Raw genomic sequence first — 72,089 nt, 5'->3', positions numbered from 1 at the left:
TCCCCTATTATCTGCCCCCTGCAGCTACACTCAGGTTGTTTCCTATCATTAAGGGTCTGTATTTCCTGCATCTGTTTTCATCTTATTTGTTTTTCCTTCCCTTCACAGTTGTTCATCTGCTTTGCTTCTTTAATTCCACCTATGAATGAAACCACACGGTCATTCTCTTTCCCGAGTGACTTACTTCACTTAACATGATCCCTTTAGTTTTATCCACATTATTGCAAATGGAAAGATTTCCTTCTCTTTGATAGCTGAGTACCATTCCTCTCTCTATGACCATCATCTATCTCCCATCCTCTTTATCCATCATCTGGCAGAGGGTACCGAGGCTCCTCCCACAGTGTGGCTACTGTGGACCCAGCTGCTGTGGACATTGAGGTACAGGTGTCCCAAGTCTCACTGCATCTGTATCTTCGGAGTGAGCTCCAGGCCATTCACCTGCTGGTCGCAGGGCGGCTCTATTTGTAACTTCCTGAGGGGCCTCCTCACTGTTTCCAGGGTGGCTGCACCAACCCGCGGTCCCGCCCACAGTGGAAGACGGTTGAGTGAGTTTTGCAGGACGTGGTAAAATCTGGTCCACATTTCATTTCACGTCCTGTGGGCTCCAATTCCTTGTCCTTAAGTATTTCTGGGAAGCCGGGTGTTGGGCTCCTTTTCAGGGAGATGTTTCCAAAGCTAACAGGCCCCAGCTGGAGCCTGAAAGGAGGCAGGTGCAGCCCATAGAGCACCTGCTGCCTCCTGCACAGTCTCCTGTAGCACCAGAGCATCCCGCAGGGGGCGCCTGAGCCTAGGCCCTTCCCATGGGGCTTGCAAGTGCAGTAGGCCTCCTCTGCCTGCACTAACAGGAGCCAGCCTATGCTGGGGAGGCCTGCAGAAGACATGGGGACGCATCTATGCTGATGAGCTGCAGCCTCCTCAGGACCCGCGGGGAGTCTTCAGGGGGAAATTGGGCCACATTCATGCTGACAGGAACCGCGGTCTCCTCAGGACGCGCGTTGAGGCCTTAGGAAGATGTGGGCCCGCGTCCATCCTGACAGGAGCCCCTGGGCCGCCTCAGGACCCGCGGGAGGCTTCAGGAAGATGTGGGCCCACATTCACGGAGACAGGAGCCCTGAGCACCTCAGGACTGGCGGGGAGGTTTCAGGAAATTGTGGGCCCACATTCACGCTGACAGGCGCCCCTGAGCAGCCTCAGGAACTGTGGGGAGGCTTCAGGAAGATGTGGCGACGCGTTCACTCTGGCAGGAGCTCCCGGGCCCCTCAGAAAATAAGTTGAGGCTTCTGGAATCGGGGGGCCGCATTCTTGGTTACAGGAGCCCTGGCCTCCTCGAACCCTCGGCCACGCTTCAGGAGGACTTGGGGCCACATGGACACAACAGGACGCTGACTTCCTCAGGACCCCTGGTGTAGACTTGGGGAAATATGTGGATGCATCCATGTGGACAGAAGACCCCAGCTTTGTCAGGGCCTGTGGTGAGGCCTAAGAAAACTGTGGGTGCCGCATCCACAGTGACAGGAGTCTCCAGCCTCCTCAGGACACACTGTGAAGTTTTGGGAAGATTTGAGGCCACGTCCATGCTGACAGGAGCCCCCAGCCTCCTCAGGTCTTATGGTGAGGCTTGAGGAAAATGTGGGACCACGTCAATGCTGACAGGAACCCTGTCTTCCTCAGGACCTGCACTTTGGCTTCGGGACATAAGGGGCTGCGTGTATGCTGACAGGAGCCCACAGCCTCCTCAGGACCTGCGGTGAGTTTTCTGGGGGACGTAGGGCCATGTCCAGGCTGACAGGAGCCCCCGGCCTCCTGAGGACCTGCTGTGAGGCTTCCAGAGGATGTGAGGCATAGTCCATAGTGACAGGAGACCCAGCGTCCTCAGGACCCGCTGACTATGACTCAGGAACACGTGGGGCCACGTCCACACTCACAGGAGCCCGGCTTCCTCAGGACCCCTTGGAGGAATCTGGAGGAGCCATTGGGGGCCACGTCCATATCAGAAGGGACTCCTCAGAACCACAGTGTAAGTGAAAGAGTAGAATGAATGGTAGGGTTAGGGGAGGGGAGGAACTTGGTGGTTAGCCTTAGGTTAGATGTTAGGGGTTAGTGATTATGCTTATGGTTACGAATTAGAGGTTAGGTGAGGCATAAGGGTATTGGTCAGTGTTAAGAGTTAGGATGGTGGTTAGGGTAAGGGACAGGATTTAGTGTTAGGGTTAGGGTTTAGGCTCTAGGGATGAGGGCAGGAGTTTAGGAGTTGGAGATAGGATTATGGTTAGAGTTAGGATTGGGCTTAGGTTTGCAGTTAGGGTTAGGGGTTAGGGTGTGCGTTATTGTTATGGGTTAGAGTTAGGGGTTAGAGTTAAGGGTTAGATTTAAAGTTAGGGCTAGGTTTAGGGTTAGGGTGAGGGTTAGGATTAGGATGGGGTTAGGGCTAGGGTTAGTGTTAGTGTTTGGTTAGGGTTTAGGGTTAGGGTCAGGTCAGGGTCAGGGTACGGTTTTGGAAAAGGGCAAGATATAGGGTTAGGGAGTGGTTAGGGGTTGGCTTTAGGGTATGGGTTAGGGTACAGTTTGCGGTATGAGATAGGATTAGTATTAGAGGGTTAGGGTTAGGGTACAGGTTAAGGTTAGGAATAGGATTTGAATACCTTATTTTAAGGATAGGGTTAGAGGTTAGGGTTCGTGTTAGATTTAATGTAGGGGTCAGGGTTAAGGAAACCTAAGTTTAGGTGCACCTGCATTTAGGAGTTAGGGTGAGGGTTGGCAGGAAGGTTCAGTGAATGTGTTTTGGTCTTGGGGTTTGTGTTTGTTTTTCGATTAGTGATGGGTCTTGTTTAAGGGTTAGGTTAACATTACGATTAAGTGTAGGGTTAGGGTTATGTCTGTGTATGGTTAGAGTTTGGGTCTTGGCATGTGCCTGCACTGGGACTCCTAGCATCTTGGGCCGTTTAGTTTTATGCACTTTATTTAGGTTTTGGGTTCAAAGATAGCCTGACTCCACCAAGTCAGTGGCCTCCCCAGAGAATCAAAATCCAGGCTTCTGCTGGTGTCAGAATAGACATGGCAGGCTTCTCCCGAGCTGAGCTAGGAGGGGATTTGTGGCTCTAAAGACTCTTTATTTGGATTTTCAGTTGCCTTTCTGATTTTATCTCTAGTGCGTACATGTTTCATCAATACTACCAATTATTATTTTAAAGTTTTACTTGAATTCCTGTTTGTATACACATTATGATATAGTTTCAGGTTTACCACATAGTGATTCAACCCTTGGATACAACGCCTGGTACTGGTCATAGGTGCCCTCCACTATCCCCATCCCCATCCCCTGATTCCCCATCTCCCTCACCTTCCTCTGGCATTTATTAGTTTATTCTCTGTGGTTAAGAGTGTGTTTTTTTGTTTGATTCTCTCATCCCCCCTCTGCCCCTTTGCCAGTTTGTTTGGTTTCTTAGAATTCACATGTGAATTCAATTGTATGGTATTTAGTATCTGTCTTTCTCTGACTGACTGAGTTCATTTAGCATAAGTCCTTTCCACTTCTCCCACGTCATTGTAAATGGTTTCATTTCATCTCTTCTGTTGACCCAGTGATGTCGCAGTGGGTATATTTACCACATCGTCTCAGCCCATTCACCGTTGATGGACATGTGGCCTGTATCCACAGTTTGGCTCTTGTTGATAATGCTCCTACAAACACTGGGCTGCATGTTCCTCATCGAAACTACTAAAGGAGTTTTGTATCCTCGGGGTAAATACCTAGCTCTGCAATTTTGGAATCATAGGGTAGCTCTATTTTTAACTTCTTTTTTATTTTTTTTTATGATAGTCACAGAGAGAGAGGCAGAGACACAGGCAGAGGGAGAAGCAGGCTTCATGGACTGAGAGTCCAGTGTTGGATTCGATCCCGGGTCTCCAGGATCACAACATGGGCCAAAGGCAGGTGTCAAACCACTACACCACCCAGGGATCCCCTATTTTTAACTTCTCGAGGACCCTCCACAGTGTTTTCCACAGTGGTTGCACCTGTTCGCATGCCCACCAGGAGTGTAAGTGGCTCCCTCTTCTCCATAGCCTCAACAACACCTGTTGTTTCTTCTGTTGTCAATTTTAGCCATTCTGATGGCTGTCAGGTGACATCTTATTGTGGTTTTAATTTGCATTTCCCTGATGATGGGTGACGCAGAGTGTCTTTCCGTGTGTCTGGTGGCCGTTGGATGTCTTGACAGAGACAAAATCCATTCATGTCTTCTGCCCATCTGCAGTTGGATAATTTGTGTTTAGGATGCTGAGATTTATATTTGCTCTACGTATTTTGCATACTAACTCTTTATTGGTTGTGTTGTTTACAAATATCTCCTTTCATTTTGTATGTTGCCTTTTAGCGTTGGTTGTTTCTATCACTTTGCAGAAGCTTTTGAATTTGATGAAGCCCCAATAGTATTTTTGATCTTGTTTTCCTCAACTCAGAGGCATATCAAGAAAGAATATCCAATGGCCAATGTCAAAGACTTTGCTGCCTATCTTTTCTTCTTTGTATGGTTTCAGGTCTCACATTTAGGTCTTTCATCCATTTTGAATTTATTTTTTATATATATGGTGTAAGAAAGTGGTCCAGTTTCATTCTTCTGCATGTGGCTGCCTGGTTTTCCCAACACCATTTGTTCTTATCCTGGGGTCAGGGTTAGGGTTTGTTGTAGAGACTGTCTTTGTGCCATTGTATATTCCTTCCTGCCTTGTTGTGGATTAATGGATCATAGAGTTACAGGTTTGTATCTTGTTTTGGAATTCCATTCTGTTCTACTGATCTAAGCGTCTCATGTTGGGAGATTCTTGAGGGTTGATTCAATTTCTTTGCTGGTTATCTGTCTGTTCAAGTTTCTTATTTCTTCCTTTTTCATTTTTGCTATGTTATATATTTCCAGGAATTGATCTATTTCTTCCAGGTTCTAGTTTGCTGGGATATAATTTTTCATAATGTTCTCTTATAAACATTTGTATTTCTATAGTGTTGGTTATTTCTCTTTTCTCATTTGTGATTTTATTTGGGTCCTTTCTCATCTTTTTATCTTTTTTCTTTTCTAAAGATTTTATTTATGGATTCATGCGAGACACAGAGAGGCAGAGGTACAGCTAGGGGAAAACTGAGGCTCCATGCAGGGAGCCTGATGTGGGACGTGCTCCGCCAGGACCCCGGGATCATGACCTGAGCCAAAGCAGATGCTCAACCACTGAGGCACCCAGGTGCCTTGCTGATTAAATTCCTTTGCTACTTATGAGTCTGTTCACATTTTCTTTTTCTTCCTATTTCAGTTTTGCTCGTGCGCATTTCTAGGGATTTGTCCATTACTTGCAGGTCTTCCAGTTTGTTAACGTATAATCTTTCATAGTATTCCCTTATAATTGTCTTATTTTTCTGGTGTTGATTGTGATCTCTCTTCTCTCATTTGTGATTTTATTTATTTAGTTCTTTTCTCTTTTCTCGTTGATAATGCTGGCTAGGGCTTGATCCATTTTATTAATTATTTTGAAGAATCACCTCTTAGTTTCGTTATTCACTTCTCTTTTGTTGTTTCTGTATCGTTTCTTTCTGCTCTCATCTTTATTTTTTCCCTCCTGCAGGCTTTAGGCTTTGTTTCCTATTCCTTTTCCAGTTCCTTTAGGTGTAGGGTTGTGTTGTGTATTGGAGACTTCTTGTTTCTTTTTTTTAAATTTATTTATGATAGTCACAGAGAGAGAGAGAGAGGCAGAGACATAGTCAGAGGGAGAAGCAGGCTCCATGCACTGGGAGCCTGACGTGGGATTCGATCCCGGGTCTCCAGGATTGCGCCCTGGGCCAAAGGCAGGCGCCAAACCGCTGCGCCACCGAGGGTTCCCAGACTTGTTTCTTGAGGTAGGCCTGTATTGCTATCTACTTCCCTCTAAGGACTGCCTTTGTTACATCCTAGAGTTTTGAAGAAACATGTTTTCATTTTCATTTGTTTTAAATTTCCTCTTTAATTTCCTGGTTGCTCCATTCATTCTCTAGTAGGATGATCATAATCTCCAAGTATTTTTCGTCTGTCCAAATTTTTCCTTACTGTCGACTTCTTGTTTCATAGCCTCGTGGTCTGAAAATGTACATGGTGTGATACCAACCTTCTTGTACCTGTTGTACCTGTTGAGGGCTGATTTGTGGCCCATGATATGATCTATTCTGGAGAATGTCCCATGTGCACTTGAAAGGAATGTGTGTTCTGCTTTAGGAGTAAATGTTCAGACTATATCTGTGGAGTCCCTGTGGTCCAGTGTGTCAAGGCTATTATTCCCCTGTTGATTTTCTGCATAGATGATAGGTCCATGACATAAGTGGGTGTTAAAATCCCCTGTCATTGTATTACTATCAGTGAGTTCCTGTATGTTTGTTGTTAATTGGTTTCTATATTTTGGTTCACCCATGTTGGCAGCATATTTAGTTGTTTGATCTTTTTTTAAAAATATATTTATTTTTATTTTTATTTTTTTATTTATTTATGATAGGCACACAGTGAGAGAGAGAGAGAATGAGAGGCAGAGACACAGAGGGAGAGGGAGAAGCCGGCTCCATTCACCAGAAGCCCAACGTGGGACTGGATCCTGGGTATCCAGGACCGTGCCCTGGGCCAAAGGCAGGCGCCAAACCTCTGCGCCACCCAGGGATCCCAAATTTATTTTTTATTGGTGTTCAATTGACCTACATACAGAATAACACCCAGTGCTCATCCCGTCAAGTGTCCCCCTCAGTGCCCGTCACACATTCACCCCCACCCCCACCCTCCTCCCCTTCCAGCACCCCTAGTTCATTTCCCAGAGTTCGTAGTCTTTATGATCTGTCTCCCTTTCTGATATTTCCCACACGTTTCTTCTCCATTCCCTTATATTTCCTTTCACTATTATTTATATTCCCCAAAGGAATGAGAACATACACTGTTTGTTCTCGGATTGACTTACTTCACTCAGCATAATACCCTCCAGTTCCATCCACTTTGAAGCAAATGTTGGGTATTTGTCGTTTCTAATGGCTGAGTAATATTCCATTGTATACATAAACCACATCTTCTTTATATATTCATCTTTCGATGGACTCCATGGCTCCATCTGCAGTTTGGGGGTTGTGGACATTCTGGTATAAACATCGGGGTGCAGGTGTCCCAGCGTTGAATTGCATCTGAATATTTGGGGTAAATCCCCAACACTGCAATTGCTGGGTCATAGGGCAGGTCTATTTTTAACTCTTTGAGGAACCTCCACACAGTTTTCCAGAGTGGCTGCACCAGTTCACATTCCCACCAAGAGTGTAAGAGAATTCCCTTTTCTCCGCATCCTCTCCAACATTTGCGGTTTCCTGCCTTGTTCATTTTCTCCATTCTCACTGATGTGACGTGGTATCTCATTGTTGTTTTCATTTGTATTTCCCTAATGGCAAGTGATGCAGAGCATTTTTTCATGTGGATGTTGGCCATGTCAATGTCTTCCTCTGTGAGATTTCTCTACATGTCTTTTGCCCATTTCATGATTGGATTGTTTGTCTCTTTGGTGTTGATTTTAAGAAGTTCTTTATAGATCTTGGAAACTAGCCCTTTATCTGATACTTTTGCATATATCTTTTCCCATGCTGAAGGTTGTTTTTAGTTTTGTTGACTGTATTCTTTGGTGTGCAAAAGCTTCTTATCTAGATGAAGTCCCAATAGTTCATTTTTGCTTTTGTTTCTTTTGTCTTCATGGATGTACCTTGCAAAAACTTGCTGTGGCCATGTTGAAAACGGGTTTTGCCTGTGTTCTCCTCTACGATTTTGATGGACTCTTGTCTCACATTTAGATCTTTCATCCATTTTGAGTTTATCTTTGTTTATGGTGAAAGAGAGTGGTCTAGTTTCATTCTTCTGAAGGTGGATGTCCAATTTTCCCAGCACCATCTATTGAAGAGACTGTCTTTCTTCCAATGGATAGTCTTTCCTCCTTTATCGAATATTAGTTGACCATAAAGTTCAAGGTCGACTTCTGGGTTCTCTATTTCTGTTCCATTGATCTATGTGTGTTTTTGTGCCAGTACCACACTGTCTTGATGACCACAGCTTTGTAGTACAACCTGAAATCTGGCATTGTGATGCCTCTACATATGGTTTTGTTTTTTAAAATCCCCCTGGCTATTCGGGGTCTTTTCTGATTCCACACAAATCTTAAAATAATTTGTTCTAACTCTCTGAAGAAAGTCCATGGTATTTTGATAGGGATTGCATTAAACGTGTACATTGCCTGGGTAACATTGACATTTTCACAACATTAATTCTGCCAATCCATGAGCATGGAATATTTTTCCATCTCTTTGTGTCTTCCTCAATTTCTTTCAGAAGTTTTCTATAGTTTTTAGGGTATACCTCATTTACCTCCTTGGTTAGGTTTATTCCTAGGTATCTTATGCTTTGGGTGCAATTGTAAATGAGATTGACTTCTTAATTTCTCTTTCTTCAGTCTCATTGTTAGTGTATAGAAATGCCATTCATTTCTGGGCAGTGATTTTGTATCCTGCAACGCTACCAAATTGCTGTATGAGTTCTAGCAATCTTGAGGAGGGAGGGGTTTGGGTTTTCTAGGTAGAGTGTCATGTCATCGGTGAAGAGGGAGAGTTTGAATTCTTTGCCAATTTGAATGCCTTTAATGTCTTTTTGTTGTCTGATTGCTGAGGCTAGGACTTCCAATACTACATTGAATAGCAGTGGTGAGAGTCGACATCCCTGTCTTGTTGCTGATCTTAGGGGAAAGGCTCCCAGTGCTGCCCCACTGAGAATGATATTTGCTGTGGGCTTTTCGTAGATGGCTTTTAAGATGTCGAGGAATGTTCCCTCTATCCGTACGCTCTGATGTGTTTTGATCAGGAATGGATGCTCTATTTTGTCAAATGCTTTCTCTGCATCTAATGAGAGGATCATATGGTTCTTGGTTTTTCTCTTGCTGATATGATGAATCACATTGATTGTAGACGAGTGTTGAACCAGCCTTGTGTCCCGGGGATAAATCCTACTTTTTCATGGTGAAAAATTTTCTTAATGTATTGTTGGATCTTATTGGCCAGTATCTTGTTGAGAATTTTTGCATCCATGTTGATCACGGCTATTGGTCTGTAATTCTCCTTTTTGGTGGGGTCTTTGTCTGATTTTGTAATTAAGGTGATGCTGGCTTCATAGAACTAACTTGGAAGTACTCCATCTTTCTTTCTTTCTTTCCAAACAGCTTTAGTAGGAGAGGTATGGTTTCTTCTTTAAATGTTTGGTAGAATTCCCCTGGGAAGCCATCTGGCCCTGGACTTTTCTGACTTGGGAAGTTTTTGATGACTGCTTCAATTTCCTCCCTGGGTATTGGCCTGTTTAGGTTTTCTATGTCTTCCTGTTCCAGTTTTGGTAGTTTCTGGCTTTCCAGGAATGCGTCCATTTCTTCTAGATTGCCTAATTTATTTCCGTATAGCTGTTCATAATATGTTTTTAGAATCGATTGTATTTCCTTGGTGTTGGTAGTGATCTCTCCTTTCTCGTTCATGATTTTATTAATTTGAGTCTTCTCTCTATTCTTTTTAATAAGACTGGCTAATGGTTTATGTATGTTATTAATTCTTTCAAAGAACTAACTTCTGGTTTTGTTGATCTGTTCCACATTTCTTATGGTCTCGATTTCCTTGAGGTCTGCTCATATTTTAATTAACTCTCTTATACTGTTGGGTGTAGGATCTAGCTGCTTTTTTTTTTCTCTAGCTCCTTTATGAGTAAGGTTAGTTTTTGTATTTGAGTTCTTTCCAGTTTTTGAATGGATGCTTCTATTGTGATGTATTTCCCCCTTAAGACTGCTTTTGCTTCATGCCAAAGATTTTGGACGTTTGTGTCTTCATTCTCATTAGTTTCCATGAATCTTTTGAATTCTTCCTCAATTTCCTGGTTGGCCCTTTCATCTTTTAGCAGGATGGTCCTTAACCTCCACGTGTTTGAAATCCTTCCAAACTTCTTGTTGTGATTTAGTTCTAATTTTAAGGCATTATGGTCTGAGAATATGCAGGGGGCGATCTGAATCTTTTGGTATCGGTTCAGACGTGATTTGTGACCCAGTATATGGTCTATTCTGGAGAAATTCCCATGTGCACTTGAGAAGAATGAGTATTCAGTTCAGTTTGGATGTAAAGTTCTGTAGATATCTTTGAAATTTATTTGCTCCAGTGTATCATTTAAAGCTCTCGTTTCTTTGGTGATGTTGTGCTTAGAACACCTATCAAGGGTAGATAGACCTAGATTGAAGTCACCAAGTATAAGATAATAATTATCTAAATATTTCTTCACTTTCATTATTAATTGGTTTAAATATTTGGCAGCTCCCACATTCGGGGCATATATATTGAGGATTGTTAAGTCGTCTTGTTGGATAGATCCTTTAAGTATGATTTAGTGTCCGTCTTCATCTCTCACTACAGTCTTCGGGGTAAATTTTAGTTTACCTGATATAAGGATGGCTACCCCTGCTTTCCTATGAGGACCTTTTAAATGGTAAATGGTTCTCCAACCCATTATTTTCAGATTGTAGGTGTCCTTCTGTCTAAAATGAGTCTCTTGTAGACAGCAAATAGATGGGTCCTGCTTTTTTATCCAGTCTGAAACCCTGCGCCTTTTGATGCGGTCATTAAGCCCGTTCACATTCAGAGTTACTAATCGACAGATATGAGTTTAGTGTCATCATGATATCTATTCAGCCCTTGTTTTTGTGGATTGTTCCACTGAACTTCTTCTTAAAGGGGAATTTTAAGAGTCCCCCTTAAAATTCCTGCAGAGCTGGTTTGGAGGTCACATATTCTTTCAGTTCCTGCCTGTCTTGGAAGCTCTTTATCTCTCCTTCCATTTTGAATGAGAGCCTTGCTGGATAAAGTATTCTTGGTTGCATGGTCGTCTCATTGAGGACCCTGAATATATCCTGCCAACCCTTTCTGGCCTGCCAGGTCGCTGTAGAGACGTCTGCTGTTACCCTAATGCTCCTCCCCATGAAGGTCAGGGATTTCTTGTTTCTTGCTGCTTTAAGGATCTTCTCTTTATCTTTGGAATTTGCAAGCTTCACTATTAAATGTCGAGGTGTTGGATGGTTTTCATTGATTTTAGGGGGGGGGGAATCTCTCTATTTCCTGGATCTGAATGTCTGTTTCCCTTCACAGATTAGGAAAGTTTTCAGCTAGGATTTGTTCAAATACTTATTCTGGTCCTCTATCCATTTTGGTGCCCTCGGGAACCCTAATTACATGTAGGTTTTTCTTCTTCAGGCTGTCGTTTATTTCCCTTAATCTGTCTTCCTTGTCTTTTAATTGTCTGTCTCTTTTTACCTCTGTTTCTCTCTTTGCCATAAACTTGTCTTCTATATCACTCACTCGTTCTTCCACCTCGTTAACCCTCATCGTTAGGACTTCTAGTTTGGATTGCATCTCATTCAATTGATTTTTAATTTCGGCCTGATTGGATCTAAATTCTGCAGCCATGAAGTCTTTTGAGTCCTTTATGCTTTTTTCTAGAACCACCAGTAGCTGTATAATCATACTTCTGAATTGGCTTTCTGACATTGAATTGTAAATCAGATTTTGAAACTCTGTGGGAGAGAGGACTGTTTCTGATTCTTTCTTTTGAGGTGAGGTTTTCCTTCTAGTCATTTTGCTCAGTGCAGAGTGGCTAAAAACAAATTGTATTGGGAAAAGGAGAAAAAGAGAGGAGAGAAAGAAGGAAAGAAAAGAGAAAAAGAAAAAAGAATAAAGGAAGAAAGAAGAAAAAAGGGAATAATAAGAGAAAGAAATAGAAAGAAAGGTGAGAAAAAGGGTGGGGGAAGCAATCAGAAATAAAAAAAAACATGGGGGAGTATATTCTGATTCTGTTTACTTAACGTACCTTGACTTCCCCTGGAACTTGTCCGTCTAGCTGGTCTTCCAGGGGAGGGACCTGGTGTGCTGATTTTCAGGTGTTAGCACTTGAAGGAGCTGCTGTGTCCCCTGCCTAGTGCAGGGCTCAGTGAGGGTAGTTTACCCTGTGAGGCCCTAGGAGGAACAACCCCAGTGGCAGTGGCCAGCTCTGGAAACGTCTATTCAGCACCCACAGTAACTCCAGAGCAGTCCATCTGCAGGGCCTGGAGGCTCTGGGGTGGGGCCGCTGATCTGCTCAGCTCTGGGCAGGAGCATCTTTGTTGTCCTGGGCCATCCGGGCCTCTGCCTGTCCCAGGGGAGGCCAAATCCTGGGCTGTGTCCTGGCGCCCTGTGCTCTCGGGCCTGTGCTGTTGGATTCGCTCTCCTGGCCGCCCAGCCATCTCTCCCCAGAGCTGCCGCCTAGCCCCTCTGAGCTGCTCCTGGTCATGCAGCCCCCTCAGGGAGCCGCTGCCTGAGCACCTCCAAGTTGCCTCCGGAGCCGCGCAGCCCCCTCTGCATGGAGCCCCTTCTTCTGCCAGAGGCACCGCCACCAAGCTGCTCCCGGGGCATGCCACCCCCTCCACACAGAGGCCTGCCCGAGCCCCTCTTAGCTGCTCCCAAGTCAGTGCATGTGCCCTGCAGCCCTTAGGGAGCTTGGTGCACTCTCCTGTGAGTGCAGGTGTCTGTTAGTGTCCCAGGGAGCCCGTGGGTATCGCCGCCCTCCTGGGGTCCTGCTCTGAATCCCTGCAAACGCCATTCCACCCAGGAAGATTGGTGCAGATCCTGCTTCTCTGGGACAGAGCTCTCCTGACTGGGGGGCACTTGGCCTGGCCTTAACCTGGCTCCTCGTGAGGCCTCTCCCCCTTCGATGCCTTTTGTTTCTTTATTTCTTTTTCCCATCTTCCTACCTTGATAGAAGCGTGAACTTTTCTCACTGTAGCATTTGATCTGTTCTCTGTTTAAATCCCAGGCCGAATTCCTAGATTTTCAGGATGTTGTGAATGTTATCTAGGTAATTTGGTGGGGACAGGTGACTTGCGGACCCTACTCTTCCGCCATCTTGCCCCTCCTCCTGTATGTTGCCTTTTAGCTTTGGTTGTTTCCTTCACTTTGCAGAAACTTTTCAATATGATGAAGTCCCAATAGGATGTTTGCTTTTGTTTCCCTCACCTCAGAGGCATATCTAGAAAGAAGATCCAATGGCCAATGTCAAAGACGTTGCTACCTATCTTTTCTTCTTTTTATGCTTTCAGGTCTCCCATTTAGGTCTTTCATTCATTTTGAATTTATTTTTTATATGTATGGTGTAAGAAAGTGGTCCAGTTTCATTCTTCTGCATTTGGCTGCCTGGTTTTCCCAACACCATTTGTTCTTATCCTGGGATCAGAGTTAGGGTTTGTTGAAGAGACTGTCTTTGTGCCATTGGATATTCTTTCCTGCCTTGTTGTCCATTATGGGTCATAGATACATGTTTGTATCTTGTTTTGGCTTTCCATTCTGTTCTATTGATCTAAGCGTCTCCTGTTGGGAGAACCCTGATTGCTGATTCAATTTCTTTGCTGGTTAACTGTCTGTTCAAATTTCTTATTTCTTCATTTTTCATTTTTGCTCTGTTATATATTTCCAGGAATTGATCTATTTCTTCCAGGTTCTAGGTTGCTGGCATTTAATTTTTCATCATATTCTCTTATAATTGTTTGTACTTCCCTAGTGTTGGTGGTTATTTCTCTTTTCTCAGATGTGATTTTATTTGGGTCCTTTCTCATCTTTTTACCTTTTTTCTTTTTTAAAGATTTTTTTTATGTATTCATGAGAGACACAGAGATGCATAGGTATATAGGCACAGGGAAAATGAGGCTTCATGTGGGGAGCCTGATGTGGGACTTGATTCCCAAGGACCCCGGGAATATGACCTGAGCCAAAGCATATGTTCAACCACTGAGGCACCCAGGTGCCTTTCTGATTCAATTCCTTTGCTAGTTATGGATCTGTTCACATTTTCTATTTTTTCCTATATCAGTTTTGCTTGTTTGCACATTTCTAGGGATTTGTACATTTATTCCAGGTCTCCCTATTTGTTAGCATATAATCTTTCATAGTATTCCCTTATGATTGTCTTATTTTTCTGCTGTTGTGATCACTCGTCTCTCATTTGTGATTTTATTTATTTAGGTCTTTTCTCTTTTCTCGTCATAAGGCTGGCTAGGGCTTGATCCATTTTATTAATTTTTTTTATTTATTATAGTCACAGAGAGAGAGAGAGAGAGGCAGAGACACAGGCAGAGGGAGAAGCAGGCTCCATGCACCGGGAGCCCAACGTGGGATTCGATCCCGGATCTCCAGGATCGTGCCCTGGGACAAAGGCAGGCGCCAAACCGCTGCGCCTCCCAGGGATCCCTTTTTTATTAATTATTTTGAAGAACCAGCTCTTAGTTTCGTTATTCCATTCTACTGTTTTTTTTTTTATTTCTGTATTTTTTATTTCTGCTCTCATCTTTATATTTTCCCTTCTTCTGTAGGCTTTAGGCTTTGTTTCCAATTCCTTTTCCTGCTCATTTAGGTGTAAGGTTAGGTTGTGTATTAGACACTTCTTGTTTCCTGAGATAGGCCTGTATTGCTATGTACTTCCCTCTTTGGACTGCCTTTGCTACATCCCAGAGGTTTGAAGAAACATGTTTTCATTTTCATTTGTTTTAAATTTCCTCTTTAATTTCCTGGTTGCTCCATTCATTCTCTAGTAGGATGTTCATAATCTCCATGTATTTTTGGTCTGTCCAAATTTTTTTCTTACTGTCGACTTCGTGTTTCATAGCGTCGTGTTAAAAAATGTACAGGGTGTGATATCAACCTTCTTGTACCTGTTGTACCTGTTTAGGGCTGATTTGTGGCCCATGATATAATCTGTTCTGGAGAATGTCCCATGTGTACTTGAAAGGAATGTGTATTTTGCTTTAGGAAGAAATGTTCAGACTATATCTGTTGAATCCCTGTGGTCCAGTGTGTCAAGGCTATTGTTCCCCTGTTGATTATCTGCATAGATGATTGGACAATTGCCATAAGTGAGTAGGTGTTAAAATCCCTGTCATTGTAATATTATCAGTGAGTTCCTGCACATTTATTGGTATTTGATTTCCATATTTAGGTACTCCCATGTTGGCAGCATAAATATTTAGTTGTTTCATCCTGATAGTCTTTTTAACTATGAAATAATGCCCTTCTTCATCACTTCTTACAGTATTTGTTCTTTCTTTTTTGAGATTGAATATTTTATTTATTTATTCATGAGAGATACACAGAGAAGCAGAGGCAGAAACATAGGCAGAGGGAAAGAGGTTCCCCAAATGGATGCCGATGTGGGACTCAATCCTGGGATCCCAGGAACACACCTTGAGCCAAAGGCAGATGCTCAACCACTGAGCCTCCAGGGGAACCCCAGGGTTTGGTTTCAAATCTAGTTTGTCTAATATAAGTATTGGTCCTCTAGCTTTCTTTTCATAACCATTAGCGTGATAGATGATTTTCCATCCCCTGACTTTCAATCTGCTGTTGTCTATAGGTCTAAGTTGAGCATCTAGTAGGCAGCATACCGACGGACCTTGTTTTTTTAATAACAATTATATTTTTGAGAGCATGAGAGAGATGGGGGGGCAGAAAATTAGGCCAAGAGAGAAGAGAGAAGCAGGCTCCCCACCAGCAGCCCAATATGGGACTCGATCCCAGACTCTGAGATCACACCCTGAGTCAAAGGCAGAGGCTCAACCCTTGAGCTAGCCAGGCATCGCGGATCCTGTTTTTTAAGGCACTCTGATACCCTATATCTTTTGATTGGAGCATTTAGTATCAGCATTCAGAGTGATTATTCAAAGAAATGAACTTTGTGCCTTTGTGTTACCGGTAGAGTTGGTGTTTCTGGTGACGTTCTCTGGGCCTTTCTAGTCTTTGTTGCTTTTGGTCTCTTTTTCTCCCCCACTAGAAGAGTCCCTCTTAACATTCCTTACTGGACTGGTTTAGGGGTCATGAACTCCTTTATACTTTGCCTGTCTGGGAAAATCTTTCTCTCTATCCTGAATGACACCCTTGCTGAAGAAAGAATTCATACAAATTGGACTCCAATAAAAAGAAATTTAAAAACATAAAATAAATTTTTGTTATTATCATTGAAGAAAATGGCATTTAGTAGGAAAAGCAGAAGCTGAAAGAGAGGAGGATAGATTTCACCATCCGTAACCTTCACAGGGACCTGGTGTCCTTTCCTAGGAGGGACACCCCCTCCGTAGGATGCTTCCTGCCCCTCTGTGCTCCTTTTTGGAACACAGCAGGCACATCTCTGTGCCTCCAGCACCTCTGCAGTCATGGTTTATAGCGTCTTCCAGGTATCCTTTTGGGAAACACGGCGTCGTGTATGTCACCATCCAGCTGCTGTTTGACAACATTGGGGGGATTCTGACTTTTGTTGGTTGTGGGGTGTGTGTGTGTATCACATGAAGCTATCACGTGCAGCTATCGGATCCTCTGGCTGGGTAACCCAAATGCCGAAATGGTTGGTAAAACATCATTTGTGGTGCTGATGCTGGGTGGCTAGCTGGGCTCTCCTGGCTGACCCGGGGCTCGCTCCTGTAGTGAATTTCAGCCAAAGGCTGAAAGGCTCAGCTGAGTTGGAAGGTCTGCTTGGCCACATTCCCATATCCGGCAGTGGGTCTTGCCGAGCGCTGGCTGCTTCTCTTCTCCCCGATGCCTCTCCAAAAGGGAGTCAGTCCTCGGGGACGCCCTGGGGGGAGCTCCTGAGGAGCCGGGTGCCCATGGCGGGGGCCCTGAGGCTGCCTGTGTGTGGAGGTCGGGGTGGGGACGGGGCTGGGGTTCCTCAGTCCCCTGTGCTGCCTGGCTTTCAGGCCGAGCCCCATGCTCACCCAGCCCCTACTCACTAGGGCGAGGAGGGTGTCCTCCACACGCTGCTGTGATAGATCCAGCACCTCAAGGTGTGCACGCTGAATCTGCCTGTTGAGTGTTGCCCAGGTGCGTGAGCTGCAAGTTGGGACAAAGGAAATTTAACAAAATCCCCTACCCCTGGACAAGTAGAGCAGGACTGATTCCATTTTGTGCTACACCCGCCACCTTCCCTATGACCCCCACATGAGCAGCTTATGGCTTAAGGCGCTGCCCCACCCAAGTCAAGCTGCTTGGCACACCCTAATCAGAAATTGGCTCATAACAATGTAACCCTGCTTTGTGTCCCCGAAAACTGCGCACCAATTCTGACCAAAGTAATAGGCCAGCTCAAGTGGATACTATAGGGTAAGTTGTAATTCAATCAGCCAGCTGCGTGTGGACCGAAATGACTGCAAATTTCTGCATATCCCACGGTCCACTGACCCTATAAAGCTGCTATGCCTCTTGGTCTCGGGGTCCAAGTCCCTGCTCCGCTGTGTCAGGTGCACTTGGACCCAAGCTCCAGCTTGTAGAGAAACCCTCGGGGTTTCCACCGGTCTCGTCTCCTTGGTGGTTTCTCAGATTTGCAGTCTTGGGCACACACAAGGGCCTGCTGTCCTGACATCCCTTCAAGGGCCACGCTGAGCGCCCCACAGGCCCTCTGTGCCACAAGCACACTGGCATGGGGATGCGGGAAGGGTAGTACGTGCTCCGGAACCGGGCCAGCCCCGGCCTCCTGGACAAAGGGAGCACAGACCTCCCAGGTCGCTTTGCACAGACCCTGGTGACCTGAAGTTCCCTGGCTGTCACTCTGTCCTATCCCATTCTGGCCCATGGGGCACAGGCTGAGTCCCAGTATAGTCTGTGGGGTCCTGACCCTGGCGACTGGCCGCCCCTGGAAGGCACGTGGGGACGTCAGCTGTGTGTGCATTGTGGTGCCCCTGCAGGGGCTGTTTGGGGCCTGGGTGATACCCCCTCGTCCTCTCTGTGGGTCTCTCGACACCCCGTGCACAGAGTTCTGGGAGACACAGAAAAGGGCTGGCTGTGCACAACACTTTATTGACTATCTACAGTAAATGGGCTCAGAGCCGTGGGTGCGCGCTTTCACCTGGGGATGGAGACCTTTCTGTCCTTTACGGGAGGACAAGAATCACATGGGTTGAGGGTCAAGTGCTGGAGTCCCCCACCTGGGAGCATGTGTGGACTCCGTGTGGGGGCGTGTGTCCTGAGTTTTCAGCCTGAGAGACGGTTCTGAGGACAGCAGAGCTGAACTGGACCTGCAGCTCATGGGCTCCTGTGCTGGGTTCCCACAGGGCAGCTGGACCCCGGCCTCAGGCCCCCTGGGGCCCCAGTATCTGGAGGAGCTTGCCTCCTGGTGTGGGTGCCAGTGGGGCCCACTGGTGTACCTCTGCTCTCCCCACCCTGGGGTGTACCAGGATCCTCAGGGCTGCCCTAGGTCAGCGACCTGGATCTGTGGGTCACGCCCAGGGCCCAGGAGGCCACATCCAGCTGTGAGAGGGCTCGCTCAGCGTGGGGCCAGAATCCAGGGCTGCCCAGGGCCATGGGGAGCTGGAACCCATGTTCCAACATGGGTTGTCCCAGTCTTTGTGTTGGGCCTGGGCGGGGCCGAAATCAACCCAGCCCCCACAGATCCTGGTGCCAGGGCAGCCCAGGTCCCACTGGGTTAGGGGCTGTTGTCCTGTGCAGGGTGTGTCACACTCCAGGAGGGAGAGTGGGCAGAGGCAGGGCACAGTGGGTCCTTTGCACCACCCAGCTGCACCCACTCTGTTGGGGACTCCGTGCCTTCCCTCCTCCATGCAACCCATGTGTGCTCTATTGGACACCCGGTCTTCTTCTATATGGACACCTTATCCAGAGAATCCCAGGGAGGCTGAGCATGTCCCACAGGGGGCACCTGTACCGGGTTTGCTGGTGGCCGATGGTGTGGGGTAGATGGTGTGAGACCAGGGGCATGATGGTGGTGGAGTGTGTGGGATGGTGTAGGGGGGATGGTGTTGGGGTGTAGTGTGGGTTACGATTGTGTGGGGCTGTGTGGCTGTGAGGGGGATGGTGTTATGTGGAATGCCATTGGGGATGATGATGTAGGGGGATGATGTGGGGGTGGGGAATGAGAAGGATGGCATGGGGGGCCTGCGGACACAGGGCATCCCCTTCCTCTAAGATGCACAAGGAGACGTCTACAGTTAAAGGCGACCCCAGTCTGGGGTTTGCTGTGACACCTGCCTCTGTGGCGCTGTGTGGTAAGTGCAGAGCCCTGGCTGGACCGGGGTCATTATCTGGGGGTCATCATACTGTGTATGTTTTCAAATTGCAAATTGTCTCAAATGAAATGCATAGAATTTATTTTTTATTTATTTATTTTTTTGCATAGAATTTAGAAATATATAAAGCACCGAGAGTGGGTGTCACTCTGACCCGTCCGACCCTCATGGGATTGATGTTTCCTGCTCCAGCCGCGGCCATGCCGCCTGGCCCCCAGGTCTGGTTCCTGCCCCCCACGTCCCCCACCCCATCCCCTGCTTCTCAGGGTGCCATCTCTCTCCCCTTTGGGGTTCAGCTCCCATGGAAACCACTGGAGGCCCCATCCAATTGGCATCCTCATCCCAGAGGCCCCGGGGTTGGGGGCATGTGGGTTATCCCCATCACCCTACCATGGAGCGGTGTGTTGTTGCCTGCTGTTGCTCCCCCCGGCTTCAGAAGCCCCGTTTTCCCTAACCACAAGCCCCCAGGCCTCCCCTGGGGCCCCTAAGCCCCCTTGCCCAGCAGTCTCACCCGACCCCCTAGCAGGCCCAAAACGTAGTGTGGCTGCCGAACGTCCTGTTGATGTCCAGGTCTATCTGTGTGATGTCCCTGGATGAGACCAGGGCCTCCTCCTTCATTTCCTGTGGGAAAACTGGGGAGCAGGAGCCCGCATCAGGGACACAGACCCTGACCTGTCACGAGCTGCCATGCTGGGCAGGGAGCCCTGGGACACCATGGGAGTGGGTCTGCCGAAACCTCCTGCCTTGCCCTGGGAGGCCGGGGATGGCGGGAGTACCCATCGAGCCCATGGGACCTGTGTGAGGGCCTGTTCCAAGCTGTTGTTGGTGGGGAGGAGACTGAGGGTCAGCCTGTGGGGGAGGGGACAGGTGGTCAGCCCAGGTGGGGAGGGGACATGGAGGTATTGTGCCCAAGATTGCAAATCCGAGAAACCACTGAGGAGCCAACACCGATGCAAACACACGATGGTTGATTTCCAAAATCGAGCTTGCGTCCAAGTACACCTGACACAGCGGAGCATGGACTTGGACCCCGAAGTGGGTTTTAGCTTAGTTTTAAGGGCTGGTCTCAGGGACATCCAGAAGGCTGGAACAATTCCTCAAGTTCTGTTTACATTTTGATATGGGGCCTTCAAGGGCATTGAGCTCTGTTCTCATTTTATATGGGGCTTTCTGGGACCTTAAGCTGTAAGCTGTTTTTTTTCCTTTTCCTGTAACTGAAGTAATGTAAATTTTAGCTCTTATTCACAGGGGCCTGGGATGGCAGTACTTGTGCTAACAGTGAACTTAAAGTGGAACCGCCTCAATTTTGTCAGCCTCCACACAGACAAGTTACTGAAGTTTAAAACTCCAAATTTTAGGGGCTGCCCTGGTGGAGACCTGTGCTCTTCCTGCCCGGGAGGGTGTCCTCCCACTCCTGGCCTTTGCTGGCCTGTCCCAGGAATGTGGCCCCGTGACTGCACAGGGGTTTGCAGCTTATGGCCACACAGGGCAGAGAGCTGGCCCGAGTCCCACTGCTCCCAGCCGTATTCCCACTCCTGTGCCTGGGAACAGTTGGTGCCACCATCCTTGGGACCTGTGGATCCTGAGCCCACCCTGTCGCTCCAGGGACTGTCCCTGACTTCTCCACCTGAACACCTTAAGGCTGGTGTGTCCCCCACTCTAGGAGACATCTGAAAGTTCACATTTTGTGCTCTGCTGCATAATATTGTGCGTAGAACCATCAGCTGGATCCCTGCCCTTGTATGTCTCCCCAAGATAAACTTATTGATATTTTTAAGATTTCATTTTTTTGCAATCTCTGCAGCCAACATTGGGCTTGAACATGCTACCCCAAGAACAAGAGTCCCATGTTCTTACGAACCACACTGAGCCAGTTAGGCTCCCTTTGATTGATTGATACATGTTAATTGAAGCAGGCGTGTTGCATGTGTCAGGGCAGAAACTGAGCCCATGCTTTGAGGTGTGGTGGAGTCATTTGGACCTTGATCAATGTTAAAGAAACCATAGGTTCCCTGGGAGCCCAGGGAGCAGGGACCACATACGTGAAAATTTGATAATTTCCTTTTCTGTAGTAGTTATCTTACTATTTATTTAAAGTGCTATTCAATGGTAAATGTCAATCTAGGATTGGGATACAGTGAGAACGTTCTAGGATTCGGAGGTTACTAAAGCTCCCCGTCAAGGACTCAGTGTTCCAGTTCGATGCAGAGATAGACAAGGAAGCAAAGAGTTATGAAACATGGCACTGGGGTGCCTGGCTGGCCTGGTTGGGGTATCTTGAACTCAGGGTTATGAGTTTGAACACCGTGTTGGGTATAGACAGGACATAAAATTAAAATATTTAACAAATAAAAAAAAATAAATAAAATATTTAACAAATAATAAATGGATGAACAAATAAAGCATGATATCAAAGGTAAGTGCTTGCTTATGTCTCACCTGCGACCTATTCTTGATCACCCCATTTGGACTACTTGGCCCAGATGACGTCCTCCACAAGGGACAGTCCCGCCTGAGTGGAAGTGGGCGTCTTTCATTGTAAGACCTGTGGTTCCCCTCGTTCTGTAGGGAGAGAAGAGCCATGAAGGCACGAGTTCGGGGAATCAGCATACACCTAGAAAATGATCGTTTCTGAACCCTGTAGCCAGAGCTCAGCATCCTTTTAAGATCGGATATCATAAAGAAGCCTCTTTGGTCATTGTTTTGGAGGCAGGGTGGAGGGTAAACTAGAATTAGGAAGAAGAAAGGAGGAGGAAATCCAGAAGCTGAAGGAGAGGAGGAAAGATTTCACAATCCGTAGCATTCACAGGGACCTGGTGTCCTTTCCTAAGAGGGCCCCCCCCATTGAAGTATGCTTCCTAGCCCTCTGCTCTCCTTGTTGGAACCCAGCAGGCACATCTCCTTGCCTCCAGCACCTCTGCAGTCGTGATTTATAGCGTCTTCCATGTATCCTACTGGGGACCATAGCGTCATGTATGTAACCATTCGATGGCTGTTTGACAACACTGGAGGATTCCGACTTTTGTTGGTTTCAGGGTGTGTTTGTGTCTATCACATGCAGCTATCACATGAAGCTATCCGATCCTCTGGCTGGGTCACCCAAACACTGAAATGGTTGGCAGAACATCATTTCTGGAGCTGGCGCTGGGCAGCTAGCTGGACTCTCCTGGCCGACCCGGGGCTGGCTCGTGCAGTGACTTTCCGCTGGAAGGTCAGCTGAGCTGGAAGGTCTGGCTCGGCCACATTCCTATGTCAGGCAGTGGGTCCCGCTGAGCGCCAGCTGCTTCTCTTCTCCCTGATGCCTCTCCAGCAGGGAGCGGGACCTCGGGGCCGCCCTGGGGGGGATCTCCAGAGGCGTCAGTTGCCCATTACGGGGAGCCATGGTGCAGCCTGTGTGTGGGAGTAGGGGTGGTGATGGGGCTGGGGTTCCTCGGTCCCCTGTGCTGCCTGGCCTTCATGCCGAGCCCCATGCTCACCCAGCCCCTACTCACTAGGGCGAGGAGGGTGCCCTCTACACGCTGGTGTGAGAGATCCAGCACCACAAGGTGTGCACACTAAGTCCACCTGGTGAGGGTGGCCCAGGTGCATGAGCTGCAAGTGTGGGACCCAGGAAATTTAACAAAAATCCCCTACCCCTGCACAAACAGAGCAGGACTGATTCCATTTTGTGCTACACCCGCCACCTCCCCTATGACCCCCACATAACCTGCTTATGTCTTAAGGTGCTGCCCCAACCCAGTCATGCTGCTGGGCACACCCTAATCAGAAATCGGCTCATAACAATGTAACCCTACTTTGTGCCTGCCAAAACTGCACGCTGATTCTAACCAAAGAAATAGGCCAGGTCAAGTGGATCCTATAGGGTAAGGTGTAATTCAATCGGCCACCTGCGTGTGGACCGACACGACTGTGCAACTTTCTGTGTATCCCATGGGCCACTGGCCCCTTTAAAGCTGCTACGCCTCTTAGTCTCAGGGTTCAAATCCCTGCTCCGCTGTGTTGGGGGCACTTGGACTCAAGCTCCAGCTTGTAAAGAAATCCTCGGGATTTTGCATCAGTGACGGCTCAACGGTGGTTTCTTGGATTTGCAATCTTGGGCACAACACAAGGGCCTGTTGTCCTGACATCCCATCCAGGGTCATGCTGACAGCCCCATAGGCCTGCTGTTCCCCAGGTACACAGGCACAGAGATACGGGGAGGGGAGAATGTACCCCAGAAACCAGCCAGCCCCGGCCCCCTTGACAGAGGGAGCACAGACCTCCCAGGTCACTTTACAGAGACCCTGCTGACCTGAGGCTCCGTGGCCGTCACTCTGTCCTAGGCCCTCCTGGCCTGTTGGGCACAGGCTGAGTCACAGTATAGTTTGTGGGGTCCTGACCCTGGCGTCTGGCCACCCCTGGATGGCACGTGGGGACGTCAGCTGTGTGTGCCTTGCGGTGACCCTGCAGGGGCTGTTTGGGGACTGGGTGGTGTCCCCTCCTCCTCTCTGTGGATCTATCCATGCCCCGTGCACAGAGTTCCGGGAGACACAGAAACGGTCCGTCTGTCCATTTCCGCATCACAATACTTTATTGACATTCTACAGCAAATGGGCTGAGTGGAGGGTGTGCGCCTTCCCCTGTGGAGGGAATGTCTGTCCTTTAGGGGAGGGCAAGAATCACATGGGTGGGGTGCGAGTGCTGGAGTCCCCCACCTGGGAGCATGTGTGGACTTCGGGTGGGGGCGTGTGTCCTGAGGTTTCAGCCTGAGAGATGGTTCTGAGGATAGCAGAGCTGACCTTGACCTGCAGCTCATGGGTTCCTAGCTGGGTCCCTGCAGGGCAGCTGGACCCCAGCCACGGGGCCCCTGAGGCCCCAGCACCTGCAGGAACCTGCCTCCTAGTGTGGGTGTGGGTGGGTCCCACCGGCCCACCTCTGCCCTCCCCAACCTTGGGTGTCCTGGGATCCCCAGGGCTGCCTTAGGTCAGCGACCTGGATCTGTGGGGCACGCCCAGGATCCAGGAGGTCACATCCAGCTGTGAGAGGGCTCGCTCAGCGTGGGGCCAGAATCCAGGGTTGGACACGGCCATGGGGCCTGGATCCCATTATTCTTTTTGTTGGGACTGGGGTGGGGGCTCAAATCACCCCCGCCCTCACAGAACCCGGGGTCAGGCCAGCCCAAATCCCCCTGGGTTAGGGGCTGGTGTCCTGTGCAGGGTGTGCCGCCCTCCAGGATGGCCAGTGGGCAGAGGCAGGGCACAGTGCTTCCTCTGCACCACTCACCTGCACAAACCCTGTCTGGGGCTCCCTGTCTTCCCTCCTCCCTGCAACCCCTGGGTACTCTATGGGACACCCGGGCTTCTGATGGGATCAGGGTATCCAGAGAACCCCGGGGAGGCTGAGCTTGTTCCACAGGGGGCACCTGTACCGGGTCCTTGCTGGGGGCCAATGTTGTGGGGGTGGAAGGTGTGGGGGCCGGGGTATGATGGTGGTGGAGTGTGGTGGATGGTGTAAGGCGGATGGTGTTGGGGTATAGTGTGGGTGGGGATTGTGTGGGGCTGTGTGGGTTTGAGGGGAATGGTGTAGGTGGGATGCCATTGGGGATGATGATGTAGGGGGATGGAGTGGGAGTGGGGAATGAGGGGGATGTCGTGGGGGGCCTGCGGACACAGGGCATCCCCTCCACGAAGATGCACAAGGAGACGTCTACACTTAAAGGAGACTCCAGTCTGGGGTTTGCTGTGACCCCTGCCCCTGGGGCCGGGTGTGGACACTGCAGGGCCCTGGCTGGACCGGGGGCATTATCTGGGGGTCATCATACTATGTGTATTTTCAAATTGCAAATTGTCTCAAATCAAATGCATAGAATTTAGAAATATATAAAGCACCGAGAGTGGGTGTCACTCTGACCCGTCCAACCCTCATGGGATCGATGTGTGTCCTGCTCCAGCCACGGCCATGACGCCTGGCCCCCAGGTCTTGTTCATGCCCCTCACATCCCCCACCCATCCCCTGCTTCTCAGGGGGCAGTCCCTCTCCCCTTTGGTGTTCAGCTCCCATGGCAAGCCCTGGAGGCCCCATCCTAGTTGCCTCCTCATCCCCGAGGCCCCGGGGGTGTGGGCATAGAGGTCATCCCCAACACCCTACCCTGGAGCGGTGTGTTGTTGGTTGCTGTTTTGCCCCCTGCCTCAGAATCCACGTTTTTCCTACCCAGAATCCCCTGGTCCTCCCCTGGGTCCTGATCCCCCCTGGCCCCTCAACCTCACCCTAACGCGTAGTAGTCCCAAAATATGATGTGACTGCTGAACATCCTGTTGACGTCCAGGTCCACCTGCGTGATATCCCTGGAGGAGAACAGGGCCTCCTCCTTCATTTCCTGTGGGAAAACCGGGGAGGAGGAGCACATTCACCCCCCCCGCCCTCCTCCCCTTACATCACCCCTAGTTTGTTTCCCAGAGTTAGGAGTCTTTATGTTCTGTCTCCCTTTCTGATATTTCCCACACATTTCTTCTCCCTTCCCTTATATTCCCTTTCACTATTATCTATATTCCCCAAGTGAATGAGAACATACAATATTTGTCTTTCTCTGATTGACTTACTTCACTTAGCATAATACCTTCCAGTTCCATCCATGTTGAAGGAAAAGGTGGTTATTTGTCATTTCTAATGGCTGAGCAAGCCCACCTTTCCTCTGTCTTCATCTTGGGAGTCTCCCATGATATGAATATTATTGTTTTAATAAGTGGCTGAGTTCCGAAATCTGCCTTTGTGGTCCATAAACTTCCTTGTTTTTAATGCTTCCACTTAGTACTGCATCTCAGTTATACCATTTTTAACGTTGGCCTGACTAGATTTTACTTCTTTTATTTCTACAGTAAAGGATTCTCTAGTTTTCTTCTGTGCTCGTTTTCCAGCTCAGATGCTATCTTTTAATCATTGTTTTAGACTGTAGTTAGACATCATATATTTGTATTGATGGACTTCCTGGCTGTGAGTACTACCTCATATTATTTTATGGAGGTGAATTTCTCCATCTCATTATTTTTTTCCAGAAAGGAAAGAAGGAAGAAAAAGAAAAACCAAGAAAAACAATAACAACTGCCCTACCCAAAAAAACTACCAGGTTATTTTTGCCTAGTTGTTAAAAGATTCTAAATCCCAAAATAAGAAACACAATTAAAGTACCATGAATCTAAAAATGAGAAATATATAAGGTACATACATAAAAATTAAATAAGGCAATTAATAAAAAAGAATCAAAGAAAATAAATGACAATAAAGCACAAAGGACAAAGGAAGCTAGACCCTACTTTCCAAGCAGAGCTGAAGCTGTGCAGCCTCTGTGGTCTGACACCTTGGTGGCAGCGAGTGGTCTGTGCAGGGTCTGGGGATTGGCCATGGCGCTGATTGTCAGGTGCACATCTGCCTGGGAGATGCATCAGTGGGGTCAGAGGCGGGGTGGGCATCAGCGCGTCTGGCCCCAACGGGTGGCGCTGTGCTGCTCCCTCAGACCCGGCCCAGATGGGCGGGATATGGGTGGGGTCTCTGGGTCCTCTGGCTCTGGGGCTGAGCATCCTACCCCCAATCTGCAGGGGCCTCCACAGAAGAGCCCCCAAGCCCCCGGGTCTCTGCCGCTTCTCTCAGAATCCTGTGATAACTACCTGCGTCCGAGCTTCTTTTGGTTTTCTTTTTTTATCTCAGACTGTTGTGCCCAAGATTGCAAATCCGAGAAACCTCCGAGAAGCTGACACTGACGCAAACAAACGAGGGTTTATTTACCACCTCGAGCTTGTGTCCAAGTATACCCGACAGAGCGGAGCAGGGACTTGTACCCTGAGGTGAGTTTTAGCTTAGTTTTAAGGGCTGGTCTCAGGGACCTCCAGAAGGGCTGGAGTAATTCCTCAAGTTCTGTTTACATTTTGATTTGGGCATTCAAGCGCAATGACCTCTGTTCTCATTCTAATAGGGGCTTCCTGCCCTTGGCCTGGGCTCAGTTTTGATTCAATTGTGGGGCTTTCTAGGACATTAAGCTGTAAAAATAAAAGGTTCCACACCTGGAAAAGGGAAGTCACACTGTCCCTATATGCTGAAGATGCAGAAGTAGAAACAGGAAACACGAGAGTCTACACCAAAACCTGTTAGAACTAAGGAGTGAGTTCAGGAAATCACGGGACACAAACTGACCCTACAGAGCAGAGTAGCCTTGCTGTATCCCGACAATGAGCACTCAGGAAGGAAAGGAAGGACGTGAAGGTCTTCTCAGGAGCATCAAGGAGAAATAATGAGACTGAACCAAAGGAGCACAAGACATGTACACTGAGCCATACCAGGCTCTGGGAGACCTTCCTGGGCTCGTTGGGTGGGAGCCTCATCTTGTGAAAATGTCCACAGTTCCTGAAGCCACCCTCAGTTTCAATGTCATTTCTATAAAAATCATGGTGGCAGAACTTAGAAATAGGAAAAAAAAAACATCACATCCATCCTCCTCAACAAATAACCCCGGACAGCAAATCAGTATTTGAGAAGTAGGACAGAGTGAGTTGCAGCACTTTCCTATTTCCCCTGTTATGCCCCCACCCCTCCAGCGACCCTCAGTTCGTTTCATATCATTAAGAGTATGTATTTCCTGCATCTGTTTTGATCTTATTTGTCTTTCCTTCCCTTCACAGTAGTTCATCTGTTTTCCTTCTTTAATTCCACCTATGAATGACACCACACAGTCATTCTCTTTCCCGAGTGACTTACTTCACTTAACATGATCCCTTTAGTTCTATCCACATCATTGCAAATGGCAAGATTTCCTTCTCTTTGATAGCTGAGTTCCATTCCTCTCTCTATGACCATCATCTATCTCCCATCCTCTTTATCCATCATCTGCCACAGGGCACCGAGGCTCCTCCCACAGTGTGGCTACTGTGGACCCGGCTGCTGTGGACATTGGGGTGCAGTTGTCCCACTTCTTATTGCATCTGTATCTTCGGAGTGATCTCCAGGCCGTTCACCTGCTGGTCGCAGGGTGGCTCTATTTTAACTTCCTGAGGGGCCTCCACACTGTTTCCAGGGCGGCTGCACCAACATGCGGTCCCGCCCACAGTGGAAGAGAGCTGAGTGAGATTTGCAGGACGTGGTAAAAGTCTGGTCCACATTTCATTTCGCGTTCTGTGGGCTCCAATTCCTTGTCCTTAAGTATTTTTGGGGAAGCCAGGTGTTGGGCTCCTTTTCATTGAGATGTTTCCGAAGCTAACAGGCCCCAGGTGGAGCCTGAAAGCAGGCAGGTGGGGCCCATGGAGCACACGCTGCCTCCTGCACAGCCTCCTGCAGCGCCTGAGTGTCCTGCATGGGGCGCCCGAGCCCAGGCCCCTCTCATGGGGTGCCCATGTGCAGTAGGCCTCCTCTGCCTGCACTAACAGGAGACAGCCTATGCTGGGGAGGCCTGAGGGGGATGTGGGGACGCATCTACGAGATGAGCTGAAGCCTCCACAGGACCCTCGGGAAGTCTTTAGGGGGAAATTGGGTCGCGTTCATGCTGACAGGAGCCCCAGTCTCCTCAGGACCCGCGGTGAGGCTTTAGGAAGATGTGGGCCTGCATCCACCCTGACAGGAGCCCTGGGCCGCCTCAGGACCCGCGGGGAGTCTTCAGGAAGATGTGAGTCTACATCCACACTGACAGGAGCCCTGAGCCACCTCAGGACCCACGGGGAGGTTTCAGTAAATTGTGAGCCTGCATCCACACTGACAGGAACCCCTGAGCAGCCTCAGGATCTGCGGGGAGGCTTCAGGAAATGTGGTGCCACGTCCACTCTGGCAGGAGCTCCCAGGCCCCTCAGGACATAAGTTGAGGCTTCTGGAAGCTGGGGGCAACATTCATGGTTACAGGAGCCCAGGCCTCCTCAGAACCCTCGGTGATGCTTCGGGAGGACTTGGGGCCACATGGACAGAACAAGACCCTGACTTCCTCAGGACCCCCGGTGTAGACTTGGGGAAATATGTGGATGCGTCCATGTGGACAGATGACCCCAGCCTTGTCAGGGCCTGTGGTGAGGCCTGAGAAAAATGTGGGTGCCGCATCCACACTGACAGGAGTCTCCAGCCTCCTCAGAACCCACTGTGAAGGTTTGGGAAGATTATGGGCCACATCCATGCTGACAGGAGGCCCCAGCCTCCTCAGGTCTTATGGTGAGGCTTGAGGAAAAGAAGGGGCCACGTCAACCCTGACAGGAACCCCGTCCTCCTCAGGACCAGCACTATGGCTTCAGGATATATGGGGCTGCGTCTATGCTGACAGGAGCCCACAGCCCCCTCAGGACCTGCGGTGAGTTTTCTGGGGGACGTGGGGCCATGTCCATGCTGACAGGAGCCCCCGGCTTCCTGAGGACCTGCTGTGAGGTTTCCAGAGGATATGAGAAACAGTCCACAGTGAAAGGAGACCCGGCGTCCTCTCGACCCGCTGACTATGACTCAGGAACACGTTGGGCCATGTCCACACTCACAGGAGCCCGGCTCGCTTGGACCCCCTGGAGGACTCTGGAGGATCCGTTGGGGGCCACGTCTACATCAGAAGGGAGTCCTCAGAACCACATGGTAAGTGAAAGGGTAGAATGAATGGTAAGGTTAGGGGAGGGGAGGCAGTTGGTGGTTAGCCTTAGGTTATATGTTAGGTGTTAGTGATTATGCTTATGGTTACAGATTAGAGGTTAGGTGAGGCATAAGTGTAATGGTCAGTAGTCAAGAGTTAGGATGGTGGTTAGGGTAAGGGACAGGATTTACTGTTAGGGTTAGGGTATAGGCTCTAGGGATTAGGGCAAGAGGTTAGGAGTTGGGGTTAGGGTTATGGTTAGAGTTAGGGTTGGGCTTAGGTTTGCAGTTAGGGTTAGGGGTTAGGGTGTGAGTTAGGGTTAGGGTTTAGGGTGAGGGGTTAGGCTTATAGTTAGGGCTAGGTTGAGAATTAGGGCGAGGGTTAGGGTTAGGATAGGGGTTAGGACTAGGTTTCGGGTTATTGTTTGGTTAGGGGTTAGGGTTAGGGACAGGTCAGGGTCAGGGTCAGGATACGGTTTTGGAAGAGGGTAAGAGATACATTTAGGGAGTGGGTTAGGGGTTAGTTTTAGGGTAAGGGTTAGGGTACAGTTTGGGGTATGAGATAGGATTAGTATTAGAGGGTTAGGTTTAGGGTACAGGTTAAGGTCAGGAATAGGATTTGAGTACATTAAGTTAAGTTTAGGTTTAGAGGTTAGGGTTAGGGTTAGATTTAAGGTAGCGCTCAGGGTTAAGGGTTTAGAATAGGTTTAGGAGTTAGGGTGAGGTTTGGCAGGAAGGTTCAGTGAATGTGTTTCGGTCTTGGGGTTTGTGTTTGGTTTTCGATTAGTGATAGGTCTTGTTTAAGGTTTAGGTTAACATTAGGCTTAAGTGTAGTGTTAGGGTTATATCTGTGTATGGTTAGAGTTTGTGTCTTGGCATGTGCCTGCACTGGGACTCCTAGTATCTTGGGCAGTTTAGTTTTATGCACTCTATTTAGGTTTTGGGTTCAAAGATAGCTTGACTCCACCAAGTCAGTGGCCTCCCCAGTGAATGAAAATCCAGGCTTCTGCTGGGGTCAGAAAAGACATGGCAGGCTTCTCCCGAGCTGAGCTAAGGAGGGGATTTGTGACTCTAAATACTCTTTATTTGGATTTTCAGTTGCCTTTCTGATTTTATCTCTTGTGCGCACGTTTCATCAATACTATCAATTATTATTTTAAAGTTTTACTTGAATTCCTCTTTGTAAACACAGTATGATATAGTTTCAGGTTTACCACATACTGATTCAACCCTTGGATACAACGCCTGGTACTGGTCACAGGTGCTCTCCACTATCCCAATCGCCTGATTCCCCATCCCTCCCACTTTCCTCTGGTTTTATTAGTTTATTCTCTCAGGTTAAGAGTGTGTTTTTTTATTTGCTTCCCTCATCCCCCCCTCCGCCCCTTTGCCAGTTTGTTTGGTTTCTTAAAATTCACATGTGAATGCAATTGTATGGTATTTGGTATCTGTCTTCCTCTCACTGAGTTCATTTAGCCTAAGTCCTTCCACTTCTCCCACGTCATTGTAAATGGCTTCATTTCATCCCTTCTGATGACCGAGTGATGCCGCAGTGTGTATATTAACCACATCGTCCTGGCCCATTCATCTGTCGATGGACATCTGGGCTATATCCACAGTTTGGCTCTTGTTGATAATATTGCTACAAACACTGGGCTGCGTGTCCTTATTTGTTTTTTTTTATTTTTTTTAAGTTTTTATTTATTTATGATAGTCACACAGAAAGAGAGGCAGAGACACAGGCAGAGGGAGAAGCAGGCTCCATGCACCAGGAGCCCGATGTGGGATTCGATCCCGGGTCTCCAGGATCGCGCCCTGGGCCAAAGGCAGGCGCCAAACCGCTGCGCCCCCCAGGGATCCCAACACTGGGCTGCGTGTCCCTCTTTGAATCTACTAAACAACTTCTGTATCCTTGGGGTAAATATTTAGCTGTGCAATTTTGGAATCGTAGTGTAGCTCTATTTTTAACCTCTTTGTTTTAAAATTTTCTTAATGATAGTCACAGAGAGAGAGGCAGAGACACAGGCAGAGGGAGAAGCAGGCTCCATGCACTGTGAGTCCGACGTGGGATTCGATCCCGGGTATCCAGGATCGCGACATGGGCCGAAGGCAGGTGCCAAACCACTGAGCCACCCAGGGATCCCCTATTTTCAACTTCTCGAGGACCCTCCACAGTGTTTTCCACAGTGGCTGCACCTGTTCGCCTGCCCACCAGGAGTGTAAGGGGCCTCCCTCTTCTCCATAGCCTCAATGACACCTGTTGTTTCTTCTGTTCTTAATTTTAGCCATTATGATGGCTGTCAGGTGACATCTCATTGTGGTTTTGGTTTGCATTTCCCTGCTGATGGGTGACGCTTAGTGTCTTTCCGTGTGTCTCATGGCCATCTGGATGTCTTCTCAGAGACAAAGTCCATTCATGTCTTCTGCCCATCTGCAGTTGGATAATTTGTGTTTAGGATGCTGAGATTTATATTTCCTTTATGTATTTTGGATGCTAAATCTTTATTGGATATTTTGTTTACAAATATCTCCTCTCATTTTGTATGTTGCCTTTTAGGTTTGGTTGTTTCCTTCACTTTGCAGAAGCTTTTAATTTTGATGAAGTCCCAATAGTTTTTTTGCTTTTGTTTCCCTCACCTCAGAGGCATATCTAGAAAGAAGATCCAGTGGCAAATGTCAAAGACGTTGCTACCTATCTTTTCTTCTTTGAATGGTTTCAGGTCTCACATTTAGGTCTTTCATCCATTTTGAATTTATTTTATATATATATGGTGTAAGAAAGTGGTCCAGTTTCATTCTTCTGCATTTGGCTGCCTGGTTTTCCCAACAACATTTGTTCTTATCCTGGGGTCAGGGTTACGGTTTGTTGAAGAGACTGTCTTTGTGCTTTGGATATTCCTTCCTGCCTCGTTGTCGATTAATGGATCATAGAGTTACATGTTTGTATCTTGTTTTGGCTTTCCATTCTGTTCTATTGATCTAAGCATCTCCTGTTGGGAGATCCTTGATTACTGATTCAATTTCTTTGCTGGTTATCTGTCCAAGTTTCTTATTTCTTCCTTTTTCATTTTTGCGATATTATATATTTCTAGGAATTGATCTATTTCTTCCAGGTTCTAGGTTGCTGGCATATAATTTTTCATAATGTTCTCTTATAATCGTTTGTATTTCTCTAGTGTTAGTTGTTATATTTCTTTTCTCATTTGTGATTTTATTTTGGTCCTTTCTCATATTTTTATCTTTTTGCATTTTTTAAAGATTTATTTATTGATTCATGAGAGACACAGAGAGGCAGAGGTATAGACACAGGGAAGTTGAGGCTCCATGCGGGGAGCCTGATGTGGGACTTGATTCCCCAGGACCCCGGGATCATGACCTGAGCCAAAGCACATGCTCAACCATTGAGGCACCCAGGGGCCTTGCTGATTCAATTCCTTTGCTAGTTATGGGTCTGTTCACATTTTCTATTTCTTTCTATTTCAGTTTTGCTCACTTGCACATTTCTGGGTATTTGTCCATTTCTTCCAGGTCTCCCAGTATGTTAGCGTATAATCTTTCATAGTATTCCCTTATAATTGTCTAATTTTTCCGGTGTTGATTGTCATCTCTCTTCTCTCATTTGTGATTTTATTTATTTAGGTCTTTTCTCTTTTCTCGTTGATAAGGCTGGCTAGGGCTTGATCCATTTTCTTAATTATTTGAAGAACCATCTCTTTGTTTCGTAATTCCATTCTACTGCTTTGTTGTTTCTGTATTGTTTATTTCTCCTCTCATCTTTATTTTCCCCCTCTTCTATAGGCTTTAGGCTTTGTTTGCTATTCCATTTCCAACTCCTTAAGGTGTAGGGTTAGGCTGTGTATTGGAGACTTCTTCTTTCTTGAGGTAGGCCTGTATTGCTATGTACTTCCCTCTAAGGACTGCCTTTGCTACATCCCAGAGGTTTGGAGAAACATGCTTTCATTTTCATTTGTTTTAAATTTCCTCTTTAATTTTCTGGTTGCTACATTCATTCTCTAGTAGGATGATCATAAACTCCAAGTACTTCTGGTCTGTCCAGTTTTTTTCTTACTGTCGACTTCCAGTTTCATAGCGCCTTGGTCCGAAAATGTACATGGTGTGATATCAACATTCTTGTACCTGTTGTACCTGTTGAGGGCTGATTTGTGGGCCATGATATGATCTGTTCTGGAGAATATCCCATGTACACCTGAAAGGAATGTGTATTCTGCTTTAGGTTAAAAGGTTCAGACTATATCTCTTGAGTCCCTGTGGTCCAGTGTGTCAAGGCTATTTTTCCCTTGTTGATTTTCTGCATAGGCGATCGGTCCATTGCCATAAGTTTGTTTTAAAATCCCCTGTCATTGTATTATTATCAGTGACTTTCTGTACGTTTGTTGTTAATTGGTTTCTATATTTAGGTACTCCCATGTTGGCAGCATAAATATTTAGTTGTTTGAACTTTTTTTTTAAATAAATTTATTTTTTATGGTGTTCAATTTACCAAGAAAAAGAATAACACCCAGTACTCATCCCGGCAAGGGCCCCCCTCAGTGCCGTTCACCCATTCACCCGCACCCCCCACCCTCCTCCCCTTAAAGCATCCCTAGTTCCTTTCTCAGAGTTAGGAGTATTTATGTTCTGTCTCCCTTTCTGATATTTCCCACACGTTTCTTCTCCATTCCCTTATATTCCCTTTCACTATTATTTATATTCTCCGAATGAATGAGAACATACACTGTTTCCTTCTCCGATTGACTTACTTTACTCAGCATAATGCCCTCCAGTTTCATCCATGTTGAAGCAAATGGTGGGTATTTGTCGTTTCTAATGCCTAAATAATATTCCATTTTATACATAAACCTCATCTTCTTTACACATTCATCTTTCAAGTACCTTCCACAGTTTAGCTATTGTGGACATTCTGCTATAAACATCGGGGTGCCGGAGTCCCGTCGTTTCCTTGCATCTGAGTCTTTGGGGTAAATACCCAAAGCTGCAATTGCTGGGTCGTCAGGCAAGTCAATTTTTATCTCTTTGAGGAACCTCCACTCAGTTTTCCAGAGTGACTGCACCAGATCACATTCCCACCAACACTGTAAGACTCTTCCCTTTTCTTCGCATCCTCTCCAACATTTGTGGTTTCCTGCCTTGTTAATTTTCCCCATGCTCACTGGTGTGAGGTGGTATCTCATTGTGGTTTTGATTTGTATTTCCCTGATGGCAAGTGATGCAGAGCGTTTTTTCATGTGCATGTTGGCCATGTCAATGTCTTGATCTGTGAGTTTTCTATTCATGTCTTTTGCCCATGTCATGATTGCATTGTTTGTTTCCTTGGTTTTGAATTTAAAACGTTCTTTATAGATCTTGTAAAGTAGCCCTTTATCTGATACCTCTTTTGCATATATCTTCTCCATTCTTTAGGTTGTCTTTTAGTTTTGTTGACTGTAATCTTTGCTGTGAAAAAGCTTCTTATCTTGATGTAGTCACAATAGTTCATTTTTGCTTTTGTTTCTTTTGCCTTCGTGGATTTATCTTGCAAGAAGTTACTGTGGCTGAGTTTAAAAAGGGTGTTGCCTGTGTTCTCCTCTAGGATTTTGATGGACTCTTGTCTCACATTGAGATCTTTCATCGATTTTTGAGTTTATCTTTGTGTATGGTGAAAGAGAGTGGTCTAGTTTCATTCTTCTGACTGTGGATGTCCATTTTCCCTGCACCATATATTGTAGAGACTGTCTTTCTTCCAATGGATAGTCTTTCCTACTTTATCGAATATCAGTTGACCATGAAGTTTAGGGTCCACTTCTGGGTTCTCTGTTCTGTTCCACTAATCTATGAGTCTGTTTTTGTGCCAGTACCACACTGTCTTGATGACCACAGTTTGTAGTACAACCTGAAATCTGGCATTGTGGTGCCCACAGATATGGTTTTCTTTTTAAAAATTCCTCTGGCTATTCAGGGTCTTTCCTGATTCCACACAAATATTAAAATAGTTTGTTCTAACTCTCTGAAGAAAGTCCATGGTATTTTGATAGGGATTGCATTAAACGTGTACATTGCCCTGGGTAACATGGACTTTTTCACAATATTAATTCTTCCAATCCATGAGCATGGAATATTTTTCCATCTCTTTGTGTCTTCCTCAATTAGTTTCAGAAGCGTTCTATAGTGTTTATGGTTGAGATCCTTTACCTCCTTGGTTAGGTTTATTCCTAACCTACTCTACCTAGAAAACCCAAAACCCTCCCCCAGAAGATTGCTACAACTCATACAGCAATTTGGTAGCGTGGCAGGGTACAGAATCAATGCCCAGAAATCAATGGCATTTCTATACACTAAAAATGAGGCTGAAGAAAGAGAAATTGAGGAGGCAATCTCATTTACAATTGCACCCAAAAGCATAAGATACCTAGGAATAATACAGACTTCGGGGTAAATTTTAGTTTATCTGATATAAGGATGGCTACCCCTGCTTTCTTTTGAGGACCATTTGAATGGTAAATGGTTCTCCAACCTTTTATTTTCAGGCTGTAGGTGTCCTTCTGTCTAAAATGAGTCTCTTGTAGACAGCAGATAGATGGGTCCTGCTTTTTTATACAGTCTGAAACCCCTCGCCTTTTGATGGGGTCATTAAGCCCATTCACATTCAGAGTTGCTAATCGACAAATATGAGTTTAGTGTTATCATGATATCTATTCAGTCCTTGTTTTGTGGATTGTTCCACTGAACTTCTTCTTGAAGGGGAATTTTAAGAGTCCCCCTTAAAATTCCTGCAGTGCTGGTTTGGAGGTCACATATTCTTTCATTTCCTTCCTGTCTTGGAAGCTCTTTATCTCTCCTTCCATTTTGAATGAGAGCCTTGCTGGGCAAAGTATTCTTGGTTGCATGTTCTTCTCATTGAGGACCCTGAATATATCCTGCCAGCCCTTTTTGGACTGCCAGTTCTCTGTGGAGTGGTCTGCTGCTACCCTAATGCTCCTCCCCATAAAGGTCAGGGATTTCTTGTTTCTTGCTGCTTTAAGGATCTTCTCTTTATCTTTGGAATTTGCAAACTTTACTATTAAATATCGAGGTTTTGGATGGTTTTTATTGATTTTGGGGGGGATCTCTCTATTTCCTGGATCTGAATGCCTGTTTCCCTTCCCAGATTAGGAAAGTTTTCAGCTAGGAATTGTTCAAATACATATTCTGGCCCTCTGTCCCTTTCGGTGCCCTCAGGAACCCCAATTAAACGTATGTTTTTCTTCCTAAGGCTGTCGTTTATTTCCCTTAATCTGTCTTTCTGGTCTTTTAATTGTCTGTCTCTTTTTTCCTCAGTTTCCCTCTTTGCCATCAACTTGTCTTCTATGTCACTGACTCGTTCTTCCACCTCGTTAACCCTCGTCATTAGGACTTCTAGTTTGGATTGCATCTCATTCAATTGATTTTTAATATCTGCCTTATTGGATCTAAATTCTGCAGTCATGGTCTCTTGAGTCCTTTAGGCTTTTTTCTAGAGCCACCAGTAGCTGTATAAGTGCTTCTGAATTGGCTTTCTCATATTGAATTGTAATCCAAGATTTTGTAACTCTTAGGAGAGAGGACTGTTTCTTTCTTTTGAGGTGAGGTTTTCCTTCTATTCATTTGGCTCAGTGCAGAGTGGCCAAAAAAAATTGTATTGGGAAAAGGAGAAAAAGAGAGAGAAAGAAGGAAAGAAAAGAGAAAAAGATAAAAGGAAGAAAAAAATGAAAAAAGAGAAGAAAAAGAGAAAGAAAAAGAAAGAAAGGAATAAAGGGTGGGGGATGCAAACAAATGAAAAAGAAAGAAGAAAAGAAAAGAATCAAGAAAAGAGAAAAGAAAAGAAAAAACAAAAGAAAAGAAAAGAAAAGAAAAGAAAAGAAAAAAAGAAAAGAAAAGAAAAAGCCACGGGGGAGTATCTTCTGATTCTGTATACTTTAAGTCCGTTGACTTCCCCTGGAACTTGTCCGTCTAGCTCGTCTTCTGGGGGAGAGGCCTGTTGTGCTGATTTTCAGGTGTTAGCTCTTGGGGGAGCTGCTCTGCCCTCTGCCTGGTGCAGGGCTCAGTGGGGGTTGTTGAACCCGTGAGGCCCCAGGAGGAACCATCCCAGTGACGCCGGCAGCTCTGGAGCCCTGGATTCAGCTCCCACAGTAACTATGGAGCTCTCCCTCTGCAGGGCCTGGAGGTGCCAAGGTGGGGACACTGATCTGCTCAGCTCTGGGCAGAATCGTCCTAGCTGTCTTGGGCCTTCCCGGGCTCTGCCTGTCCCAGGGGGAGGATGGATCCTGGGCTTTGTCCTGTAGCCCTGTGCTCCAGTGCCTGTGCTGTTGGATTCCCCCTCCCGGCCACACAGCCGCCTCCGCGGCATCACCGCCCGGGCCCCTCTGAGCTGGTCCCGGAGCCCTGCAGCCCTCTCCGCAGGGATTCTCTTCCTCTGCCGGAGCCCCCTCCGAGCTGCTCCTGGCCTCGCAGCCCCCTCCATGCAGAGCCACCGCCCAAGCCCCTCCAAGCTCCCGGGTCCAGCCGTGGGCCCTGCAATCTTTTAGGGAGCTCGGCCGTGGGGTATGGTGCAGTCTCCTGGGTGCGCAGGTGTCTTGTAGTGTTCTAGGGAGCCCGAGGGCATCCCCACCATCCAGGCGTCCTGCTCCAACTCCCTGCGAGTGCCTTTCCACCCAGGAAGATTGGTGAAGCTCCTGCTTCTCCGGGACAGAACTTTCCTGTCCTGGGGGCACTCGCCCCGGCCTTAGCTTGGCACCTCGTGGGGCCCCTCCTCCTTGGATGCCTTTTGTTTCCTTATTTCTTTTTCCCCCTCTACCTACCTTGATAGAAGTGCGAACTCTTCTCACTGTAGCATTCCAGCTGGTCTCTCTTTAAATCTCTGGCCGAATTCATAGATTTTCAGGATGATGAAGATTATCTAGGTAATTTGGTGGGGACAGGTGATTTGGGGACCCTACTCTTCCGCCATCTTGCCCCTCCCTCCACTTTCCTATTTCAACCAATGTCACAGAGACACAGGATAAAGCAGTGTGGTTCTCGGGCTCTGGCTGGCTCCATTGGTTAAGCATCCGACTCCTGACTTCACCCTTGGTCTTGATCTCGGGGTCATGAATTCCAGCCCTGTGCTGAACTGTGGACGAGGCATGGAGCCTACTTAAACAAACCAAACCCACAGGGGTGTGGTTCTGGCATAAGCTGAAGGAGAAGAATAGAGAGCCTGGAAAAAAATGCACTCCAATACCGTCAACTGATTTTTTAAACTTAAATTAATTTAAACCCAATTAATTAACAGTATAGTGTATTATACTTTCAGAGGTAGAATTCAGGGATTCACCAGTTGGAGATAACAACAGGGCTCATGACATCACGTGCCCTCCTTCATGCCCGTCTACCAGTTACCCTGTCCCACCACTCCACTCCCCTCCCCTCCAGCGACCCTCAGTTTCTTTCCTGTGATTGAGTCTTTTTTTCCTCCATCTCTGTTTTCATCTTATTTGTTTTTCCTTCCCTTCACAGATGCCCATCTGCTTTGCTTCTTTAATTTCACCTATGAATGCAAGCATACGGTAATTTTCTTTCCTGACTGACTTATTTCACTTAACATGATCCCTCTAGTTCTATCCACGTCATTGCAAATGGCAATATTTTCTTCTCTTTGATAGCTGAGTACCATTCCTATCATCTAACTATCTATCATCTATGACCATCATCTATCTTCCATCCTCTTTATCCATCATCTGCCTGAGGGCACCGAGGCTCTTCCCACAGTGTGGCTACTGTGGACCCGGCTGCTGTGGACATTGGGGTGCAGGTGTCCCCGAGTCCCATGCATCTGTATCTTCGGGGTGAGCTAAGGCCGTGCACCTGCTGGTCCCAGGGCGGCTCTATTTGTAACTTCCTGTGGAGCCTCCACACTGTTTCCATGGCTTCTGCACAGCCTGCGGTGCCGCCCACAGTGGAAGAGGGTTGAGTGAGTTTTACAGCACATGGTAAAAGTCTGGTCCACATTTCATTTCGCATCCTTTGGGCTCCAATTCCTTCTCCTTAAGAATTTTTGGGGAAGCCGTGTGTTGGGCTTCTTTTCAGTCAGACGTTTCCGAAGCTAACAGGCCACAGCTGGAACCTGGAAGGAGGCAGAGGTCGGCCCGGGGATGGGCACGTGCCTCCTGCACAGCCTCCTACAGTGCCTGAGGATCCCACAGGGGGCGTCCGAGCCCAGGCATCGCCCAAGGGGCACGAATGTGCAGTAGGCCTCGTCTGCCTGCACTAACAGGAGCCAGCCTGTGCTGGGGAGGCCTGAGGAAGACGTGGGGACATGTCCACGCTGATGAGCCACAGCCTCCTCAGAATCTGCGGGGAGTCTTCAGGGGGATATTGGGCAGCGTTCACGCTGACAGGAGCCCTGGTCTCCTCAGGACACATGGTGAGGTTTGCGGAAGATATGGGCCCACATCTATCCTGATAGGAGACCTTGGGCCGCTTCAGGACCTGCGGGGAGGCTTCAGGAAATTGTGGGCCCGCACCCACCCTGACAGGAGCCCCTAGGCTGCCTCAGGACCCGCGGGGAGGCTTCAGTAAGATGTGAGCCCCCATCCACGCTGACAGGAGCCCCTGGGCCGCCTCAGAACATGTGGGGAGGCTTCTGAAAGATGGGGCGCTGCTTCCACTCTGGGAGGAGCTAACTGGCCCCTCAGGACATAAGTTGAGACTTCTGGAAGCTGGGGGCCGCATCCACAGTGACAGGAGCCTCGGCCACCTCAGAACCGGGGTGATGCTTCGGGAGGACGTGGGGCCACGTCCACACAACCGGACGCTGATGTCCTTAGGACCCCCAGTGTAGACTTTGGGAAATATGGGGATGCGTCCATGTGGACAGAAGACCCCAGCCTTGTCAGAGCCTGTGGTGAGGCCCCAGAAAAATGTGGATGCCGATTCCACACTGACAGAAGTCTCCGGCCTCCTCAGGACACACTGTGAACGATTGGGATGATTTGGGGCCACGTCCATTCTGACAAGAGCCCCCAGCCTCCTCAGGTCTTATGATGAGGCTGAGGAATATGTGGGACCACATCAAGACTGAGAGGACCCCCTTCCTCCTCAGGACCTGAAGCTTGGCTTCGGGACACATGGGGCTGCGTCTAGGCTGACAGCAACCCACAGCCTCCTCAGGACCCGCGGTGAGATTTCAGGGGACATGAGGCCATATTCAGGCTGACAGGAGGCCCCGGCCTCCTGAGAACCTGTTGTGAGGCTTAAAGAGGTTGTGAGGCATCCAGAAGGATGTTCCTCCTCCTTCCAGAGTAGGCATACTCCACGTTGGCAGGAGACCCGGCGTACTCAGAACCCACTGACTATGACTCTGGAACACGTGGGGCCACGTCCGAATTCACAGGAGCCCGGCTTCCTCAGGACCCCCTGGAGGACTCTGGAGGCGCCGTTGGGAGCCACGTCCATGTCGGAAGGGACTCCTCAGAACCATAGGATAAGTGAATGGGTAGAATGAATGGTAGGATCAGGGGAGGGGAGGTGGTTGGTGGTTAGGCTTAGGTTAGATGTTAGGGGTTAGTGATTATGCTTATGGTTACAGATTAGAGGTTAGGGTGAGGGATAAAGGTAAGGGTCAGTGGTTAGGAGTTAAGATGGGGGTTTCGGTTAGGGACAGAGTTAGAGTTAGAGTTAGGGTTTAGACTTTAGGGATTAGGGCAGGAGGTTAGGAGTTGGGGTTTGGGTTATGGTTAGAGTTAGGGTTCTGGTAGGTTTGCAGTTAGGGTTAGGAGTTAGGGTGTGAGTTAGGGTTAGAGGTTAGCGTTAGGGGTTAGAGTTAAAGTTAAGGCTAGGTTTAGGGTTAGGGCGAGGGTTAGGTTTAGGATACGGGTTAGGGCTAGGATTAGGGTTAGAGTTTGGTTAGGGGTTAGGGTTAGGGTCAGGTCAGGGTCAGGGTACGGTTTTGGAAAAGGGTAAGAGAGGGTTAGACAGTGGGTTAGGGATTAGTTTTAGGGTCCGGGTTAGGGTACAGTTTGGGATATGAGATAGGATTAGTATTAGAGGGTTAGGGTTAGGGTACAGGTTAAGGTTAGGAATAGGATTTGAGTACATTAAGTTAAGGTTATGGTTAGAGGTTAGGGTTAGGGTTAGATTTAAGGTAAGGGTCAGGGTTAAAGGTTTAGAATAGGTTTAGGAGTTAGGGTGAGGGTTGGCAGGAAGGTTCAGTGAATGTGTTTTGGTCTTGGGGTTTGTGTTTGGTTTTTGATTAGTGATAGTTCTTGTTGAGGGTTAGGTTAACATTAGGCTTAAGTGTAGGCTTAGGGTTATGTCTGTGTATGGTTAGAGTTTGTGTCTTGGCATGTGCTTGCACTGGAATCCTAGCATCTTGGGCAGTTTAGTTTCATGCACTCTATTTAGGTTTTGGTTTCAAGGATAGCCTGACTACACCAAGTCAGCGACCTCCCCAGAGATCATTTTAAAATGATCAATATCCAGGTTTCTCTGGGGTGAGAATAGGCATGGCAGGCTTCTCCTGAGCTGAGCTAAGGAGGAGATTTGTGGCTCTAAAGACTCTTTGTTTGGATTTTCAGTTTCCTTTCTGATTTTATCTCTTGTGCGCCAATGTTTCCTCTATACTACCAATTATTATTTTAAAGTTTTACTTGAATTCCTCTTTGTAAACACAGTATGATATCGTTTCCAGTTTACCACATAGTGATTCAACCCTTGAATACAACGCCTGGTTCTGGTCAGAGGTGACCTCTACTTTTCCCATCCCCTGATTCCCCATCCCCCCCCCACTTTCCTCTGGTATTTATTAGTTTAATCTCTGTGGTTAAGAGTATGTTTCTTGGTTTGCATCTCTCATCCCCCCCTTCGCCCCTTTGTCAGTTTGTTTGGTTTCTTAAAATTCACATGTGAATGCAATTGTATGGTATTTGGTATCTGTCATTCTCTGACTGAGTTCATTTAGCATAAGTCCCTTCCACTTCTCCCACGTCATTGTAAATGGCATCCTTTCATCCCTTCTGATGACCGAGTGATGTCGCAGTGTGTATACTTACCACATCGTCTCTGCCCATTCTTCTGTCGATGGACATCTGGGCTCTATACACAGTTTCGCTGTTGTTGATAACGCTGCTACCAACACTGGGCTGCGTGATCCTCTTCAAATCTACTAAACTACTTTTGTATCCTAGGGGTAAATACCTAGCTTTGCAATTTTGGAATCGTAGGGTAGCACTATTTTTAACTTCTTTTTTAATTTTTTTTTTATGATAGTCACAGAGAGAAAGGCAGAGACACAGGCAGTGGGAGAACCTGGCTCCATGCACCGGGATCCCAACGTGGGATTCAATCCCAGGTCTCCCGGATCACGCCCTGGGCCAAAGGCAGGGGCCAAATGGCTCTGCCCCCCAGGTATCCCCTATTTTGAACTTCTTGAGGACCCTCCAGACTGTTTTGCACAGTGGCTGCACCTTTATTTATGTATTCATGAGAGACACAGAGAGGCAGAGTTATAGGCAGAGGGAAAATGAGGCTCCATGCGGGGAGCCTGATGTGGGACTTGATCCCCCAGGACCCCGGGATCATGACCTGAGCCAAAGCACATGCTCAACCACTGAGGCACCCAGGTGCCTTGCTGATTCAATTCCTTTTCTAGTTATGAGTCTCTTCACATTTTCTATTTCTTCCTATTTCAGTTCTGCTCGTTTGCACATTTCTAGGGATTTGTCCATTTCTTCCAGGTCTCCCAGTTTGTTAACGTATAATCTTTCATAGTATTCCCTTATAACTGTCTTTTTTTCTGGTGTTGATTGTGATCTCTCTTCTCTCATTTGTGATTTTATTTATTAAGGTCTTTTCTCTTTTCTCGTTGATAAGTCTGGCTAGGGTTGATCCATTTTATTAATAATTTTAAAGAACCAGCTCTTAGTTTTGTTATTCCATTCTACTGTTTTGTTTTTTCTGTATTGTTTATTTCTGCACTCATCTTTATTTTTTCCCTTCTTCTGTATGCTTCAGGCCTTGTTTGCTATTCCTTATTCAGCTCCTTCAGGTGTAGAGTTAGGATGTGTATTGGAGACTTCTTGTTTCTTGAGGTAGGCCTGTATTGCTATGTACTTCCCTCGTAGGACTGCCTTTGCTACATCCCAGAGGTTTGGAGAAACATGTTTTCATTTTCATTTGTTTTAAATTTCCTCTTTAATTTCCTGGTTGCTCCATTCACTCTAGTAGGATGATCATAAACTCAACATATTTTTGGTCTGTCCAAATTTTTTCTTACCTTCGACTTCCAGTTTCATAGCGCCGTGGGCCAAAAATGTACATGGTGTGATATCAACTTTCCTGTACCTGTTGTACCTGTTGAGGGCTGATTTGTGGGCCCTGATATGATCTGTTCGGGAGAATGTCCCATGTGCACTTGATAGGAAAGTGTATGCCCCGGCAGGAACTCTACAGGGGCATTCAAAATGGATGAAAGATCTAAATGTGAGACAAGATTCCATCAAAATCCTAGAGAAGAACACAAGCAACACCCTTTTTGAACTCGGCCATAGTAACTTCTTGCAAGATACATCCACGAAGGCAAAAGAAACAAAAGCAAAAATGAACTATTGGGACTTCATCAAGATAAGAAGCTTTTGCACAGCAAAGGATACAGTCAACAAAACTCAAAGACAACCTACAGAATGGGAGAAGATATTTGCAAATGTCATATCAGATAAAGGGCTAGTTTCCAAGATCTATAAAGAACTTATTAAACTCAACACCAAAGAAACAAACAATCCAATCATGAAATGGGCAAAAGACATGAACAGAAATCTCACAGAGGAAGATATAGACATGGCCAACATGCATATGAGAAAATGCTCTGCATCACTTGCCATCAGGGAAATACAAATCAAAACCACAATGAGATACCACCTCACACCAGTGAGAATGGGGAAAATTAACAAGGCAGGAAACAACAAATGTTGGAGAGGATGCGGAGAAAAGGGAAGACTCTTACACTGTTGGTGGGAATGTGAACTGGTGCAGCCACTCTGGAAAACTGTGTGGAGGTTCCTCAAACAGTTAAAAATATACCTGCCCTACGACCCAGCAATTGCATTGTTGGGGATTTTCCCCAAAGTTACAAATGCAATGAAACGCTGGGACACCTGCACCCCGATGTTTATAGCAACAATGGCCACGATAGCCAAGCTGTGGAAGGAGCCTCTGTGTCCAATGAAAGATGAATGGATAAAGAAGATGTGGTTTATGTATACAATGGAATATTACTCAGCTATTAGAAATGACAAATACCCACCATTTGCTTCAACGTGGATGGAACTGGAGGGTATTATGCTGAGTGAAGTAAGTCAGTCGGAGAAGGACAAACATTATATGTTCTCATTCATTTGGGGAATATAAATAATAATGAAAGGGAATATAAGGGAAGGGAGAAGAAATGTGTGGGAAATATCAGAAAGGGAGACAGAACGTAAAGACTGCTAACTCTGGGAAACGAACTAGGGGTGGTAGAAGGGGAGGAGGGCGGGGGGTGGGAGTGAATGGGTGACGGGCACTGGGGGTTATTCTGTATGTTAGTAAATTGAACACCGATGAAAAATAAATTTAAAAAAAAAGGAAAGTGTATTCTGCTTTCAGATCTAATTTTCTAACTATATCTGTTGTGTCCCTGTGGTCCGGTGTGTCAAGGCTATTGTTCCCTTGTTGATTTTCTGCTAGACGATAGGTACATTGCCATAAGTGTGTGTTGAAATCCCCTGTCAGTGTATTATTATCAGTGAGTTCCTGTACATTTGTTGTTAATTTGTTTCTATATTTACGTAAATAAATATAAATATAAATAAATATTTAGTTGTTTGATCTTGATAGTCTTTTTAATTATGAAATAATGTTCTTCATCTACTTACAGGATTTGTTCTTTCTTTTTGAGATTTAAATATTTTATTTATTTTTTCATGAGAGATACACAGAGAAGCAGAGGCAGAAACATAGGCAGAGGGAGAGGCAGGCTCCCCTAAGGGAGGCCGATGTGGGACTCGATCCTGTGATCCCAGGTTCACACCCTGAGCTGAAGGCAGATGCTCAACCACTGAGCCACCAGGTGTCCCCCAGGGTTTGGTTTCAAAACTCGTTTGTCTGATATAAGTATGGGTCCTCCAACTTTCATTTGAAATCCATTAGCGTGGTAGATGATTTTCCCTCCCCTGACTATCAATCTGCTGGTGTGTATACGTGTAAGGTGAGCATCTTGTAGGCAGCATACAGATGGATCTTGTTTTTTTAATAACGATTTTATTTATGAGAGAGAGAGAGAGGCAGAAAATTAGGGAGAGAGAGAAGCATACTCCACTCCTGGAGCTCAATATGGGACTTGATCCCAGACTGCAGGATCATACCCTGAGTCAAAGGTAGATGCTCAACCCTTTGAGCCACCCAGGCTTCCCGGATCCTGTGTTTTAAGCCACTCTGATACCCTGTATCTTTTGATTGAAGCATTTAGTCTATCGGCATTCAGAGTGATTATTCAAAGATATGAACTTTGTGCCTTTGTGTTACCGGAAGAGTTAGTGTTTCTGGTGATGTTCTCTGGGCCTTTCTAGTCTTTGTTGCTTTTGGACTCTTTTTTTTCCCCCACTAGAAGAGTCCCTCTTAAAATTCCTTACTGGACTAGTTAAGTGGTCATGAACTCCTTTATATTTTGCCTGTCTGGGAAAATCATGATCTCTCCTTCTCTCCTGAATGACACCGTTGTTGAAGCAAGAATTCATACAAATTGGACACCAACAAAAAGAAATTTAAAAACATAAACTAAATTTTTGGTCTTATGATTGAGGAAAATGGCATTTAGGAGGAAAACCAGAAGCTGAAAGAGAGGAAGACAGATTTCACCCTCCGTAGCCTTCACAGGGACATGATGTCCTTTCCAAGGAGGGGCCTCCCCTCTGTAGGATGCTTCCTGCCCCTCTGTGCTCCTTGTTGGAACCAAGCAGGCACATCTCTGTGCCTCCAGCACCTCTGCTGTCATGGTTTATTGCGTCTTTCATGTATCCTATTGGAGACCACAGAGTCGTGTATGTAACCATCCAGCTGCTGTTAGACAACATTGGGGGATTCCGACTTTTGTTGGTTTTGGGGTGTGTGTGTGTCTATCACATGTAGCTATCACGTGTAGCTATTGGATCCTCTGGCTGGGTCACCCAAATGCCCAAATGGTTGGCACAACATCATTTCTGGTGCTGGCGCTGGGCGGCTAGCTAGGCTCTCCTGGCAGACCCTGGGCTCGCTCTTGCAGTGACTTTCTGCTGGAGGTTCAGCTGAGCTGGAAGGTCCGGCTTGGCTATATTCCCATGTGAGGCAATGGGTCCTGCCAGGTGCTGGCTGCTTATCTTCTCCCTGATGTCTCTCCAGCAGGGAGCCAGACCTCGGGGCCATCCTGTTGGGAGATCCTGAGGATCCAGCTGCCCATGGGGGGGAGCCCTGGGGCTGCCTGTGTTTGCGAGTCTGGGTGGGGACGGGGCTGGGGTTCCTCGGTCCCCTGTGCTGCCTGACCTTCAGGCCGAGCCCCATGCTCACCCATCCCTACTCAGTCGGGCAAGGAGGGTCCCCCCACACGCTGGTGTGAGAGATCAAGCACCACAAGGTGTGCACGCTGAGTCCATCTGGTGAGGCTGGCCCAGGTGAGTGATCTGCAAGTGTGGGACCCAGGAAATTTAACAAAAATCTCCTACCCCTGGAGAGACAGAGCAGGACTGATTCCATTTTGTGCTACACCCCCCACATCCAGGATGACCCCTACATGACCTTCTTATTGTTTTAGGCGCTGCCCCACCCTAGTCAGGCCTCTGGGCACACCCTTATCTGAAATCAGCTCATAACAATGTAACCCTGCTTTATGTCCCCCAAAACTGCACTCCGAATCTGACCAAAGTAATAGGCTAGCGCAAGTGGATACTATAGGGTAAGGTGTAATTTAATTGGCCACCTGCTTGTGAACAGACATGACTGTGCAACTTTCTGCGTATCCCATGGGCCACTGGCCCCTATAAAGCTGCTACGCCTCTTAGTCTCAGGGTCCAAATCCATTCTCTGCTGTGTCAGGTGCACTTGGAACCAAGCTCCAGCTTGTAAAGAAACCCTTGGGAGTTTGCATTGGTGTTGGCTCCTCGGTGGTTTCTCGGATTCACAATCTCGGGCATAACACAAGGGCCTGCTGTCCTGACATCCCTTCTAGGGCCATGCTGACCACCCCGCAGGTCCTCTCTGCCCCAGGCACACAGACACGGGGATGATGCGTGGAGGAAGGGCCCCGGAACACGGCCTGCCCAGGCCCCCTGGACAGAGAGAGCACAGACAACCGGGTTGCTTTGCACAGAACCTGGTGACCTGAGGCTTCCTGGCTGTCACTCTGTCCCAGCCCTTCCTGGCCCGCGGGGCACAGCCTGAGTCCTAGTAAAGTCTGTCAGGTCCTGACCCTGGTGTCTGGCCGCCCCTGGAAGGCACATGGGGATGTCAGCTGGCTGTGCATGGTGGTGCCCCTGCAGGGGCTGGTGGGGCATGGGTGGTACCCCCTCCTCCTCTCTGGTGGTCTCTCCAAGCCCTGTGCACACTGTTCTGGATGACACAGAAACGGGCTGGCTGTGCATTTTCACACCACAACACTTTATTGACTTTCTACAGCAAACGGGTCAGGGTCGAGGGGGCGCGACTGCCCCTGGGAATGGAGAGGTTTCTGTCCTTTAGGGGAGGGCAAGAATGACACGGGTTGGGGAGGCGGGTGCTGGAGTCCCCCACCTGGGAGCATGTGTGGAATCCGGGTGGGGGCGTGTGTCCTGAGGTTTCAGCCTGAGAGACGGTTCTGAGGACAGCAGAGCTGACCTGGACCTGCGCTGGGTCCAAACAGGGCAGCTGGACCCTGGCCTTGGGCTCCCAGGGGCCCCAGCACCTGGAGCAGCCTGGCTCCTGGTGTGGCTGTGGGTGGGGCCCACCGGCCTACCCCTGCTCTCCCCACCCTGGGTTTCCCAGGATCCAATGGGCGCCCTAGGTCAGTGACCTGGATCAGTGGGGTAAGCCCAGGACCCAAGAGGCCACATTCAGCTGTGAGAGGGCTCGCACAGCCTGGGGCCAGAATCCAGGGCTGGCCAGGGCCATGGGGGGCTGGATCCCATTAGTCTTTGTGTTGGCCCTGGGGGGCTCAAATCAACTCAGCCCCCACAGAGCCCGGGGTCAGGTCAGCCCAGGTCCCTATGGGTTAGGGGCTGGTGTCCTGTGCAGGGTGTGCTGCCCTCCAGGTGGGACACTGGGCGGAGGCAGGGCACGGTGCATCCTCTGAACCACTCACCTGCACCCACCCTGTCGGGGGCTCCATGTCTTTCCTGCTCCCTGCAACCCCTGGGTACTCTATGGGACACCAGGGCTTCTGATGGGATCAGGGTATGCAGAAAAACCTGGGGAGGTTGAGCATGTCCCACAGGGGGCACCTGCACCAGGTCCTTGCTGGGGATAAATGGTGTGGCGGTGGATCATGTGGGGGCAGGAGTATGATTGTGGTGGAGTGTGGGGGATGGTGTAGGGGGATTGTGTTGGGGTATAGTGTGGGTGGGGATTGTGTGGGGCTGTGTGGGTGTGAGGGGGATGGTGGGATGCCATGGGGATGATGATGGAGGGGGTTGGAGTGGGAGTGGGGAATGAGGGGGATGTTGTGGGGGCCTGTGGACACAGGGTATCTGCTTCCACTAAGATACACAAGGAGACATCTACCGTTAAAGGCGACCCCAGTCTGGGGATTGTTGTGACACCTGCCCCTGGGGCGCGGTGTGGTCAGTGAAGGGCCCTGGCTGGACCGGGGGCATTATCTGAGGGTCATCATAATATGTATGCTTTCAATTTTTTTATTTTTTAAATTACTTATTTATGATAGTCACAGAGAGAGACAGGGAGGCAGAGACACAGGCAGAGGGAGAAGCAGGTTCCATGCACCGGGAGCCCAATGTGGGATTCGATCCCGGGTCTCCGGTATCGTGCCCTGGGCCAAAGGCAGGCAGCAAACCGCTGCGCCACCCAGGGATCCCCATACGTATGCTTTCAAATTGCAAATTGTCTCAAATTAAATGCATAGAATTTAGAAATATATAAAGCACCGAGAGTGGATGTCACTCTGACCCTTCTTTTTTTTTTTTTTTTTTTTTTTTTTTTTTTCTTTTTTTTTTTATTGGTGTTCAATTTACTAACATACAGAATAACACCCAGTGCCCGTCACCCATTCACTCCCACCCCCCGCCCTCCTCCCCTTCTACCACCCCTAGTTCGTTTCCCAGAGTTAGCAGTCTTTATGTTCTGTCTCCCTTTCTGATATTTCCCACACATTTCTTCTCCCTTCCCTTATTTTCCCTTTCACTATTATTTATATTCCCCAAATGAATGAGAACATATAATGTTTGTCCTTCTCCGACTGACTTACTTCACTCAGCATAATACCCTCCAGTTCCATCCACGTTGAAGCAAATGGTGGGTATTTGTCATTTCTAATAGCTGAGTAATATTCCATTGTATACATAAACCACATCTTCTTTATCCAACTAATATTCGATAAAGGAGGAAAGACTATCCATTGGAAGAAAGACAGTCTCTTCAATAAATGGTGCTGGGAAAATTGGACATCCACATGCAGAAGAATGAAACTAGACCACTCTCTTTCACCATACACAAAGATAAACTCAAAATGGATGAAAGATCTAAATGTGAGACAAGATTCCATCAAAATCCTAGAGAAGAACACTCTGACCCTTCTGACCCTCATGGGATCGATGTGTGTCCTGCCCCAGCCGTGGCCATGCCGCCTGGCCCCCAGGTCCCGTTCATGAGGGGTGGGCAAGGGGGTCATCCCAATCACCCTACCATGGAGCGGTATGTTGTTGGCTGCTGTTACTTCCCCTGGCCTCAGAGGCCCCGTTTTCCCTACTCAGAAGCCCCCGGGGGCCCAAAGCTTCGTGGCCCAGCAGCCTCACCCAACACTTACCAGTCCTAAAACATGATGTGGCTGCCGAACGTCCTGTTTACGTCCAGGTTTACCTGCGTGATGTCCTAGGAGGAGACCAGGGCCTCTTCCTTCATTTCCTGTGGGAAAACCGGGGAGGAGGAGCAGGCATTAGGGACACAGACCCCGAACTGTCACGAGCTGCCATGTTGGGCAGGGAGCCCTGTGGTCACCATGGGTGTGTGCCCTGCCGAAACCTCCTTCCTTCCTCTGGGAGGCCAGGAATGGCGGGAGCGCCCACTGTGCCCGTGGGACCTGTGTGACGGTCTGTGCCCAGCTGTTGTGGGCAGGGAGGTGACGGAGTGTCAGCCTGGGTGGGAGGGGATAGGGGTTCAGCCAAGGTGGGAGGGGACATGGGGGTATTGTGCCCAAGATTGCGAATCCAAGAAACCACTAAGGAGGTGACACCGATGCAAACACCCAAGGGTTGATTTCCAAACTCGAGCTTGCATCCAAGTACACCCAACACAGCGGAACAGGGACTTGGACTCTGAGGTGGGTTTTAGCTTAGTTTTAAGTGCTGGTCTCAGGGACCTCCAGAATGGCTGGAGCAATTCCTCAATTTCTGTTTACATTTTGATATGGGGCCTTCAAGGGTATTGGGCTCTGCTCTCATTCTAATAGGGGCTTCCTGCCCTTGGCCTGGGCTCTGTTTTGATTCTATTGTGGGGCTTTCTAGGACATTAAGCTGTAAACTTTTGTTTTTTTCCTGTAACTGAAGGCATGTAAATTTCAGCTCTTCTTCACAGGGGCCTGGGATGGCTGGGCGTGTGCTAATGCTGAATTTAAATTGGAATGGCCTTAATTTTCTCGGCCTCCATGCATCCTGTCCCATCCTATCTAGCTCCTTCCCCCTTCCCAAGAGCTCCTAAGAGAGCAATTGCAAATGACCTCAGTGTGGCATCCTGTGTTGGGGGACAGGCCCAGTGATTGGGATCAGGAAGACCTGGAGCATGGGCGTCCCAGCTGTGCAGCTGGATTCGATGCTGCAGACTCTTATTCCCTAAGGCTATGTTGACAACTGACTTTGTACATAGAAAACCTCTCCTTTGTCTTTAAAAGATGAGGAGCCAGTCAAAGTGTTTTTTCTCTGCCCATCTGATTGCTCAGATTCCAATCTGAGACATATTTCCTGTTAATAAGGATAATTTACTACTATCTGTAGTACTATGGTTAAAATATTCTGACACAAGAGTTCAGGGGGTGACGGTTTCTCATCTCTTTCTTCACAGTTCAGTCACTCATCAGGAAATGCATCTTTATGGATTTGGAAAGAACTGAGAGACATTATTACCAATGGTCCTATTATTATGTGAAGGATTTTTTCCTGAGATTCTTTCCATGTTTCAACTGACACTGAAACACTGTGAACTCCTTGGAAGACAAATGTCAAGGAAATAAATGTTATGCGTTGCAAATTTTAAATGCACTTGCAATATGGTGTCTATTATACTAAAAGTATTTTTATCTGATTTTTGCTATTATCCATTCCTGCTTTTCAGGGTGAAGGAGGCATTATACGTGTTCAAAAGTGTTTTTCTAAAAAAAAAAATAAAAAAACAAACAAACAAACAAAAAAAGTGTTTTTCTTTCCTTCTGATCTAAAATTCTTACTTTGTTTCCATCAAAGGAACTCTTTAAGAATAAGGCAAAAGTTAATTCAACTATTCTTAAAATGTCTTCACAGTTGGAGCCTGATTCATTTAAGTCAATTTTCAAAATAGATCGTATTAGGAAAAAAACAAAGATTTATAGGGAAATTGAGAAGATAGTACAGTGCATTCACATGCACTTGCACTCAATTTCTCCAATTATTGATATCTTATTTTAGTATGGTACAAATATGAGCTAATGAATCAATATTAAAATAGTCGCATTAACAAAGGCCATACTTTATTCAGATTTCCTTAGTTTTTGCTAAGTTACCATCCCTCATATCACATTCCATTTGTCCTCATGTTTTCTTAGGCTCCTCTGGATTGTGACAGTCTTTCAGCCTTTCCTTGCTGTTGTTGCCCTGGAACACTTTGAGAAGTAGAGTATTTTGTAAAATTTCCCTCAGTTGGGACATGTCTGTCATTTATCTCATGATTGAACAGTTTTTTGGATTATATACAGAGATATACTGCCATTTTCATTATATCATATAAAGGATATACTATCAACATGATTTATCAGTCTTGGTATCGATCTGATCACATTGCTGAGATAGTGTTTGTCAGCTTTCTACGCAGTAAACTGATCCTTTTTTATTATTATTAAACATTATTATTATTATATTATCAATATTATTTTAAGTTTTTCATATTATATTTTGTAGAAGGAAGTTACAATGTGTATTCCTCACATAAGAGTGGGAAGCTATGCTCATGAACTTGAGTGTGGAATGTCTGCACAATTTGTTTGAAATTCTTCTACATGGGTAATTTCTCTTCTTCTGGGTTTGTTTGTTTCTTTTTCAAAGATGTTTTTTATTTATTTGAGAGAGAAAGGAGAGAAAATCCATGAGTGAGGGGGCAGAGGGAGAGGGAGAAGCAGGTTCCCTGCTGAACAGGGAGCCTGCCTTGGGACCTGGATCATGATATGAGCCTAAGGCAGAAGCTTAACTAGCTGAACCACACAGGTGCCACTCTTTCTTTCTTTCTTTCTTTCTTTCTTTCTTTCTTTCTTTCTTTCTTTCTTTTCTTTCTTTCTTTCTTTTCTTTCTTTTCTTTCTTTTTTTTTCTTTTTCTTTCTTTTTTTAATAATAATTTTATTTTTTATTGGTGTTCAATTTGCCAAAATACAGAATAACACCCACTGCTCATCCCGTCAAGTGCCCCCCTCAGTGCCCATCACACATTCACCCCCACCGCCCGCCATCCTCCCCTTCCATCACCCCTAGTTCGTTTCCCAGAGTTAGGAGTCTTTATGTTCTGTCTCCCTTTCTGATATTTCCCACACATTTCTTCTCCCTTCCCTTATATTCCCTTCACTATTATCTATATTCCCCAAATGAATGAGAACATACAATGTTTGTCCTTCTCCGATTGTCTTACTTCACTCAGCATAATACCTTCCAGTTCCATCCACGTTGAAGCAAACGGTGGGTATTTGTCGTTTCTAATGGCTGAGCAAGGACCACCTTTTCTCTTTCTTCATCTTCTGAGTCTCCTATGGTATGAATGTTATTGTTTTAATAAGTGGCTGACTTCCCTACGTCTGTCTCTGTGGTCCATAAACTTTCTTCTTTTTAAGGCTTCCACTTGGGACTGCATCTCAGTTATAGCATTTTTAACATTGACCTGATTATATTTAAGTTCTTTTATTTCTACAGTAAAGGTTTCTCTAGTTTTCTTCTGTGCTCTTTTTCCAGCCCACCTGCTATCTTTATAATCATTGTTTTAAACTGTAGTTAGATATCATATATGTGTATTGATGAACTTCCTGGCTGTGAGTAGACCTCATGTAATTTTATGGAGGTGAATTTCTTCATCTCATTATATTTTCCAGAAAAGAAAGAAGGAAGAAAAAGGAAAACCAAGAAAAACAATAACAACTGCCCTCCCCCCCCAAAAAAAAACAGATTATTTTGGCCTGCTTGTTAAAAGATTCTAAATCCCAAAATAGAAACAAATAAAGTGATCCCTGGGTGGCGCAGGGGTTTAGTGCCTGCCTTTGGCCCAGGGCAGGATCCTATAGACTCTGGATCGAATTTCACGTTGGGCTCCCAGTGCATGGAGCCTGCTTCTCCCTGTGCCTGTGTCTCTGCCTCTCTCTCTCTCTCTCTCTCTCTCTCTCTTTCTCTCTTTCTCTTTCTCTCTGTTTGTGACTATCATATATAAATTGAAAAAAATTAAGAATAAACACAAAGTACTATGAAAGTAAAAATAAGAAATATATAAGGTTCATACATAAAAATTAAAATAAGGCAATTAATAAAAAAGAATCAAAGAAATAAATGAAAAAAGAACACAAAGTACAAAGGAATCTATACCCTACTTTCCAAGCAGAGCTAAAGATCTGCAGCCTCTGTGGTCTGAAAACTTGGTGGCAGCGAATGGTCTGTGTGGGGTCTGGGGATGGGCCGTGGCGCTGATTATCAGGTGCACATCTTCCTGGGAGATGCACCTGCGGGGGCCAGAGGCGGGGTGGGCGTCAGCGTCTCTGGGCTCAGTGAGCGGTGCTGTGCTGCTCCTGAGACTCGGCCCTGATAGGCGGGATGCAGGTGGGGTCTCTGGGTCCTCTGGCTCTGGGGCAGAGCATCCCGCCCCCCAGTCTGCTGGGGCCTCCACAGAAGAGCTGCCGAGTCCCCGGGTCTCCGCCGTTTCTCTCAGAACCCTGCGTTCACTCTAACTGCATCTGAGCTTCTTTTGGTTTTGGTTTTGTATCTCAGACTGTTGTGCCCAAGATTGCGAATCCGAGAAACCATTGAGAAGCCAACAGCAATGCAAACACACGAGGGTTTATTTACAAGCTTGAGCTTGTTTCCAAGTATACCCGACAGAGCGGAGCAGGGACTTGGACCCGGAGGTGGGTTTTAGCTTAGTTTTAAGGGCTGGTCTCAGGGTCCCCGAGTCCCATGCATCTGTATTCGGGGTGAGCTAAGGCCGTGCACCTGCTGGTCCCAGGGCGGCTCTATTTGTAACTTCCTGAGGAGCCTCCACACTGTTTCCAGGGCGGCTGCGCCAGCCTGCGGTCCCGTCCACAGAGGAAGAGGGTTGAGTGAGTTTTGCAGGATGTGGTTGAAGTCTGGTACACATTTCATTTTGTGTCTTGTGGGCTCCAATCATTGTCCTTAAGTATTTCTGGGGAAGCCGGGTATTGGGCTCCGTTTCAGTGAGACGTTTCCAAAGCTCATAGGCCTCAGCTGGAGCCTGGAAGGAGGCAGTTGTGGCCCTGTGCATGGGGACCCTGCCTCCTGCATGGCCTCCTGCAGTGCCTGAGCATCCCGCAGGAGGCTCCCAAGCCCAGGTCTGGCCCAAGGGCCGCGAAGGCTCAGTAGACCTCGTCCACCTGCACTAACAGGAGCCCACCTGTGCTGGGGAGGCCTGAGGAGGACGTGGGGACGCATCCACGCTGATGAGCCCCGGTCTCCTCAGGAACCGCAGTGAGGCTTCAGGAAGATGTGGGCCCGCATCCACCCTGACAGGAACAACTGGGCCGCTTCAGGACCTGCAGGGAAGCTTCAGGAATCTGTGGTGCCGTGTCCACTCTGGCAGGAGCTCCCGGGCCGCTCAGGATATAAGTTGAGGCTTCTGGAAGGTGGGGGCCGCATCCACGGTATCAGGAGCCCTGGCCTCCTCAGAACCCGCAGTGAGGTTATGGGAGGACGTGGGGCCACGCCCACACAACAGGACGCTGACGTCCTCAGGACCCCCGGTGTAGACTTCGGGAAATATGGGGATCCTTCCATGTGGACAGAAGACCCCAGCCTTGTCAGGGCCTGTGGTGAGGCCTAAGAAAGATGTGGGTGCCGAATCCACACTGACAGGAGTCTCCGGCCTCCTCAGGATCTGCCCTTTGGCTTCGGGATATATGGGGCTATGTCTATGCTTACAGGAGCCCACAGCCCCTTCAGGACCCGCGGTGAGTTTTCTGGGGGCCGTGGGTCCATGTCTAGGCTGACAGGAGCCCTCGGCCTCCTGAGGACCTGCTGTGAGGCTTCCAGAGGATGTGAGGCATAGTCCACAGTGACAGGAGACCCAGCGTCCTCAGGACCTGCTGACTATGACTCAGGAACACGTGGGGCCACATCCACACTCACAGGATCCTGGCTTCCTCAGGACCCCCTGGAGGACTCTGGAGGTGCCGTTGTGGGTCACGTCCACATCAGAAGGGACTACTCTGAACCACAGTGTAAGTGAAAGGGTAGAATGAATGGTAGGGTCAGGGGAGGGGAGGCACTTGGTGGTTAAGTTATGTTAGATGTTAGGGTTTAGTGATTATGATTATGGTTACGGATTTAAGGATAGCGTGAGGGATAAGGGTAAGTGTGAGTGGTTAGGAGTTGGATGGGGGTTAGGGAGTAGGGAAAGGGGTTAGGGTTAGTGTTAGGGACAGGATTTAGAGTTAGGGTTAGGGTTTAGGCTTAGAGATTAGGGCAGGATGTTAGGAGTTGGGGTTAGGGTTATGGTTAGTGTTAGGGTTGTGATTAGGTTTGCAGTTAGGGTAATGGATTAGGGAGTGAGTTAAGGTTAGTTGTTAGGGTTACGGGTTAGGGTTAAAGTTAGTGCTAGGTTTAGAGTTAGGGTGAGTGGTAGGGTTAGGATAGGGGTTAGGATTAGGGTTAATGTTTGGTTATGGGTAATGGTCAGGTCAGGGTCAGGGTAGGGTCAGTGTACGGTTTTGGAAAAGGGTAAGAGATAGGGTTAGGCAGTGGGTTAGGGTACAGTTTGGGGTATGAGATAGGGTTAGTATTAAAGGGTTAGGGTTAGTGTACAGGATAATGTTAAGAATAGGATTTGAATACATTAAGTTAAGGTTATGGTTAGAGGTTAGGGATAGGGTTAGATTTAAGGTAGGGGTCAGCGTTAAGGAAGCCTAAGAATAGGTTTAGGAGTTAGGGTGATGCTTGGCAGGTAGGTTCAGTGAATGTGTTTTGGTCTTGGGGTTTGTGTTTGGTTTTTGATTAGTGATAGGTCTTGTTTAAGGTTTAGGTTAACATTAGGCTTAAGTGTAGGGTTAGGGTTATGTCTGTGTAGGTTAGAGTTTGGGTCTTGGCCTGTGCGTGCACTGGGACTCCTAGTATCTTGGGCAGTTTAGTTTTATGCACACTATTTAGGTTTTGGGTTCAAAGATAGCTTGACTCCAACAAGTCAGTGGCCTCCCCAGAGAATCAAAATCCAGGCTTCTGCTGGTGTCAGAAAAGACATGGCAGGCTTCCCCGAGCTGAGCTAAGGAGGGGATTTGTGGATCTAAATACTCTTTATTTGGATTTTCAGTTGCCTTTCTGATTTTATCTCTTGTGCGCACATGTTTCATCAATACTAACAATTATTATTTTAAACTTTTAATGAATTCCTGTTTGTAAACACAGTATGATATAGTTTCAGGTTTACCACATACTGATTCAACCCTTGGATACAATGCCTGGTACTGGTCACAGGTGTCCTCCACTATCCCCATCCCCTAATTCCCCATCTCCCCCAACTTCCTCTTATCTATTAGTTTATTCTCTGTGGTTAAGAGTGTGTTTCTTGGTTTGCTTCTCTCATCCCACCCCATCGATCCCCTTGCCAGTTTGTTTGGTTTCTTAAAATTCACATGTGAATGCAATTGTATGGTATTTGGTATCTGTCTTTCTCTGACTGAGTTCATTGAGCATAAGTCCTTTCCACTCCTTCTACATCATTGTAAATGGCTTCATTTCATCCCTTGTGATGACCAAGTGCTGTCGCAGTGTGTATATTTACCACATCGTCTCTGCCCATTCATCTGTCGATGGACATCTGAGCTGTATCCACAGTTTGGCTATTGTTGATAACGCCACTACAAACACTAGGCTGCGTGTCCCTCTTTGAATCTAAGAGACTACTTTTATATCCTCGGGATAAACACCTAGCTGTGCAATTTTGGAATCATAGGGTACTTCTACTTTTAACTTCTTGAGGACCCTCCACACTGTTTTCCACAGTAGCTGCACCTGTTCACAGGACCACGAGGAGTGTAAGGTGGCTCCGCCTTCTCCATAGCCTCACCGACACCTGTTGTTTCTTGTGTTGTTAATTTTAGCCATTCTGACGGCTGTCAGGTGACATCTCATTGTGGTTTATGTTTGCATTTCCCTGATGATGGGTGACGCTGTGTGTCTGTCCATGTGTCTGGTGGCCATCTGTATGTCTTGTCAGAGACAAAGTCCATTCATGTCTTCTGCCCATCTGCAGTTGGATAATTTGTGTTTAGGATGCTGACATTTATATTTGCTTTACGTATTTTGCATACTAACTCTTTATTGGATGTGTTGTTTACAAATATCTCCTCTCATTTTGTATGTTGCATTTTAGCGTTGCTTGTTTTCTTCACTTTGCAGAAGCTTTTCAATTTGATGAACTCCCAATAGGATTTTTGCTTTTGTTTCACTCACCTCAGATGCATACTTGGAAAGAAGATCCAATGGCCAATGTCAAAGATGTTGCTGCCTATCTTTTCTTCTTTGTATGGTTTCAGGTGTCACATTTAGGTCTTTCATCCCTTTTGAATTTATTTTTTATATATATGGTGTAAGAAAGTTGTCCAGTTTCCTTCTTCTGCATTTGGCTGCCTGGTTTTCCCAACACCATTTGTTCTTATCCTGGGGTCAGGGTTAGGGTTTGTTGAAGAGGCTGTCTTTGTGCCATTGGATATTCCTTCTTGCCTTGTTGTCGATTAATGGACCATAGAGTTACAGTTTTTTTTAATTTTTTATTTATTTATGATAGAGAGAGAGAGAGAGAGAGAGAGGCAGAGACACAGGCAGAGGGAGAAGCAGGCTCCATGCAGCGGGAGCCCAACGTGGGATTCGATCCCGGGTCTCCAGGATCGCGCCCTGGGCCAAAGGTAGGCGCCAAACTGCTGCGCCACCCAGGGATCCCCGAGTTACAGGTTTATAACTTGTTTCAGCTTTCCATTCTATTCTATTGATATAAGCGTCTCCTGTTGGGAGATTCTTGATTGCCGATTCAATTTCTCTGCTGGTTATCTGTGTGTTCAAGTTTCTTATTTCTTCCTTTTTCATTTTTGCTATGTTATATATTTCTAGGAATTGATCTATTTCTTCCAGGTTCGGGGCTGCTGGCATACAATGTTTCATAATGTTCTCTTATAAACGTTTGTATTTCTAGTGTTGGTGGTTATTTCTCTTTTCTCATTTGTGATTTTATTTGGGTCCTTTCTCATCTTTATATCTTTTTCTTTTTTAAAGAATTTATTTATGTATTCATGTGAGACGCAGAGAGACAGAGGTATAGGCAGAGTGAAAATGGGGCTCCATGTGGGGAGCGTGATGTGGGACTTGATGCCCCAGGATCCTGGGATCGTGACCAGAGCCAAAGCACATGCTCAACCACTGAGGCACCCAGGTGCCCTGCTGATTCAATTCCTTTGCTAGTTATGGGTCTGTTCACATTTCTATTTCTTCCTATTTCAGTTTTGATTGTTTGCACATTTCTGGGATCTCTCCAATTCTTCCTGGTCTCCCAGTTTGTTAGCATATAATCTTTCATAGTATTCCCTTATAATTGTCTTATTTTTCTGGTGTTGATTGTGTTCTCTCTTCTCACATTTGTGACTTTATTTATATAGGTCTTTTCTCTTTTCTCGTTGATAAGGCTGGCTAGGGCTTGTCTATTTTATTAATCATTTTGAAGAACCAGCTCTTTGTTTCATTATTCCATTCTACTGTTTTGTTGTTTCTGCATTGTTTATTTCTGCTCTCATCTTTATTTTTTCCCTTCTTCTGTAGGCTTCAGGCTATGTTTGCTATTCCTTTTCCAGCTCCTTTAGGTGTAGTGTTAGGTTGTGTATTGGAGACGTCTTGTTTCTTGAGCTAGGCTGCTATGTACTTCCGTCTTATGACTGCCTTTGCTACATCCCAGAGGTTTTGAGAAACATACTTTCATTTTCATTTGTTTTAAATTTCCTATTTAATTTCTTGGTTGCTTCATTCATTCTCTAGTAGGATGTTCATAATCTCCATGTATTTTTGGTCTGTCCAATTTTTTTTCTTACTGTCGACTTCAAGTTTCATAGTGTCGTGGTCCAAAACTGTACAGGGTGTGATATCAACTTTTTGTACCTGTTGTACCTGTTGAGAGCTGATTTGTGGGCCATGATATATGTTCTGTAGAATGTCCCATGTGCAGTTGAAAAGAACGTGTAGGGATCCCTGGGTGGCGCAGCGGTTTAGCGCCAGCCTTTGGCTCAGTGTGCGATCCTGGAGACCCGGGATCGAATGACACATCCGCCTCCCGGTGAAAGGAGTCTGCTTCTCGCTCTCCCAATGTCTCTGCCCCTCTCTCACTCTCTCTCTCTATGTGCTATCACAAATAATAAAAAACGAAAGGAATGTGTATTCTGCTTTAGGATGAAATGTTCAGACTCTATCTGTTGAGTCCCTGTGGTCCAGTGTGTGAAGGCTATTGTTACCCTGTTGATTTTCTGTATAGACGATCGGTCCATTGCCATAGTAGGTGTTAAAATCCCCTGTCACTGTATTATTATCAGTGAGTTCCTGTACTGTTGCTGTTAATTGGTTTCTATATTTAGGTACTCCCATGTTGGCAGCATAAATATTTAGTTGTTTGATCTTGATAGAGAGTCTTTTTAAGTATGAAATAATGCCCTTTTTCATCTCTTCTTATACTAGTTGTTCTTTCTTTTTTGAAATTTAAATATTTTATTTATTTATTCATGAGAGATACACAGAGAAGCAGAGGCAAAACATAGGCAGAGGGAAAGGCAGGCTCCGCAAAGGGAGGCCGATATGGGACTCGATCCTGGGATCCCAGGATCACCCCTGAGCTGAAGGCAGATGCTCAACCACTGAGCCACCAGGTGTCCCCCAGGGTTAGGTTTCAATTCTCCTTTGTCTGATATAAGTATGGGTCCTCCAGCTTTCTTTTGATATCCATTAGCATGATAGATGATTTTCCATCCCCTGACTTTCAATCTTCTGGTGTCTATAAGTCTAATGTGAGCATCTTGTAAGCAGCATACAGATGGATCTTGTTTTTTTAATAATGATTTTATTTATGAGAGGGAGAGAGAGAGAGAGAGAGAGAGAGAGGCAGAAAATTAGGCAGAGAGAGAAGCAGGCTCCCCACCAGGAGCAGAATATGGGACTCGATCCTAGACTCCAGGATTACACCCTGAATCAAAGGCAGAGGCTCAACCCCTGAGCCACCCAGGCCTCCTGGATCCTGTTTCTTAAGCCCCTCTGATACCCTATATCTTTTGATTGGAGCATTTAGTCTATCAGCCTTCAGAATGATTATTCAAAGATATGAACTTTGTGCCTTTGTGTTTCTGGAAGAGTTGGTGTTTCTGGTGACTTTCTCTGGTCCTTTCTAGTCTTTGTTTCTTTTGGTCTATTTTTCCCCCCACTAGAAGAGTCCCTCTTAAAATTCCTTACTGGACTGGTTAAGTGGTCATGAACTCCTTTATATGTTGCCTGTCTGGGAAAATCTTTATCTCTCCTTCTCTCCTGAATGACACCCTTGCTGAAGAAAGAATTCATACAAATTGGACTCCAATAAAAATAAATTCAAAAACATAAAATTAATTCTTTCTAATATGATTGAGGAAAATGGCATGTAGGAGGAAAACCAGAAGCACAAAGAGAAGGGGAGAGATTTCACCCTCTGTAGCCTTCACAGGGACCTGGTGTCCTTTCCTAGGAGGTGCCCCCTGTCCGTAGGATGCTTCCTTCCCCTCTGTGCTCTTTGTTGGAACCCATCAGGCACATCTCCGTGTCTCCAGAATGTCTGCAGTCGTGGTTTATAGCGTCTTCCATATATCCTATTGGGGATCACAGTGTCTTGTATGTAACCATCCGGCTGCTGTTTGACAACATTGGGGGGATTCCGACTTTTGCTGGTTTTGGTGTGTGTGTGTCTCTATCACATGCAGCTATCACATGCAGCTATTGGATCCTCTGGCTGGGTAACCCAAAACCCCGAAATGTTTGGCAAAACCTCATTTCTGGTGCTGGCGCTGGGTGGCTAGCTGGGCTCTCCTGTCCACCCCGCGGGTAGCTCATGCAGTGACTTTCCACTAGAGGGTCAGCTGACCTGGAAGGTCCGGCTCGCCCACATTCCCATGTCCGGCAGTGGGTCCTGCCAAGCGCTGGCTGCTTCTCTTCTCCCCATTGCCTCTCTAGCAGGGAACCAGACATTTGGTCCACCCTTGGGGGGAGCTCCTGAGGAGCCGGCTGCCCAGGGCGGGGAACCATGGGGCTACCTGTATGTGGGAGTCAGGGTGGGGATGGGGCGGGGGTTGTCGGTCCCCAGTCCTGACTGTCCTTCAGGCCGAGCCCCATGCTCACCCACCCCCTACTCACTCGGGCAAGGAAGGTGCCCTCCACACATTGGTGTGAGAGATCCAGCACCACAAGGTGTGCACGCTGAGTCCACCTGGTGAGGGTGGCCCAGGTGCATGAGCTATAAGTGTGGGACCCAGGAAATTTAACAAAAATCCCCTACCCCTGGACAAGCAGAGCAGGACTGATTCCATTTTGTGCTACACCCGCCAACTCCCCTATGACCCCCAAATGATCTGCTTATGGCTTAAGGTGCTGTCACACCTTAGTCAGGCCACTGGGCACACCCTAATTGGAAATCGGCTCATAACAATGTAACCCTGCTTTGTGCCCACCAAAATCGTGCACCAATTCTTTTTTTTTTTAATTTTTATTTATTTATGATAGTCACACACAGAGAGAGATAGAGAGGCAGACACACAGGCAGAGGGAGAAGCAGGCTCCATGCACCGGGAGCCCGACGTGGGATTCGATCCCGGGTCTCCAGGATCGCGCCCTGGGCCAAAGGCAGGCGCCAAACCGCTGCGCCACCCAGGGATCCCTCGTGCACCAATTCTGACCAAAGTAATAGTCCAGCTCAAGTGGATACTATAGGGTAAGGTGTAATTCAATCGGCCACCTACATGTGGACCGACATGACTGTGCAACTTTCTGCATATCCCATGGTCCGCTGGCCCCTATAAAGCTGCCTCGCCTCTTAGTCTCGGGGTCGAAGTCCCTGCTCCAATGTATCTGGTGCACTTGGACCCAAGCTCCAGCTTGTAAAGAGACCCTCGGGAGTTTGCATTGGTGTCGGCTCCTTGGTGGTTTCTCGGATTCGCAATCTTGGGCACAACACAAGGGCTGCTGTCCTGAAATCACTTCCACAGCCACGCTGACCGCCCTGCAGGCCCTCTGTGCCCAAGGCACCCAGGCACGGGTTGCAGGGAGGGGAGGAAGTGCCCCGGAACACGTCCAGGCCCGGCCTCCTGGACAGAGGGAGCAGTGACCTCTCAGGTCACTTTGCACAGACCCTGGTGACATGAGGCTCCTTGGTTGTCACTCTGTCCTGCCCATTCAGGCCCACGGGGCACCGGCTGAGTCCCAGTAAAGTCTGTGAGGCCTGACCCTGGCGTCCGGCCACCCCTGGATGGCACGTGGGGATGTCAGCTGTGTGTGCCCAGCAGGGCCGCTGCATGGGCTGGTTGGGGCCTCGGTGGTGCCACCTCCTCCTCTCTGGGGGTCTCTCCACGCCCTATACACAGAGTTCTGGGAGACACAGAAATGGGATGGTTGTGCATTTTCGCACCACAACACTTTATTGAATTTGTACAACAAACGGGCTCAGAGCAGAGGGTGCGTGCCTTCCCCTGGGGAAGGAGACCTTTTTGTCTTTAGGGGAGGGTAAGAATCACACAGGGTGAGGGGGCGAGTGCTCGAGTCCCCCACCTGGGAGCATGTGTGGACTCTGGTTGGGGGCGTGTGTCCTGAGGTTTCAGCCTGAGAGACGGTTCTGAGGACAGCAGAGCTGAGCTGGAACTGCACCTCATGGGCTCCTGTGCTGGGTCCCTGCAGGGCAGCTGGACCCCGGCCTCGGGACCCCTGGAGCCCCAACACCTATAGGAGCCTGCCTCCTGGTGTGGGTGTGGGTGGGGCCCACCGGCCTACCCTCCTCTCCCCACCCTGGGGTGTACCGGGATCCCCCGGTCTGCCCTAGGTCAGCAACCTGGATCTGTGGGGCACGCCCAGTGCCCAGGAGGCCACATCCAACTGTGAGAGGGCTCGCTCATCCCGGGGCCAGAATCCAGGGCTGGCCAGGGCCATGGGGGGGCTGGATCCCATTAGTCTTTGTGTTGGGCCTGGTGGGGGCTCAAATCAACCCTGCTCCCCAGAGCCTGGTGCCCATTCAGCCCAGGTCCCTCTAGGTTAGGGCCTGGTGTCCTGTGCAGGGTGTGCCGTGCTCCAGGAGGGACAGTGGGCGGAGGCAGGGCACAGTGGGTCCTCTGCACCACTCACCTGCACACACCCTGACGGGGGCTCCCTGTCTTCCTTCCTCCCTGCAACCCCTGGGTACTCTATGGAACAGCCAGGCTTCTGATGGGAGCAGGGTATCCATAGAACCCCGTGGAGGCTGAGCATGTCCCACAGGGGGCAGCTGCACCAGGTCCTTGCTCAGGGCTGATGGTGTGGTGGTGGATGGTGTGGGGGCATGGGTATGATGGTGGTGGAGTGTGGGGGCCGGTGTAGGGGGGATAGTGTTGAGGTATAGTGTGGGTGGGGATTGTGTGGGGCTTTGTGTGTGTGAGGGGGATGGTGTAGGGGCAATGCCATGGGGGATGATGATGTAGGGGGATGATGTGTTTCTGGGAAATGGGGGGATGGGGTGGGGGGCTGGCAGACACACGGCAAACCCTTTCTCTAAGATGCACAAGGAGACGTCTACAGATAAAGGTGACCCCAGTCTGGGGTTTGCTGTGACACCTGCCCCTGGGGCTCCCTGTGGTGAGTGCAAGGCCCTGGCTGGACCGGGGGCAATATCTCGGGTCATCATACTATGTATGTTTACAAATTGCAAATTGTCTCAAATTAAATGCATAGAATTTAGAAATAAATAAAGCACTGAGAAGGGGTGACACCCTGACCCGTCCGACCCTCATCGGATCGATGTGTGTCCTCCTCCAGTCACAGCGATGCACCCAGCCCCCAGGTCCCCTTACTGCCCCCCACGGCCCGCAACCCCGCCCCCTGTTTTTCAGAGGGCCGTCCCTCACACCTTTGGGGTTCAGCTCACATGGCAACCCCTGGAGCCCCCATCCTAGTGGCCTCCTCATCCCTGAGACCCCGGGGGAGGGGGCACGGGGGTTATCCCCAGCACCTTACCATGCAACTGTGTGTTGCTGGCTGCTGTTCTTCTCCCGGCCTCAGAAACCCTGTGTTCCCGACCCAGAAGCCCCTGGTCCTCCCCTGGAGCCCGATCCCACCTGGCCCCTCAGCCTCACCCTACCCTTTAGAAGTACCAAAACATGATGTGACTGCTGAATGTCCTGTTGACGTCCAGGTCTACCTGCGTGATGTCCTAGGAGGAGACCAGTGCCTCCTCCTTCATTTCCTGTGGGAAAACCGGGGAGGAGGAGCAGGTGTCAGGGATACAGACCCCGACCTGTCACGAGCTGCTGTGCTGGGCAGGGAGCCCTGGGGCAACCATGGGAGTGTGTCCTGCAGAAACCTCCTTCCTTTCTCTGGGAGGCCGGGGAAGGTGGGAGTGCCCACTGTGCCCGTGGAACTGTGTGAGGGCCTGGGCCCAGCTGTTGTGGGCAGGGAGGTGACTGAGGGTCAGCCTGGGTGGGATGGCATAGGGGTTCAGCCCAGGTGGGAGGGGACATGGGGTTGTTGTGCCCAAGATTGCGAATCTGAGAAACCACTACGGAGTTGATACCAATGCAAACACATGAGGGTTGATTTCCAAACTCGAGCTTGCGTCCAAGTACACCCGAACCCAATACAGCGGAGCAGGGACCTGGACCCCGAGTTGGGTTTTAACTTAATTTTAAGGCCTTGTCTCACGGACCTCCAGAAGGGCTGGAACAATTCCTCAAGTTCTGTTTACATTTTGATATGGGGCATTCATGGGCATTGAGCTCTGTTCTCATTCTAATAGGCGCTTCCAGCGCTTGGCGTGGGCTCAGTTCTTATCCTATTGTGGGGCTTTCCAGGGCAATAAGCTGTAAACTTTTGTTTTTTTCCTGTAACTGAAGTAATGTAAATTTCAGCTCTTCTTCACAGGGTCCTGGGATGCCTTGACGTGTTCGAACGCTGAACTTAAAGTGGAAAGGCCTTTATTTTGTTGGACTCTTGCGTCCATTCCCATCCTATCTAGCTCCTTCCCCCTTACCTGGAGCTCCTAAGAGATCAATTGCAAATGACCTCAGCCTGACAGCCAGTGTTGGGGGACAGGCCCAGGGATTTGGGACCAGGAAGACCTGGCTCCTGGGCGTCCCAGCTGTGCAGCGGGATTCGATGCTGCAGACTCTTACTCCCTGAGGCTATCTTGACAACTGACTTTGTACATACAAAAGCTGTCCTTTCTCTTTATAAGATGAAGAGCGAGTCAAAGTTTTTTTTCTCTGCACTTCTGATTGCTCAGATTCCAATCTGAGACGTATTTCCTGTTAATAAGGATAATTTACTATCCGTAGTACTATGGTTAAAATATTGTGACACAAGTAAATAGAGGGATGAGGGATTGTCTTCTCTTTCTTCACAGCTCAGTCACTCATTAGGAAGTGCATCTTTATCATTTGGAAAGAACTGAGAGACATTATTACCAATGGTCCTATTATTATCTGAAGGATTCTTCCCTGAGATACTTCCCCTGTTTCAACTGACACTGAAACACTGTGAACTCTTTGGAAGACAAATGTCCAGGAAATAAATGTTATGAATTGCTAATTTTAAATGCACTTGCAATATGGTGTCTAATATAAAAGAACTATTTTTATCTGATATTTGCTCTTTATTATCCGTTCCTGCTTTTCAGGTTGAGGAGGCATTATACGTGTTCATAAGTGTTTTTCTTTCCTTCTGATCTAAAATTCTTACTTTGTTCCCATCGAAGGAACTCTTTAAGAATAAGGCAAAAGTTAATTCAACGATTCTTAAAATGTCTTTACACTTGGAGCCTGATTCATTTAAGTCAATTTTCAAAATAAATCTTATTTATTAGGAAAAAAACAAAGATTTATAGGGAAATTGAGAAGATAGTACAGAGCATTCACATGCACTTGCACTCAATTTCTCCATTTATTGATATCTTATATTAGTACGGTACAAATATGAGCTAATGAATCAATATTAAAATATTCGCATTAACCAAAGACCATACTTTATTCAGATTTCCTTAGTTTTTGCTAAGTTACCACCCCTCATATGACATTCCATTTGTCCTCATGTTTTCTTAGGCTCCTCTGGATTGTGACAGTCTTTCAGCCTTTCCTTGTTTTTGTTGAACTGGAACACTTTGAGAAGTAGAGTATTTTGTAAAATTTCCCTCAGTTGGGACATGTCTGTTGTTTAATCATGATTTAAATATTTCTGTGGATTATATACAGAGATATACTCCCATTTTCATTATAGCATATAAAGAATAGATACTATCTACATGATTTATCAGTCTTGGCATCGTTCTGTTCATCTTGCTGAAGTAGGGATTGTCAGCTTTCTCTGTAGTAAACTGATTCTTTATTATTATTATTATTATTATATTAGCATTATTATTTTAAGGTTTTCATAATATATTTTGTAGAAGGAAGTTACTATGTGTATTGCACACATAAGAGTGGGAAGCTATGCTCATGAACTTGACGGTGGAATGTCTGCACAAATTGTTTGAAATTCTTCTACATGGGAGATTTCTCTTCCCTCTAGGTTTGTTTCATTGTTTTTCTTCAAAGATGTTATTTATTTATTTTAGAGATAGAGGAGAGAAAAAGCATGAGTGAGCGGGACAGAGGGAGAGGGAGAAGCAGGTTCCCAGATGAACAGGAAGCCTGCCTTGGGACCTGGATCGTGATCCGAGCCTAAGACAGAAGCTTAACTGACTGAGCAACCCAGGTGCCACACTTTGTTTCTTTCTTTTTTTTAATAATAAATTTACTTTTTATTGGTGTTCTATTTGCCAGGATACAGAATAACACCCAGTGCTCATCCCATCTAGTGCCCCCCTCAGTGCCCGTCACCCATTCACCCCCATCCCCGCCCTCCCCCCCTTACATCACCCCTAGTTCATTTCCCAGAGTTAGGAGTCGTTATGTTCTGTCTCCCTTTCTGATATTTCCCACACATTTCTTCTCCCTTCATCTATATTCCCTTTCACTATTATCTATATTCCCCAAATGAATGAGAACATAAAATGCTTGTCCTTCTCCAATTGACTTAAGTCACTCAGGATAATACCTTCCAGCTCCATCCACGTTGAAGCAAATGGTGGGTATTTGTCATTTCTAATGGCTGAGCAAGGCCCACCTTTTCTCTCTCTTCATCTTCTGAGTCTCCTATGATATGAATATTATTGTTTTAATAAGTGGCTGAGTTCCCAAAATCTGCCTCTAAGGTCCATAACGTTTCTTGTTTTTAGGGCTTCCACTTGGGACTGCATCAGAGTTATAGCATTTTCAACGTTGGCCTGACTAGATTTTAATTCTTTTATTTCTACAGTAAGGGATTCTCTAGTTTTCTTCTGTGCTCTTTTTCCAGCCTAGCTGCTATCTTGATAATCATTGTTTTAAACTGTATTTAGACATCATATATGTGTATTGATGAACTTCCTGGCTGTGAGTACTACCTCATGTTATTTTATGGAGGAGAATTTCTCCATTTCATTATTTTTTCCAGAAAAGAAAGAAGGAAGAAAAAGAAAAACCAAGAAAAACAATAACAACTGCCCTCCCCCCCCAAAAAAACCACCAGGTTATTTTGGCCTTATCATTAAAAGATTCTAAATCCCAAAATATGAAACACAATTAAAGTACCATGAAAGTAAAAATAAGAAATATATAAGGTACATACATAAAAGTTAAAATAAGGCAATTAATAAAATAGAATCAAAGAAAAAAATGCAAAATGAGCACAAACTACAAAGGAATCTAGACTCTACTTTCGAGGCAGAGCTGAAGCCCTGCAGCCTCTCTGGTCTGACAACTTGGTGGCAGCAAATGGTCTGTGTGGGGTCTGGGCATGGGCCGGGGCGCTGATTGTCAGGTGCACATCTGCCTGGGAGTTGCACCTGTGGGGGTCAGAAGCGGGGTGGGCGTCAGGGCCTCTGGGCTCCAGCGGGCGGTGCTGTGCTGATGGGCGGGATGCGGGTGGGGTCTCTGTGTCCTCTGGCTCTGGGGCTGAGCATCCTGCCCCCCAGTCAGCTGGCGCCTCCACAGGAGAGCTCCCAAGCCCCCGGGTCTCCGCTGCTTCTCTCAGAACCCTGCGTTCACTCTACCTGTGTCCGAGCTTCCTTTAGTTTTGTTTTTTTATCTCAGACTGTTGTGCCCAAGATTGCGAATCCGAGAAACCACCGAGAAGCTGACACTGATGCAAACACACGAGGGTTTATTTACAAACTCGAGCTTGTGTCCATGTATACCCGACACAGTGGAGCAGGGACTAGGAACCCAAGGTGGTTTTTAGCTTAATTTTAAGGGCTGGTCTCGGGGAACTCCCGAAGGGCTGGAGCAATTCCTCAAGTTCTGTTTATATTTTGATATGGGGCCTTCAAAGGCATTGAGATCTGTGCTAAAGGGGCTTCCTGCATTTGGCCTGGGCTCAGTTTTTATTCTATTGTGGGGCTTGCTGTGTCCTGACAATGAGCACTCAGGAAGGAAATGACGAACGTGACTCCCTTCTCAGGAGCATCACAGAGAATAAATAATCAGACAGAACCAAAGGAGCACAAGACTTGTGCACTGAGCCACACCAGGTTCTGGGAGGCCATCTTGGGCTCGTGGTTTGGGAGCCTCATCTTGTGAAAATGTCCGCAGTTCCTGAAGCCACCCTCTATTTCAATGTCATTCCTGTCAAATCATGGTGGCACATCCTATAAATAGGAAAAAAAACCCATAACATCCATCTGCCCCCACAAATGACCCCGGAGAGCAAATCAGTATTGGAGAAGCAGGACAGAGTGGGACGCAGCACTTTCCATTTCAAACGATGTCACAGAGACACAGGATAAAGCAGTGTTGCCTTTGGGACCCCACCTGGCTCCGTCGGTTAAGCATCCGACACTTGACCTCACCTCCCGTCCTGATCTCGGGGTCGTGAGTTCTAGCCCTGGGCTGGTCCATGGACGAGGCCTGACGCCTACTTAAACAAACCAGACCCACGGGAGTTGGTCCCACCATAAGCTAAAGGAGCAGAACAGAGAGTCCAGAAGGAAACGTGCTCTGATACAACTGATTTTTTAACTTAATTTAATTTAAAACCAATTAATTAACGTATAGTGTATTATACTTTCAGAGGAAGAATTCAGAGATTCACCAGTTGGAGATAACCGCAGTGCACGTGACATCACATGCCCTCCTTCATGCCAGTCCCGTTATGCTCTCCCCATCCCCTCCCCTGCTGTGACACTCAGTTTGTTTCCTAAATATAAGAGTCTGTATTCCCTGCATCTGTTTTCATCTTGTTTTTCCTTCCCTGCACAGATGTTCATTTGCTTTGCTTCTTTAATTCCACCTATGAATGACACCACACGGTCATTCTCTTTTCTGACTGACCTATTTCACTTAAGATGATCCATCTCCTTCTATCCACGTCATTGCAAATGGCAAGATTTCCTGCTCTTTGATAGCTGAGTACCATTCCTCTCTCTATGACCATCATCTATCTACCATCCTCTTTATCCATCATCTGCCACAGGGCACCGAGGGTCCTCCCACAGTGTGGCTACTGTGGACCCGGCTGCTGTGGACATTGGGGTGCAGTTGTCCCATGTCTCACTGCATCTGTATCTTCGGAGTGAGCTCCAGGCTTTACACATGCTGGTCGCAAGTCGGCTCTATTTGTAACTTCAGGAGGAGCCTCTACACTGTTTCCATGGCGTCTGCACCAACCCGCGGTCCTGCCCACAGTGGAAGAGGGTTGAGTGAGTTTTGCAGGACATAGTAAAAGTCTGGTCCACATTTCGTTTCGCATCCTTTGGGCTCCAATTCCTTCTCCTTAAGTATTTTTGGGGAAGCTGTGTGTTGGGCTCCTTTTCAGTCAGACGTTTCCGAAGCTAACAGGCCACAGCTGGAGCGTGGAAGGAGGCAGAGGTGGGCCTGGGGACGGGCACGTGCCTCCTGTAGTGCCTGAGGATCCCGCAGGGGTGCCTGAGCCCAGGCACCGCCAAGGGGCAGGCATGTCCAGTAGGTCTCGTCTGCCTGCACTAACAGGAGCCAGCCTGTGCTGGGGAGGCCTGAGGAAGACGTGGGGACATGTCCACGCTGATGAGCCACAGCCTCCTAAGACCTGCAGGGAGTCTTCATGGGGATATTGTGCAGCCTTCATGCTGACAGGAGCCTCGGTCTCCTCAGGACACACGGTGAGGCTTCAGGAAGATGTGGGCCCACATCCACCCTGACAGGAGCCCTTGGACCACTTCAGGACCTGCGGGGAGGCTTCAGGAAATTGTGGGCCCGCACCCACCCTGACAGGAGCTCCTCTGCTGCCTCAGGACCCGCGGGGAGGCTTCAGTAAGATGTGGGCCCCCATCCACGCTGACAGGAGCCCCTGGGCCGCCTCAGAACATGTGGGGAGGCTTCTGAAAGATGGGGCACTGCTTCCACTCTGGCAGGAGCTAATTGGCCCTTCAGGACATAAGTTGAGTCTTCTGGAAGCTGGGGGACGCATCCACAGTGACAGGAGCCTCGGCCA

Source organism: Canis lupus, chromosome 36, assembly GCF_048164855.1.
Source record: "Canis lupus baileyi chromosome 36, mCanLup2.hap1, whole genome shotgun sequence".
NCBI classification, from domain to species: Eukaryota; Metazoa; Chordata; class Mammalia; order Carnivora; family Canidae; genus Canis; species Canis lupus.
This window is presented reverse-complemented; position numbering follows the sequence as displayed.